The sequence below is a fragment of the Macaca nemestrina genome, chromosome 13 (genome assembly GCF_043159975.1).
Source record: "Macaca nemestrina isolate mMacNem1 chromosome 13, mMacNem.hap1, whole genome shotgun sequence".
NCBI classification, from domain to species: Eukaryota; Metazoa; Chordata; class Mammalia; order Primates; family Cercopithecidae; genus Macaca; species Macaca nemestrina.
The window spans coordinates 68,073,426-68,145,514 of NC_092137.1; the positions used below are offsets into that span (position 1 = coordinate 68,073,426).

General features: G+C 40.6%; 1 long non-coding RNA gene across 1 annotated transcript; it reads right to left on the minus strand.

Annotated features, from left to right (window-relative positions):
* Positions 1–26,477: 26,477 nt before the first annotated feature.
* LOC105465176 (uncharacterized) lies at positions 26,478–56,659 on the minus strand. The gene is made up of 3 exons (XR_977359.1): positions 56,586–56,659; positions 54,966–55,071; positions 26,478–27,021 (listed from the first exon to the last, which is right to left on the minus strand). It is a non-coding gene; the product is annotated as an uncharacterized lncRNA (long non-coding RNA).
* Positions 56,660–72,089: the final 15,430 nt, after the last annotated feature.

The following is a 72,089-nucleotide window of genomic DNA, read 5'->3' on the forward strand; positions in this document are numbered from 1 at the left end:
GAAACACTTTCCCTTTGACATGGGCACTTTGTCAGCAGGCTTTGTCAATAAAGAGTGCTGGAAAGACATCAAAGCTATAGCAAAGGAAAAGCCTTCCCTTCTTGATTCCAAGGTGCCTCATTCTATGACAGTGTTGAGGGGAGCACACAGAAGACCCACTGGCACTCACCCTTCAGCAAGTTTTCTCAGCATCACAGTGGATAGCATCCTAGGCACCAGTTACAACCCGTGGCACCCAGTAAACTTCTCTGCCACCACAGCCACGTTTCCCCTATGAGATCTCAATCTCAGCCTTAGAGAGGGGAGTACCCTTCCAAATTCATTCCTTCCTTGGGTGCTTGCCCTCAGCCCTAGAGTTAGCAGCTCCTCTCTCTACTCTTTAGCTCTGTTACCCCTTTTTCAGTTAGACATCTTTTATTTGGTAATATTTCTTCATAGTAAATTTTTCCTGTTTGAAATACTGATGTGGTTCCTGTCTCCTGGCTAGACCCAGGATGATGTATAGTCTCAACTAGTTAGCTCCCATGCGTCCTTTCTCCGGAAACTTACAGAGGATGTATTCATGGAAAACAGGTAGAAAACCACAAAAGAAAATGGTAGCAGATTCAGGAAGCAGAGGCCCAACACAAGACAAAACTTAAGGGGTCTCAGGGCAAGGCCAGGGGGCCACCAGCCCAGAAGGAGCAGGGGCACAGAGCCCTTCAGGATGTATGTCTCCAGGGAGGGAAAAATGGAACTGATACATCACCTAATATGTTTGAAATAAGTGGCCGGGCACGGTGGCTCATGCCTGTAATCTCAGCACTTTGGGAAGCCAAGGTGGGTGGATCACGAGGTCAGGAGTTCAAGATCAGCCCGTCCAAGATGGTGAAATCCCATCTCTACTAAAAATACAAAACTTAGCCAGGCATGGTGGTGGGTGCCTGTAGTCCCAGCTACCAGGGAGGCTGAGGCAGAGAATTGCTTAAACCCGGGAGGCGGAGGTTGCAGTGAGCCGAGATCGTGCCACTGCACTACAGCCTGGGCGACAGAGCGAGACTCTATCAAAAAACAAAAAAAAAAGTATTAATTCTAGGAAATGGTACCAGAAAGGAAAATATAACTGAAATATAACTCATCATTTGGGTTAGCAATATACAATATTTACATGGTCAAAATAATGTAAACATTATTTTATTCATAGTATTGATTTAAAATAAATTTTTATTTTAAATTAAATTTGAAACAAAATATTAGGATCAAATACATAAAATTGATTTAAATTATACATATATTTTTCTTTATAATATTTATTCTTGATTTAATTGAAAGCTTTGTTATAACTGTACTGAGATGCTTGTGGGAGAGGAAGTGTGTGCAGGTGTGAGTGTGTTCAAGTGTGTATGAGAGTACATTAGTAGGAAGTCAGCAGGTAATGTCTACATTTGGTAAATCAAAAATAGCCCCTAATGTATTATTCAGCAACATGGTAATAAATACCAGCAATGATAGTTAAAACAGTTGAAAGCAGTTTTCTCTGGGAAACTTGATGATAGGTCTGGAGTGGAAATTTGCTGCTTTTTATCATAAGTCTTGTATGACTATCTGACTTTTAAATTTATGTACATGATGACTTGCTTTTATTGAAAAAACAAGACAGACTGAAGGATGCCTCAAAATCTAAACAGTGGCTACTTTGAGGAATAGGAATTATTTTTTTCTATGGTTATTCGGTATTTTTCAAGTATATATTATTTTGTAATTAAAAATAATCAATATATATTAATATTTTAAAATAAATAAGGAGATAACATGACCATACATGTCTGCCGCACACACACCTACACATGTGTGCATATGTAGAAGCATATATACGTATACACACATATAGACATGTAAGTTTATCTCTTATATACAAGCATTTTAGATGTTTCTCCTATCATCTGGCTGGATGTTCATTAAAACAGATTTGAAACTTAGGAATATTTGTCCAAATAACTCCATTTTCTTTGTACACTTTCTCTTGGCATTCCAAGATGTATGCAAAAGGAAGGGTGTTAGAGGCAGGTGGCCCTCCTGGGGGAGATGTCCCATCCATCGCTCTGGCCCAACTCTCAGCTGGACTAATAGTGGCCAATTGTGAATTGTCTCTCCTCCCCATTTCACCTCACTAAGACATGCACTTCAAAGACTCTTTGATACATTCTACAGCCTAAAGCAGGTTGGCCAGGAGGAAAGAACTGGAAATCAAAACCTTCTAAGTGAGCCCCTTATGAGTCAAATTCAAATGTACTTTAAAGGCATGATAGATGATTGATTGATTGATTGATACAGAGATAGATAGATAGAGATAGGTAGGGATAAATAGAGATAAAAAGATAACAGTATGACTCCTTTTGCCTAAGAACTAATTCCGTATGTGTTTTCCACTGCTCTGGGAGAACACAGAAGGTCCATGGCTTCAATTCTCCTTCCAAGTATGTCTCTGGCTATTCATGGGAGATACTGATCATTTTCCTGAGATGCTGAGCAACCTGCCCAGAGATGAGCGGGGCAGGGTAGGGTGGTGGTGAGTGGTTTAGGGGTTGGTTTCAACAATCACTGTTGCCAAAATTAGTCATCCACACTCCCTGGTTCTGGGGCAGAGTAGGCACTGTGGGCAGAGTATTACACGCATCACCCGCCATGAAATGGGTTGTTTGGATTGGTATCCGTCATACACACATTTCTCCCAGCATGATCCAGACTAGCATGCATAGGAATCAGAGAGAGGTTTCACAAAACCACTGGAAGAAAGCTCAGTGATAAGGTCTTTCACATTCTAGTGTGCGGTTCAGAGCACATACTGTGGTTGTCTTAGTGTGTGGATCCAGTGCTTTCCTTTATTAGATAAACAATCTTTGTTGTATTAAGTTCAGTTTCTTCATTTATAGAACTTGCCTGATGGAATTGTTTGAGGATTGGATGAACAAATGTATCCAAAGTGCATAAACAGCACCTGACACACCAGAAATATTCAATGAGTGTTTGTTACTATTTTATATTATCCTTTGTATAAATCTATTTAGTTGTCAGAGTTGTCATAAATGCACAAGCTCAGCATGAAAGACCAGTGATGTAGGCAATGAAGGTATTATTACCATCTCCATTTGACAGATGAGGAGTCAGAGGCTCACACCAATAAATAGTTGCTTGGCTTAGCACTTGACCCCAGAGCTTCCAAGTCCACTGCCACACTTTTCCTGAAGCTGAAGAGGCACCTCTACTCCAACTTAACATATCATGATATTGCTATCAAAACTTCTACTGATCCACGTGAAATTAAAATCACTAAGTATCTTTCCATTGACCAAGGTCCAGTCTTCTGACAAGCCTGAGTGTTAGGATTATGGCCCAAAAGCAGGTAAGCTGAAGTGGGGTCTAGCTCTGCCACTGTGGCCTTGGGCAAACCACCTACCCTCTCTGGTCCTCGAGTTCCTAATCTGTAAGGTGGGGGAGTTAGACTCATTGTCCCTAGATAATGGTTAAGGGTCCCTAGATAATGGTTAATCAGCTCTGAAATTCATGATTCTTTAACTTCTTTTTCCTCCTTTACACAAGCTGGCCTTTGAAGGACAGAGATGCCCAGAATATGTATCATCAAACCTAGGCAGTTTTGTACCCTTTTACAGGCAGCAGAGTAGGGAGTAGGGAGCTAGTAACCAAATGAGATCAATGGCTATCCCTGGAAAGCACTGTAGATTTTCTGTTTAGAAAACCAAAACCCCAACAGCAAGATAACATCTATTCCTAAACCTGAAGAGTTTTCCCATTCAATATGAGAGAATCTGAAAGGAACTTAGGAATCAATCCAATCTCCTTTTTACACACCAGAGAACTGAGACAATGAGAATTTCATGCGTCACCCAAGATGACATAGTTAATTAACTACAGAGATGTGACTTGAACCCAAGGCTCCAGGCTCCTCTTCCATGTTGCTTCCACTATATTGTGCTTCATCCTCCAGGAGGTTTAGAAAATCTGCATCCATGGTTCAGATGTCTCCTCGCCAGGAGACAAGCCATATTGGGATCAAAGCACATCTGTGAAGCTAATGACAGTCTAATTCACTATTGGCAGAAACATGGGAGATTTAGGGAGAAAATTGCAACAGACTGTTACAGACCGTTCTGCAGCACATTGCTGAAAACAGAAAACACCTCTTAGATCACAAAGCATCGTTGAGAAGGGGAGCCAACAATCCCTGCTCATTTCACATTCGGCTCCTTCGGATGGTTGGTGGTCCCCCAAACCAGCATGCTCCAAACGCACATCTGCTTCCATGCTGGAGAAACAAGAACCAGGGCTCTACTGAACTCACAATAAATTTATTTTTTCAAAAGCAGAGTTAAGAGCTTAACTGGATAAACTAAAAAAAAAAAAAAAAAAATCAAGTGAGTATGACACAATCAGCCCCTTTGTGTTCCAAAAAAATTGCCAGGGTCCCTGACATCTAGATAGCTATCTTTCCAGACTTTTCCCAGCCTTGCCAGCTGTCATTTGAGTTTAAACTCACTTCCTACAAAGGAAAAACACACCACTATTTCTCTTTCATTGACTGAATAAGTCTTCACTGAGCACTTTCTAGATGTCAAGAGTGTGATAAATCATCTCAGGGGCTAATTCTATTGCAATTCTACTTCTAATTATCAAAGCCCCCAAAGACCTACTGACCAATAATAAACAGAAGTCAGGTGTGGTGGCCAACAGCCCCAAGGGCCAAATCCCAACCCTCCCTCCCTTTTCTGGTTAAAATACTTTATCCTCAGAGTATTAAACACCACATAGCATATATTTTCCTTTAAAACACTATCATCTAAATTGGATACACACAGACACACAGTGTGAGTGTGTGTGTATGTGTGTGTGTGTATATATATATATATACATTTTTTAAAATTTCAATTTCAGGTACTTCTTTTTATGTAACTATTATTATGAGAATTTCAAACACAACAGTAGATAGAATAGTATAATAAAACCCCACATACCTATCATCCAGATTTGACAATTATTAACATTATTCTCTTGTATCTCTTCTATTTCCCTCTTACTTTACAGAAAAAAAATTAAGCATTTCTTAATGATGCCATAATCTAGGGTAACCATACATTTCCATTTGCCTGGGATGATCACAGGTTATACTTCTTTGTATTAACTAATACCTATTAACTAATTTTATAGCCCCTTTTGTTTTTAAAAAAATGACCTGGTTTGTATAATAAATTCTGTGGTCACTTCACCTATAGCCGATATTACCAGTCTAAGGCACTGAAGAAAATAGTGATGTCTTAATACTGTTTGTCATTACTCAATACTATCCTGCTTTTCTAGGCTCTTCTCTGAACCTCAAGAACAGAAAGCCTGAGTACTACAATTCACAGATTCCCTGGCTAAATTCCACCACTGAAAGAAATTGACGTAAGATTTGGAAGACAGAAGAGAAGAAAAGCATCTTCTCCAGCTTCAGCAGACACATAGGTCTTGGAAGCTGCAGACAGCAGATGTGAACTTTTGCTTGTGGTTTACAGGACTGCAGACAGCCCAGACCATAGCTGGTGGTTTCCAGCAATCCCTGAAATTTACTATGTATGTTCTCCTTGGGTGCAGAAACCTTGTTCTCTATCCCCAGTGCCTAACACAGAGTAGAAACTCACAGAATACCTGGTAAATAAATTCTTCACCAGCTTCAGCAGCTTAAGGATAAAGAATTTTGCATCTAAAGAGGACAAGGTCATCTCAGCATTTGACACTATGTTCAGGTCTAGACCTGCATTGCCTAATACACAGTGGTCACTATCCCCGTGGGGCTATTTAAATTTAAATTTAAATTAATTAACTAAAATTAAATGAAATTTAAAATTTAATTTCTCAGTTACATGGGCCACATTTTAAGTGCTTAACAGCCAGAGATGGCTAATGGCTGCCATATTGGGCAGCCCATTTCCATCACTGCAAAATGTTCTACTGGACTGTGCTGGTTTCTAGAATTAGTAGAACAGAAGAACCACTTTCCAAGGCGGAGCTAGTAAAAGTCCTCTCATCTGCATACATGTGTAGATGATACATTTTTACAGCTAACTCAGAGACAAAATGACCAGCCAGAAGACTCAGAGACAAGCACTAAGGAAGTGGGTTCTAGCAAGGGAGTAAGAATCTCAATGCTAGCTAGCTTTTATTGGACAGTTAGTGTGTAAAAACCCCTGTAATAAGTACTTTACACATACCTTATTTTAAAAGAATATAAATAAATACAGATCCACTATCCCTTAGCTACAGTTCCAAAATCCAAAAAGCCCTGAAAACCATTTACTTTTTAAATAAGTTTTGCCACAAACTCACTTGGCAGTAAAATCTGACCCGAATTTGAATTGCTGTGAGCCTATTCCTAATCTTTATTTAGCATGAATTGTCATTTTGCTGAAGAAATATTAATAGGTTACAGGATACCACCCAGACCTCACCCTTGCTGGTAGTTTAATGTAAAATAGGGCATATGTGCTATTTTGTTTTTCTAAAATCTGAAAGAATCTCAATTCTAAAATACATTTTGCCCTAAGTGTTCAGAAAGCAATTTTGGACCTGTATTTTTATTTTCTTATTTTACAAATGAAAATACAAAACTCAGAGAAGTGAAGGTATTTCCCCCAAATCACAGAGACAGTAAGGGAGAAGCAGGGATTCTAACCCAGTCTATGCCCAAAGCCCAGCCCTTAACCACTAGTTAACACTGCCTCTCTCAGCTACAAATGCAACCAGTATGGCTCTGCTACAAATGTATAGCAAAGGCCAAGCCACCAAATCTGGAATTAGAGTAAAAACTATACATTCCAGAGAGTACCTCAGGACCCTAACCAAGCCCTATAACCACAACCGAAACTGACTGAATTAGAGTCACCATCTGCCCAGCACAAGTAGAGGCAATGTGGGTTTAGTATTTGTGATATTTCAAAGGAAACTGAATCCCAGTATCAAGTTCTCCAATACATTGCAGTAATTAACATTTTCAGAACCTAGCTATTTAATTTAAAACACCTCAGGGTACAGGATCCTCAATAAAAGCGAAACAAGGGCAAATCCGGCTTTCTTAATCACAGCTGAGAGCAAAGGCTCCCTCATGCTGAAAGAGGCCAACCCAGTTTCCTTTTTCACGATCCTGCTGAAAAAGAGGACGCTAGGGAAACCTTCGGGGAGCCCTAGAGGCCTGGCTGTCAGCTTCCAGAGGGCAAACTCTGGGGGCACATCAAACCACTGGCATGAATCAGTAGCCACACTAGTGGCATGGCTCATAGGCAGGTCAGTGATCAATGATCCAGGATCCAGGGATCCTTGGGTTTTGTTAAGAAATCACTATAGACCTGGGGAAGAACACCAGTGATTTCAGCAATATAATGCAGCATGGGTAACTCTCTATTTGGAATTGTTTAATTAGTTAATGAGTTTGGGGAGCAGCTCTTCTTAGGGATGATTAGTTAAGGTTTAACACATGGGACTGCAGAAAATTCTCATTCATAGGAGTCAGCAGATTTCCCTTCTCATTGATGGCCAATCAGAAGCCCTTACAGTGTGCTTACGAAGTGCCGTACTCAATGCTCACTTCAGCAGTATGTTTCCAAATTCTCAGACGATGAGACTCTGAGACAAAATGGGGAGTAAAAGCCCTTGCAACAGGGTTTAATGCATCAATCTAGGTAGGGGCTGGTTTTGGCTGAACTGTCTGGGACTTAAACTCTCTTTTCACTACTTACATCTTGGGCTTCCAGTGATGAGAGTACAGTAGCCTGGTACTCCTTGACACCTACTGCTGTAAAAATATTAAATTGTTGATCTGCACTTGTCATAGAACAAAGGAAATACGTCCCTGTGGCCTGGACGAGGAGAAGGGCTGCCTGATTCTCATTTAACCAGGTTGGTGCCATAATTCCAGGAAGAGATCCAAAAGCAATTGCTGCCGCCTCACACCATCTGGAATGTTCTTTACCCCAAAAAAGCATCGGGAAGACTCACAAATTACTCATATACATGCCCTTGGGTGCTCTGCGGAAGGAAATGACTTCAAAAGATTAGATCAGCTGATACTTCAGAAAGCCATTTGTTCCAGATAAATGCAAATTACCCCACACAAAAGATTCTGACAGGAAGATAATCACCATGGTTAACTCCAAGGAAAGAAGCTGTATCTCTCACCTGTAAGGACTATCCTCTTATGGCCAACAGAACTCAGTTCTCCATGATTCTGTACAAGGGTCTGTCTCAGAGAGCTGCCACCATCAGTGATTCTGCCTGGTGTCAGCCAAAGTGAGAGCCCCAGGAGAGAAACCCAAAGTCACTGCAATGAACTCATGCTTAACTGGCAATGTCTTATTCTAAGCAGGATGAAAGTTTTTAAACACCACAAAAACTAAAGGATATGTGCTTTTAGCCAATAACTAGCTTCTCGTTTGTGTACAAAGTTTTTGAGCTTCTGACACCATACTGCTAAGAAAGGAGAAGTTGGAAGACGCTGGGGCTTTGAGGTTCAGATCATGTGGTCTACAGTGAGATGTCTCCCATTTCTATCCTTCAGGACTTCCCAGTAACACCATAGAGCCAGGTTGTAAGCTCTTCTGAGCCAAAACCAAAAATTTAGAAACATTCAGGCACATAGTGCTTGCAACTATGGCTTTCAAATGGTGGTGTATAAAATGTCCTGGTGTAGGAGTCAGAATCCACTGGAGGATCATGGCAAGTCTCCCAAGCTCTCCTGTCTCAGGTTCTTTATCACACGGGGATTATGCATGATTAACAACACAAATTTTGCAGCCAAATTTCTTAGGCTCACATCTTGATTTTGTTACTTACTTTGTGACGGTGGACATAGAACAGTGCCTGGTTCCTAGGTAACTGCTATATACGTGTTACTACTGTTGTTATCAGTAAAATGAGAATGAAAACACTGGTCCTTCCTATACTACAGAGAAGTAATGAGGGCAAAACAAAATGAGATGTTTGAAAAACAAGTTCAAAAGAGTGAAGAAATCACTACATAAGCAAATTTCCTATTAAGTTTCTTTTTTATAACACATCCTACTACTATGGCATTTCATTGATTCTAAGACACAGATTTTTTGACATTTTAGCATCTCTGAAGTTGGATGTATCTGACAATGAGGGGACATAATTAATTGGCATTCTATAATGATACCTAAAATACGTTTTATAATTAATTGTATCTTAAGTTCAATAAAATATGATAGTATATTTTCAATAAATGTGAATCATTTGGTTGTTTCTGGGTTCAGACATCCAATCTTGCTCATAATCATAATTTTACTTCTTCTTCAGATGCCCTCTTTAAATTTCAAGCTAATTTGGTCCAGGACTACTGGACGCTGAAGCAGAAGGACTGGGATCCAATCCCGATCAAAAGAACCACAGGTGCAGGCTGGGGGGCATGATAAAATAACAATGACTATAATAACAAAAACTCATTTTGTGAAAAACACTTCTGAAAAAGAATAGTTCAAAATAAATTTAAGTATGCATTAGGTGATAAAAATGGCATTTTAAATCCTTGGTGAAAGAATGGACCTACCAAAAAATTGTTGTACAACAAAAGGCAGCAAATTAAAGGGGGTGGGGAGGGTGCTTAGAGTTGAAGAACTACCTTACTCCTTACAGCAAAATCCATTTCAGGTGCAGAGGGAAAAAAAGTAAAGGGAACTTGGTCTTGCACCTTAAGTACCAGCACAGCCACAGGCGGGTAGAGCACTAACCAGGTTCTTGGGGTCCCCGATTCCAGGACTTCACTCTTAGATGGTAGTTTTAGACCTCCCTGGGCCAGAGAAGAGCCCACTGCCATGAAGGATGAGTCTAGGCCAGGCAGCATTCAGCACAAGCTTACCGAAGGGCCCTTGGGCCTTCTGGGAACATCAGCAGTAGTCTGGCAGTGCTGTTTGTGGCGTAGGGGGCAGGGCCTATGGAGCGGGGCTCCTCTGACTTTGGAAAGGGGAGGAAAGAGTGGGAAAAACTGCATCCTGTGGTGTGAGTGCCAGCTCAGCCACAGTACAGTAGAACACCAGGTAGACTTCTAAGGTTTTTTACTTGAGTCCCTGATTCTCAGGCAGCACCTCTGGACCCACCTGGAGCCCGGAGAACCTCACCACCCTGAAGGGAAGTTCACAGGCCTGGATGGCTTTGCCACCAGTTGATTGTAGAGCCCCAATACAATAATAGCTGGAGACTTCAACACTCCATTTGCAGCATTGGACAGATCGGAAGATTGTCTGGAAAGACGAAATTCAACAAAGAAACATTGACTTAATCTGCACTGTAGGCCAAATGGATCTAACAGATATTTACAGAATATGTCTTCCAATGGCTATGGAACACACATTCTTTTCCTCAGCACATGGATCATTTTCAAGGATAGACTATTATGTTAGGTCACAAAACAAGTCTTAAAACATGTTAAAAACTGAAATAATGTCAAGCATCTTCTCTGACCACAATGGAATAAAACTAGAATAACCAGATAAATTTTGGAAACTACATAAATACATGAAAATTAAACAATATGCTCCTCCGTGACCAATGGGTGAATGAAGACATTAAGAAGGAAATTGAAAAAATTATTGAAACAAGTGATAATGGAAACACAACATACCAAAACCTATGGTATACAGCAAAAGCAGTACTAAGAGGGAAGCTTATAGCTAAAAGTGCCCACATCAAAAAAGAGGAAAAACTCCAAAGAAACAATCTAATGATGTATCTTAAAGAATTAGAAAAGCAAGAGCAAACCAAACTCAAAATTAGAAGAAAAGAAATAATAAACATCGGAACAGAAATACATGAAATGAAAATAATACAAAAGATCAGGCAGGGCACAGTGGCTCACCCCTGTAATCCCAGAACTTTGGGAGTCTGAGGCTGGGGGGTTGAGTGAGCTCAGGAGTTCGAGACCAGCCTGGCCAACATGGCAAAACCCTGTCTCTACTAAAAATACAAAAAATTATCTAGGCGTGGTGGCACATGCCTGTAATCCCAGCTACTTGGGAGGCTGAGGCAGGAGAATGGCTTGAACCTGGGAGGCAGAGGTTGCAGTGAGCCGAGATCATGCCACTGCACTCCAGCCTGGGTGATAATAAGACTGTCTCAAAAAAAAAAAAAAAGAAAAGATCATTGAAACAAGAAGTTGGTTTTGTGAAAAGTTAAACAAAGCTGACAAATTTTTAGCCAAACTAAGAAAAAAAAGAGAAGATCCAAATATACCTTTAGTATTGAAAATGATGCAAAGATAAAATACCTAGCATAGCAAGTTGGCATTGTATGTGAAGCAACAGAAGCCATACATGATTAAATTATTTGGCAGAGAAGATTTCTTGTATTTTGGGCCAGTGTTTTCACTTTTATGATCTTCAGAACACTCACTGAACTTGTATTTGGAGAGTAGTTGTGGTCTACGAATTTTGTAAGTACATACTATCCATTTGGAAAAACAAAACAAAACAAAACAATCACAAGCAAAGGAGATACAGAATGAAAAGAATTTGCTATTTTTGCAGGGCACAGTGACTCATGCCTGTAATCCCAGCACTTAGGGAGGCTGAGGCAGGTGGATCACTTGAGGTCGGGAGTTAGAGACCAACTTGGTCAACATGGTGGAAGCCGTCTCTACTAAAAATACAAAAATTAGCTGGGTGCAGTGGTGTGTGCCTGTAATCCCAGCTACTCAGGAGGCTGAGGCAGAAGAATTGCTTGAACCTGGGAGGCAGAAGTTGCAAAGAGCCGAGATTGTGCCACTGCACTCCAGCCTGGGTGACAGAGGGAGACTCTGTCTTTTAAAAAACTGCTATTTTTATAAGTCCTTTCTATGGGACATAAATACATTAAAGAAAACATTTTTCAAAAGAATCTTGGAATACAATAGACATTCCTAAGTATGACAAAAATGCACATATGCCATAAAGAAAAGAGCTACTAAATTTAACTTCATTTATATGTTTACATTTCTGAATGGAAAAAAATCAATAGATAAATAACAATGAAGGGTAGGGGTGGCAACATTTATGACAAATAGCTAATTTCTTTATAAGTACATGGTAGTTTTACAATTTTCAAAATCCAGCTCAGAAACAAGAAACAAGGCTAGGCATGGGAGCTTATGCCTGTAATCCCAGCACTTTGGGAAGCCTAGGCGGGAGTAACACTTGTGGCCAGGAGTTCAAGACCAGCCTCGGCAACAGAGAAAGACCCGCATCTCTACAAAAAAATTAAAATATTAGTCAGGATGGTGTTGCACACCTGTAGTCCCAGCTGCTCCAGAGGCTGAGACAGGAGGATCACTTGAGTCCAGGAGGTCGAGGCTACAGTGACCCATGATTACACATCTAGCCTAGGCAACAGAGTGAGATCTGTCTCAAAAATAAAAAAGAAAGAAAGAAAAAGAAAAGAGAAACAAGATTTCAACTCTGCCACTGACTAGCTTTGTGGTGATGGCAAGCAGCAACCTCTCTGAAGCTAGGGTTCCACTTCTGCTAGTGAGACCTGGGCGAGATTGTCCTCAGAGTCCTCCCAGTTCCCATACCGTGTGATTGTCTGCAAATCTCCATGTTTGAAAAAGAGGAAAATTATGCATGTAAATGGAATGGAATTTTATAAAGGATACAACATAAAACAGATTAAGAGACAGATTGTTTGGCTTGAATTCCTAAACAATTACACTGCGAAGTACAAAATGAGACTTCTTGTTTGTAACTTAAAATTTTAAAAGAACTTTTATGGATGAAAAGTACCATAGAATCTCATGATTAGTCTGTTCACAAGCTAACAAATTATAAAATGTCTGTCTCCTTTTCTAGAGAGAAATAAAGGGTCATTCAGGGACTACCAGCCCTCGAGTCAAAATTAATTTCCAGTAAATCTGAAAGGAGAGCAAGATGTCCACGGAGTGATCCCAACACCTACAAAAACCACAAAGGAAGTGAAAGCAGACAACAGTTTTCCTTCAGAGCAGTGGGGGTGTGAGGTCTTGGTAGGTTTGCTGTGCACAGAGCGCCCATCACCTTCCCACCAAGCCCGATTCACAACCTAAGTGACTCTGGAGGGCTGAGCAAGGAAATGGATTGATCCCAGCTGGCTCCAAATAGTTCACGAATCTCTGATGCTCTGCTTAACCCAGAGTCTGTCATTTCTTTTTCACTCCCAGGCTTTTCTGCAGATGCCAAACTCTAGGAGAATCTCTTCTCTCCCACTGCTCGACAGCCTTGCTAACCCACGACATCATTCCCACAGCCTTCTGTGGCTCCCTAAAGCCGCTCCTGTAATCTGCTAACCCCACCATTCCAGAACAGTGGCACATCAATAAAACCCAGCAGTTCTGTTATTTGGGTTTCATTAAGCTTTTCAGGAAGATCTTTTGTGGTGGACAGATAGTAAAGGAAACAGAGCAAAGAAATAAAGCACCAGCTCATTCGAGCGGAAGCAGAGCACAGAACCGAAGCAGAGCATAGAACCAAACTCTACTCGCTTGGAAAGGGTTGGCTAGGGGGTCTTAGAAGTCTGCAGGCTCTATAAAAGGAATGTTGCTCTTCAGACACTGAGCAGAAACTTGTCAGTGGCATTTAGTGGTTTAATCCAAGCCCTAGGATATGGACTTTAGGACAGAACAAAATTGTTCTAGGGATGTGAGCCCCTCCTTACCTGCTAACAGTCCAAACCCCAGGGACTGACTTCCTCACTTGAGACTGGCTGCTTTCCAGTCCCAGGACCTTATCCAGCTTGCCTTCCCCTTTCTCCAAGAAATTCTTCCTTGAAAGGAGATACACTTTAGCATAATAACTCTTTAGACAGATATTTATCAAGGGTCTATTCCTCACCAAATATCATGTGCAATGCTTTGGTGTCCATTGCCCTATTCCACAGGGATCTACTTAGAGGCAGGAGCAGAGAATTTGCTGAGCCCTTACAAGAGGTTGCATAGAAGCCTCTAAGTGGGAGGTCCCAATTTTCCAAGTTGGGGCTCAGAGCAAGAGGACTCACCCTGCTCAGGACTTCTTTAATGGAGGATCATATTAAAATGTCGACTCTCATTCTACACATCTGGAATTGGGCTTGAGATTCTTCATTTCTAACAAGTTCCTCGACCACTCTTTGAGCAGCAAGGCCCTGACTCCTGGAGGAGAAGATGCCACCTCCTATGCGTCACCCCTGCTTTGGTTCTGATGGGAAGGGTAGGGACTTGAGGGAAAGGGTGTGACTGCTGGAAATGGCTGGCGCTCTTAGAGGATCCTGAGTGAACACATCCAGCCCCCTACTTCTTCCCAATTCAATCTCCTAAAGATTTTTTCCTTTTTAATAAACCCAGCAGTTAAAAACTAGCTTGTTAGTTAAAGGCCTGAGGGACACAGAGGGAGGCTCATGCCCTACCACTCAGTTCATTAGCTGGAGTAACAACCAATTTCAAGGTGATTATTGCTATTATAAGCTCTGATCAATTTTTTAAACATGTTTCCAGGTTTTGAACCTAAAGCGGGAATATTAGAGCTCAGAGAGCAGCTGTGTTGAGAATTAGTCATATCCCCAGATTAATATCTGATCTCTCCATCAAAGAGAATACAGGACACATTTAGTTAGGGTTCTAATTGTACCTCCAATAAACCTCCACCACAGTGAAATACGAGTGCCCATAATTTTTAGTTTCAACTTCCTATACATAATCCATCTGACTGGATGGTCTCAAGCAGAGGCAGTTAAAGCAATTTGTTTCACTTACATAAAGAAATAAATCAGTGCTTAATTATGTGAGGTTTATTATTAACAGTGCTGGCAATCTGACCATATGCCATGACTTCATCTTTTTACATCAAGAAAAAATATGAGAATATACTGACTGCTTTTATGATGCCTGTGCCCACTCCAGAGTGATGCTTGGGGAGGAAAGTGGCACACAATGTGACCCAATGAGGAGAAGGAGGTTCTACGTGTTCACACTGTTCTCAGCACCCAGCTGTGTGATGCATGCATAATGGTCAATGAACAGTTGCCACTGAGAAAAGGCAGGAAAACTTCACATCATCCTTAGTACTGCTTCCCAGTGTGAGAACAAGTTCATCAAATCTTTTTTTCTCCAGAATCTCAACGTCTTTCCTAGACCAGCATTAAATCACCAGCATGCAACAGAAGAGAGGTCACAGATTTGGTGTCAGAAATGTGAGTCCAGATCCCCACTCTCACTAGCTGTGTGACTTGAATAAGTGATCCAACCCCTCTGACTTCCTATTTATTTCCCTAGCTGAAAACATGGGATATGGATGCCTCCCATGCCAGTTCATATGAGGATTAGACATTATGGATGAGTAACACCTGGCCCACAGTAAGTGCTATTATACTTTGGAAATTCCTATTCTAGGGATAAATTGGAGAACTAAAACTTAAGCATGTCTACATCCTATGGTCATTGATGAACTGATGACATCAGTGACAATATTTCAAATTGGGCTTTTAGTTTGCTCTTGCCTTTGATGTCTATTTCTAGCATTTAGGGCCAATTTCCAATTTCTCTTTAGATTGCTGTGTATCTCATAGCAAAACAGTGAGCATTCTGAGGTTCATCTGTTTTATAGATGATCCAGTTCTTAGGGAGTTAAAGCTTTCAGGATGGGAGCTGTGACAGGCAGGTTGGCACTCAGGAAATACATGACACTGGCCCCTGGAACTCCTCCTGCTGTGGCAGACAACATGCATTCTCCTGTATTCCTTGGCAAAAGAATCCAGTTGTAGATGCCCAGCTAAAATATGTCTTTGCAGGTCAGGATGGCCAACAATACACAAATGGAAATTGTTGAAGCAGATTTTCAGGAAACCTCTTTGAGGGAGGCACAGACAGCTGGCATCTCCTCCTCTCACCCTTTCCTCTTCCCCGTACTCCATTCCTGAGTATGGAAGTGATGATTAGAACCCCAGCAGTCAGATGGAACCATAGTCAGCCCTGGGGATGAAAGCCGTGGGCTGAGGATGAAGGGACAGGAAGATGGAAAGAACCTGGGACCCTGATGACACCAAATTAGCCTCAAGACTGCTTGTCTCTGATCTTCTATTGCAGCGGGGGCAAAAGAAAAATGTAAGTTATGTAAGTCGCTGTTATTACTGATCTATGTTACTCATAGCCAAATGCAACTACTTTTTGGATTTTTATACACATCCCAAGCAGACTTGCGCTATGCACAAAGGACCCTGGAAGAACAGTATTCCAGATCTGTGCTAAAAATGCAAAAGCTTTATCTACCCCAAATAAACTAGTATGTTACTCATACGTGACTGAAAATGTGGATATTCCTTCCAGAGGGAATAATTTATTTAATTTTACAATATTCTGGACTTGCAATAAATACCCCAAAGGCATACCTTCTACAAGGTCTCTAGCTTAATTGAGTCCACGTTCTGAAGCTTATGAAGTCATCAGTCCTAAAATAGCTCTGCTTTTCATCCCTCACCAGGACAGTCTTAAACTCTTTTTAAACTCTTTACTAGACACTGTAGCAAAATAAAACGTACTTGAAAACATTAAGGGCTGATGAACTGGTTTGGATTTTCTCCAATCCTCTAGACTTTCTCTCCTTCCCATAGCTCTAAAATGAAGTTAAGCCACTTTGATATGAAGGCACTTGATTTGGGGCCACCACACATTGATTTATCTAGCAGAAGGTGCTTGCATTTTTCAAGCCAGAGCAAAGGGCTTCCATACACTGTGTCATCCCTTTGGTGAGGTATGATGGTTCTTGGTTGCCAGATTAAATAGAAATAGAGTGTCCCATTTCTGGCTCCCATGAAGAGGCAACTGAGACGGGCTGACCTGAGAAAATAACCATTTTTCAATAGAGAAATGTATTAATCAAGATAAATTCAACTCCTAGTTTCCCTCACCATATCTCATTTTAGGTACCTAGAATGGAGAAATTTAAAAAAAAGAATGCATCTTTTTGTTGTTGTTGTTGGGGCGCTGTCTTGCTCTGTCATGCAGGCTGGAGTATAGTGGTTCAATCATAGCTCACTGCAGCATTGACCTCCTGGGCTCAAAGGATCCTCCCACCTGAGCCTCCCCAGTAGCTAGGACTATAGGTTTGCACCACCATGCCTGGCTTTGTTTATTTTTTTATAGAGATGGAATCTCACTGGTTTACCCAAACTGGTCTCAAACTCCTGGCCTCAAGTGATCCTCCTGTCTCAGCCTCCCAAAATGCTAAGACTACAAGTGTGAGCCACCATGCCCAGCCTCATCTGAACTTTAATGAGATATTTGATACCATTCTACACAACATTTCTATCTTAACTTTGCTTACCTTATATTGCCGACATAACATGGATCGACTAACACTTTACAAGTGGAAATTAATTGTTCAAAAACCCTCAAGATAGTAAGCAGACTAGACTTCTGAAGTCTGTTCTCATGTTATTTTAAATCTTTATAAAATAATAAATGAATAGCTGATATTTTACATGTACAGATGCAATAGATGGGTTGGAACTGTTCATATCAAAAAAGCATAAATAAAATGTAAATGCCTTCATTTAATTAGTAAATAGGGCTCATTTGAGCACAGGTTGGTATGTAACAGAGAACGTGCAAAGAAATACACAAAATAAAGACACTGACAGAAAAGAAACACTTGGTTGGAGGGAGAAGGAAAGGGGACTACAAGCTTCTCTGAATTCTCTGAAGATAATATAAGATTATGGTAAACGAACTCCACCAGCTAGCTAGCAATCCTTTCCCCCAGCAAAGGTGACAGGTTAATCATTCTATTTAATATCAAAAGCCCACCCTGAAAGCTCAAGGTTCCAAATCTGGGAGTGAGCAATGCAGAACTCCATTTCCTAGCTCTAGAACACCAAAAGGCAATTTGTGGGACTAAGTAGACCACTAGCAAAGAATCCCAATCCAGCCTTCCATAGTCTCCAGCCAGGACTTAACGAGGCATGAATTTTCACCACAAAGTAGATTTCTTCATTAAATAGCTAATTAAGCTCTTTTGAAAAAGTGATTTTCAACAGAGCTGATAAATTCAACCCAAACTGGAGCATTAACTAATCAAAGCAAGAGACTTCTGCTCAAAAGTACAAACCAAAAGGCTTACAATTCCCACCTCCTCACATACCTTCATTTATAGATAGATAAATAGATAGATAGACAGACAAACAGACAGACAGACAGACAATTAACCTGTTCCTAAATGTGATTAAATAAACACTTGGAACCTGAAATCATGAATTTAGGAGAAGCTATCTCAGTCCAATTCACACCGGAGAGTATGGAAGGAACCCAGCCAACCTGTGCTTCCTGGGGAGTCCGTTTCCAGGTCAGCTTAGCACCTTGTTAAGTTGTCTAGTTCTTGATACTGATGGGATCAGTAAATTAGTAACCCCCTGCCTTCACTTAGAAATCACAAAGTAGGACTTCCATTATATTCATCTTTGTGTTCCTTAGAAATACTGGATTTTTCAAAACTGTAATTACGTCCTCAATCATAAGCTCAGAAATGATAGCAAAAGCCAGGCGCGTGGCTTAGGCCTGTAATCCCAGCACTTTGGGAGGCTGAGGCGGGCAGATTACTTGAGGTCGGGAGTTCAAGACCACCCTAACCAACATGGAGTCTCTACTAAAAGTACAAAATTAGCCAGGCATGGTGGCGCATGCCTGTAATCCCAGCTACTCGGAAGGCTGAGGCAGGAGAACCACTTGAACTCGGGAGGCAGAGGTTGCAGTGAGCTGAGATCGCAGTGAGCAGAGATCGCGCCATTGCACTCCAGCCTGGGCAATAAGAGTGAAACTCTGTCTCAAAAAAAAAAAAAAAAAAAAAAAAACCCAGAAATGACAGCAACAATTTAAAATGATATATTTTCTAGCACTTGATTCTTAGCCCTGCCCCTACACAAAAGCATACTATGTCTTATCAAACTACATAGAAAATAGGCAGTCCACCTTTTAATATCATTTTGCTCTAGATTACATATTTTATGCATATAATTTCAAATTTTATGAAAATTATAGAAAAACATACAACAAAGGAAAAAAAACACACACACACAATTCCCTTGATCAGAGAGCTAGACCCTAGACCCCATTAACATTTTGGTGTTTCTTTTGTCAGTCACATTAGAAAAGGTATGGACACATATAAGTTTTAGAAAAAATGTATACTGCTTTGTAGCTCACTTTAAAAAACAAAAACAAAAACAAAACAGTTTCACTCTTGTCGCCCAGACTGGAGTGCAATGGCACTATCTCAGCTCACTGCAACTGCCGCTTCCCGGGTTCCAGTGATTCTCCTGCCTCAGCTTCCCAAGTAACTGGGATTACAGGCACCCACCACCACACCCAGCTAATTTTTGTATTTTTGTTAGAGACAGGGTTTCACCATGTTGGCCAGGCTGGACTCAAACTCCTGACCTCAAGTGATCCACCCACCTTGGCCTCTCAAAGTGTTGGGATTACAGGCATGAGCCACCACGCATGGCCTATAGCTCGCTTTTTCACTAAGGAATACATACTGAACACTTTTCATGGCACTAAATGTTCTTCTACAAACTTATTTTGAGTAACTGAATAATATTCCATCAAATATGTTTACTCTAGCCAATCTTCTATTATTGAGTATTCAGGTTGTTTCTAATTTTTTACCAGTAAAACATTGCTTCAGCAGGCCATGGTGGCTCACACCCATAATCCCAGAATTTTGGGAGGTTGAGGTGGGAGGATTGCTTGAGCCCAGGAGTTCGAGGCCAGCCTAGGTAACATGGCAAGACCCTGTCTCTAAAAAAAACTAAAAATATATTAGCCGGGCATGGTGGTACATGCCTGTGGTCCCAGCTGCTCAGGAGGTTGAGGTGGAAGGAACACTTGATCCCAGAAGGTTAAAGCTGCAGCGAGCCATGTTCATGCCACTGCACTCCAGCCTGGGTGACCAAAAAAAAAAAAAAACAAAAAAAAACAAAAACCTTGTTGCAATGCCTGCCCTCAGAGAGAAGTCATTGCTCACATTCATATTTTCTAGGACAAATTGCCAGACATAGAATCGTTGGGACAATGGATGTGAACAAATTTTAAATGCTCATACACGTTGGCAAATTTTCCTACAAATAAATTGCACCAATCACACTCTACCAGTAATATATCTAAATGTCCTAATGTATGGTCAGTTTCCTTACATCCTCACTAACTTTAGTATGATTTTTTTCTCTTTGCCAACTTAAAAGACCAAACAAAAGCATATCAATTTGATTTTAATTTCTCTTATTGCTGATGAGATTGAACCTGTTTTTATTTGTTTATCGTCCATTTGTGTTTCATCTTTTAAATTATTTATTCATGGTCTTTATCCATTTTTCTATTAGGATATTTGTCTATTTGATTAGTAAGAATATTGTATGCATTAGGGATATGTGCCTTTTAGGTGACATATAGATTATATATGTTTTTCCCACTGTTTGTCTTTTAACTTCCCTCATAGTGTTGACATATAGAAATTTTAGAAGGTTTTCATAGCCAAATCTATCCCTCTCTTCTCCCATATTTTTATTCCTCTTATAAAGCCCTTCCCTGCCTCAAGTTATCATTTATTCAACATTTTCTCCCATTACATCTATTGGTTTGTGTTTTGCTTTTGTCACTAACCTACACATTTAATCCATCTGAAATTTATTTTGCCACGGCAATAGGAAAGAACCCTCCAACTTTTTGTAAATGGTTAAGTTTGAGCCCTAACTTACGCCATTGATATGGTATACATTCACAACATTCTTAAGTACTATATTTGGTCTGTAATTTTAGCACTGTGGTTAAGAGCTTTGGTTTGGGAGACAGATTTGATTCGAACTCACCATTCCTACCTTCGTGACCTTGGACCAGTTATTCAATCTGGTTAAGCTTCAATTCTCTCACCTGCAAAGCACTTAGCAAAGGGTCTTGCATATAGTAAGTGCTCGATCAATATTAGACATTAGCAACCTTTTCAATTAGATCTCAGAATGACCACACAAACTCTACATCTGCACCTGATTTGTTGTCACTGCAATATTAAGAAATAGTCTGGAAAATTTCCTCAGTAGCCTGAACCTAGCTCATGAGGCAACCTTCCTCCCTTCAACCAGACTATGTAGAGCCCATTGACAATTCAAGGGGAATGAATCAGATCACTGCTTTTCTCCACAAAGCTTCTAGCCTCCCTTTCACCCCATGCCTATTAATATAAGCCACCAGAAGCCAGCAGCAGAGGGAGAGGAATCCACAACCACAGGTCAACATCATTGCCTTCCCCGCATGCAGAACACTCACTCTGCTCCAGCCTCCTCCCTAACTCACAGAAGATGACTCACTTTACTCCATGGCTTAAGGTATTTATTTTCCCTTAAGGAAGAACTTGTGTTGTTACACTTGGAGGTCCCGATAGTTTGGGATTCAGGAGAAAAGGACAGTGGAGGAAAGAATTCCAGGGTAAGATACTCAGAGAGTTTTCAATTGTTGTGCAATTAATTTAACAAACTGTCCCAATCTCAGATAACTTCTAAAGACTGAAAAAAAAAATACTACCTGATTAAAAAGCCAAGCAGTTAAATTGGAGGCATAAATTGGGTCTTTATTACCAAGTGCTCCACCTCTCTCTTAAATCATTACATTCACTCTAATATTTCTTTAGCATAGGGGTAGAAGGCAGTTTGATGTATAATGGAAAGGACTCAGTATTTGGAGTTAGTCATAACTTCTAAGATACATCATCAGATACCTGCAAAACCCTGTCTTCTAGCCTAGTTCAGTTCAGTCTGTATCTTAGCAGTTACTATTTGCCATAGGATAGGGGTAAAATAAAGCAGTCTCTTGACTGGGATAGCTCAAATTCCATTTCCTCTCTGGTATCCACTCTTCCCCACTGTAGCATAAGCTTCTCAATTAGGAAGACTATGTCTGCTACCACCTTTTAGAAACCCAGGAGCCAAAGTCCTATGATGCATTCAATAGCTGTCCCAATACATTTTGGAAGGAAGAACTGAGACATGCTGTTACTGTTTCATATCACTATGCTCCAGATGGAGAAAATCGTTTTCCCAAGTAAATCAGGGCCCACGCTATACCTTGCCTTATCCTCTAGGGCACCACTCTCTTCTTGGTTTCAGTTCAGCCCCACAAAAGTAATAGTGAAAGAATCAGACCTGGGGCTTCCAGGTCTCTTATCATGCCATCTCCTCTGTTTCTCTCCACTGATCTAGAAAAATGCAGTAGATACTATAGGGCAGCTGACTCTTTGAGTAGCAGGCCAGAGTCTCATGAATGCATGTCCCTGCTGGATCCCCGTGGCATGAGGGCACTATAATTAAGTGCTTTGACTTTATTACCTCTTCCACCTGAACCTTCCCTGCTCCATTATATGTATCCATCAGTCCTTAGATTTCATACCTAGGCACTTGCTTTCAGTATCTCCATGTCTGCTGCACTATCAATTAATGGCTGCAAAGAATTCCCTAGAATCCAAGCCTTCCTGGCCACATACCCTGGGGTCCAAGTGGCTCCTTCATTTTGGCAGATTGCTCCCATGACTTCTTGGGTCTTCTAGTCAGCATCAAGGATATTGCAAGCCACTTCCAAATTGTTTGCTCTCAGTATGCAATATTCCACTCTTCTTCCTCTGGCTACAGTTGAGAGAGCCAGGGAGTAAGGTCTCTGCCTGTGAAGAGGATCTACCTCTGCACATAGCCATAATTTGATTCCCCTCTCTGGGATTCATACAGGGAGTTACTGAGCCAAGAGTTTATTATCGAGCTTAGCATGAATATACAGTGAGGAGAGCTGAGTGCAAAACCAAATGTTCCAAGTGTTCCTAATTCCATGTGTTTTGAAGTGCCTGAAGCAGGAATTTTATGGAAGAGGGAGAGTCTTCCCTGGTGGTAAATTAAGGAGACTTCTTTTTAGCTCTGGATCACAATCAGGTCTTTAGCAGTCAACTAATCCCATTCTGTCTTTATTTTCTAATTGTATTCTTACCAACACAGCTCAGCTTTTTTCACAGTAGAGTAAGCCTTGCTAAAAAAGAAAAAAAAAAAAAAGCTTCTCTGTTCCGAGGCTCCCTCTAAAACACGTCTTTGCTTCCAAGGGTAATGAACTCTTTTATAATAAACGCCTCACTTTAATGCACGCTCTCTTTGGTTTCCAGGAACTGCCTTATAATTACGCCGCTCAGTATTGCATGTCAGAGGTTTGCTTCGCCTTTAATATTTTATGAAGAAATTCAGATTTTGACAGTAAAAATATTTAACCCAGAGGACCCGAAACCCAGACTATTATTTTGTAAAGTAGCCATCTAGCTGCACACTTGTGCACCGCTGCCTTCCCCAGTGCATACTCACACTCTTTGATACTCTCTGAGCAGACCCAACCACATGCTGTCCAGATGGAAACCTGGCTGTATCATTACATTATATTGAAATAACCCAATACCACCTGTTTCTGTTGGGGTTCCTGCCAACATTTTCCCATAAAACATTTATTTTGCTAATATTTTAGTTGGTCACCACAGAAGGACACTTGAAGTTAAAGATTTACCATGTGTTACCACCACTCAGAGCCAAAAGAGGCAAAAAATAAAATAAAAAGCCCTTTGAAACCAGGCAGCAGAGTTTGAGAAGAGCAAATGTCTATCTATTGTTTCCAAAGGTGGATGCCTCACCTGGCATGATGTCATCACGGGCACAGGGATTTCAAAACAAGCTTTTCTTGGCAATCTTCACAGAATGAATTACTCTCCTGTCTCTGGTGCTCATCTTTGGATCATAAAATATTTTCAGCTTTGTGAGAAGATCTTCCTGCTCCTTGGCAAATTGTATTTTGTAAATAAGTTCATGGAGATAAGGAATTAATTAGATGAATTTAATTTATAGATAAACATGCATATATTATTTGCATTCCATGAAGAACAGGATGGGTGAGGGGGAGTCAATGTCACATATTAGGAAATGACCCTGCACAGGATGTTCAAAGTCACTCGATGCCCTTGGGGGCAGAAGCAATGCATTTATCTTCAAGATTGAACAGTCAATGGAACCCTTTGGTCAAGAGACATAATGCAACATAATTGTCAAGTGTTTTGTTTCTTTTTTCTACCCTTTGCAACTACTTCCTATTTCTTGTTATGAAATACAAAGTTAAAGCCAAACTAGCCCAAAAATCAGAAGGCCATTGGAATAGTTTGCCAAAGGTATCATTTGGAGCTGGATTTGGGAAGGAAGAACTGTTGGTACCTGGTTGCCCGTTCACCACCTACCTCATGTGCCACTGTAGCTGGACCCAGCTTCCCTGCTGTATTTTTAGCTTACACCTACATTACAGTCTTAATTTTCTCCTGCACACTGAACCCCCTCTCAACAATAAACCCCAGAGGATGGGGGAAACACACAGACTAATGGCATTTGGCTGCTACACATCCCTAACATCTCCAGTCTTTTGGCTCTTATGACTCCTGGGATATCCATCGATTTCCCTGGGACTCTCATGCACTACAAGACAGTCTTTCTATTATTATACTTGGTGATTCACTTGCAAAGGTTAACTGCATGGCCTTTTTCCTGGCCCTGGTTAATTAGGAGGATGGGTCTTCCCCTAATCCCCACTTCTTGACTGGCTTATTGCTAAAAACCAGAGGAAGGGAAAGGAATGATGTTAGCCTGGAGCCCCACTCATGTAATGTGTCTATTTTTCTGCCAAAGGAGCTCTTTTGCACCAAAACACCTACTTCGCATTGTAAAAGTAATTTATATTTTAGATATTTGTTTTAAAAGTCAACTTGTAACCTGTAATGGCTATAGATATAGATTAAGGATCACAAGTAAAGCAATGTACCTCTCCTGGCGGCTTCCATTCACGTTCACATATCCTCCCTAAAGACAGATAATCATATAATTAAGCAATCCATTTCTCAGCATATATGCGCTGTACAGAAGACAGTGATACAGTGAATTCTGGTGTGTGCTTTGGTTCAAAGTATAAAATACTGAATAATCACATTTTTTATGAAAGCACTTGACCTTTAAATTGATATTTCCACCCAACAGATTATAATTATTGTTCAAAGAGATGTTGAATGCAGCACAGCTAATCCATAGGTGGCCCGTCTGTTACTCAACGGTTACAGCTTGTGTCCAACTGATGATATTAGCTGACAGCCATAAAAAGGGCAGAAAGGGTCACTTTTGGCTTCCTGTCAATACCAGCCTTGATTTTTTTTTCCTCCTCTAAGATCATGAATCTGAATTCTTAAGGTCAACCTAAATTCATAAATATCACCTGAAGATTTGCATCTTTCTACTTACAGAATGTCACCATTCTGGATGAAGCAAAGCAGGACAAGTGGTAACTGAGTCTTGAGTGTTGATCGAGGCTGCTTCCAAAACAAAAGTTCCCCCTTAAGTCGAGCTGCCAAATTTAGCAAATAAAAAATACAGGATGCCCAGTTCAATTTGAATTTCAAAAGGATAAGTATGTCCCATACAGCAAATTATTCATTATCTGAAAATCAAATTTAACGGGGCATCCTGTATTTTATCTGGCAGCTCTACCCTGGAGCAGTCAATCTCTGAGTCTGATGTGCCCTAATTATCTGTATTTTTCTCTTTTCTACAGAAGATACATCAAATACAGACAGCTATAGCAAACAACATACTCAGGTCACTGATGGCTGAAAACAAGGAGCACTAAGAAGTCAATATCCATCATCCTGTCTGTTGTTTATTTTTATTAGTTACTGATTGGACCATTTCCCTTTTCATGATTAAACAACTCTCTTAATCATCGCCTCAATTCCTGGAATCCTTTATCAAGAGCAAGGACAACTCTGTCTGGGCTGAACAAGGAAAAATGTGAAATATATGCTAATATTTAAAAGCTTCTTGTTTACCCTGCCAGCATCTATCAAGGTAAGCACATTGTGTGAATTTATCATGAGACGTGCACAAGGAGATGCAGTGGTTTCTGACACAGTCAAATCTGTTCTGGTTAAGCTCTGGGAATAGGCCCTATCCTTCCCCCAAAGTGTCTTCCCAGCACACCAAACTCAGGCCTAGACCAAGAGGAAGGGCCGGAGCCACCACGGTGAGCAGAAGGCAGAGAGGAGAGCTCTACAGACACCCACAGTATGGCTATCAGGCCAAAAGAGCATCCTGGCTCACATCTGCAGACTTCTCCCTCACCACTGGCTATCCTGCCCTTGACTGGCTAGAAGGGAGGATCACAGATATAAGGATATCACATCCTTATAAAATTGTACTGAATCCAAGGCTCAGGGAGATAAATCTCCCTGGCCTTCCCCTGCATCCCCCTTCCTTCATGCCATAAAGGGGCCACCACCATAAACTAAATCTGAAATCACAGCATATCAGAAGAAAACAAACTAAAAATCCATACCAAAGCAGAAAATCAAGAGTGGAGACTGAAAACATGATTCTTATCTTTATTGACCATTGCATTGATGAGAATCAATAACAACTGTAAATGTTTCCATTTCACATTTAGAATGTTTTATATTGGTCTAGAAGTTTAGAGTTCAAAGAGAATGTTCATTTACCTCATTTTATATTGCAGTGATTTATTGTACAAAAGGAACTTAAGAGCCTTTTGATCAATCTGTAACAGATATAGTTTTCCTAACCAAGTGTTTCTCCAAGTATGGTTCTCAAAACTGGTCCATGCCAGCAGCATCAGCACCACCGAGGACTTGCTAGAGATGCAGATACTGGAGCTCCATCCCCAGACCTGCTGAATCAGAAACCCTGGGAGTAGGCCTAGCAATCTTTTTTGTCACAAGTCCTCCAGGGAATTTCTGCACACCCTATCATTTGAGAACCACTGCCCTAGCCTCCTAGAGACTGCCAGGGCTTCCTGAGTTCCTCTTCACCATCTGAACCAAACAGTGGCATTTTTCAAGCACTATTTGTAGAGTGTTTATCTGTCTTTGCCAATAGTAAAGTCGGGTCTTCAGATTTCTGTACCAGATTTAAGAACAGACTGTAACGCAGTAGTTTTCAACATTAAGAAAATGGTTCCCATTTTTTCTTCATACCCTCTCCCCATCACACGCACGCGCACGCGCGCACACACACACACACACACACACACACATACATACACACATGCTGCCCCTGCCCATTTCACAGTGTCTCTCCCAGCTCCCCAGACCCCTATTCTGGGACATTCTGCACTCCCTCCCCACACTCTCCTCTATAAAATGCACTTTTAAAAATCTTAGCCTCCAGTCTGTATCACCTTCGCCTCCATATTCACCCATCCCCCATTAGCCCTCTTCAGCCTCTATCTTTTTGCAGCTTCCAAAACTTTTGCGTTTACAGCCTCACCCTAGGCACTATCTTTCACCCAACACTTTGTGTCCATTTCTGGAACCCTGTCTCCCAGCTCCCCTCCTTCCCACTCCTGCCCTACATACATTTTCTCTCCCACACGAGTGCCAGCTCCTTTCCCACACGTCAGCCAGACTCCCTCATTTGCTGCCCATCCCCAGTTCCCACTTTTTTCTTGATGATTTTTGCTCTCATCCCCTAGAATAGAGATGACCAGCGCCACACGCAATCCTCTCTGGGTCTCCCCTCCTCTGACATCCTCTCCTCTCCTCTGACATCACCAGTCTTTGGCTTTTATTTCTGCTTCAATAGAAATATTTTTTCTCTGAGGCCATAGTCTTCTCCAACTTTCATACTTATCTTTTGTTACCTATCCACTAGTTTCTTTTTTAAACATATTGAAGTGAATAGTTGATTTGAAGGAAAAAATATTAGATTAAAAAATTGTTCAGGTAATAAGAGGATGAACCAAAAAATGTGGATGTGGTCACAGAACAAATGATGGTATCAAATGCTGATGCAGCAGGGGGTGGTGGGCATGTCGGAAAGCAGAATATGTTAAATATTGTGAGAAGAGACCCTGGGGTAGAGACGAGCATGTAGCTACAGACAGCAGTGGGATGCCAGCATGAGAAGGGTGGAAGGAAGGTTCAGGTAAGACAAAGATGTTTATCCTTTTTAGGTCAAAGCCCATGTTGAAAATCTAACGAAATCTAACAAGTCCTCATAGAAAAATGCCCAAACAAGCAAAAGTTTGCATTTATTTCTGGCACGTGGAAGAACTCATGAAGCCTAAAGGGGATGACGTCCAGAGACCTCAGGTAGAGAAACATGCGGGGTTTGGGCGCCAGTCCAAAAGGCTTCAATGCAAGAAAATGCAACAAAACTTGGACTTCATCCAAGTGGCAAGGTGGTATGTGTTTTAGGATGCTCAGCTTTGCGTACTTTATATTTTGTGTACACATCTCATGCCCAACCTTCAGCAAGACTTTGTGAAATCCACGTTTTGATTCCAGAAACTTCAGGCCAGCAATATCGGCTTGATGCCAGAAAAACCAGCCACTAACATATTTTGAAAATGATGTCGTAGATAGAGTACAGGAAATGATTATCACTGGGCAGATAAAAGGAAAACATCTTAAAAGAGAATATAAACTTTTTAACCTACTCTAGAGGCTACATGTAAAAACGTCTGTGTACCAGAGAAAGAAAATTCAGTGATATGTGTGAGGAGTGGTTTGCATGTGTGTGAGGTTAGAGAAAAAGCCACATGTGGATTGCAAATGTATTGGTTTTATCTACTGAGTGCTATTCTGCCAATCCTGAAACAAGAAAATTACCATTTTTGTGTTTTCAGTGTAATAGTATCAGGTAACACAGATTCATCAGTTGCCATATGCCAAGCACCTCATGTGCATGGTTTCATTCAAATCCCTTCTTTACCCTATGAGGCAGACATTCATATAAATGAAGGGCTGAGACCCAGAGAGCTTATGCAAAGAATGGCTAAGTTGCTGTCCTAGAACCCGAAACTGGGATGAACTAGACCAAGATTAAACCAGATGGCCTGACTCTGTCAAAGGCTTGCTTCTTAACACCATTCTGGATCCAACAATAGTTCTCTCTCCCCAAAACTGACATGGCTCAAAATCTGAATTCCCCTGTTGACCCAGTTTCCAACCAGATCCACAAACTGTAATTGGATTATGCAGTTGGAATCTGAGAAACAGGAAAGTGCAAATGGCCAAAATAATGAGCACTCGTTAAACTTCTTGGAAAGAACAACACTGCTTCAAGGCAGTGCCTACAAGCAAGTTTTGCTTGAAGAAAATAACTAAAACATAATCATTACTTTTAGAGATCTTGGTTGATTTCACCCAATATCCATTCCTCTGCTTGTTTTCCCAGAGAAAATGTGTAGGTGCCCTCTTATTAAAAATAAACTTGCATCCCAGTCTACCCCAGAGCAAGATCAAATGGCTACCACAGGGAGTGATATGAAAATGGAGTCATTTCTTTGAAATTCCCAAGGGTGCTTTTTTGCTTTAAAGAGCAATGAAGTCACTTTCTGCTAGTAATTTATTATTTCCACCAGTTATTCAAATATTTGTCTACATGTTGAAAAATTAGTCCTTATTCAAACAAGTTTTTGCTTTTAGAGCAAAGACATTCTAAATGTTCAGTAAAACTGGATTCTAGCAAAGGGATACACATAAAGATAAAGTAATTAAAGGCACATGCTCGCTTTCTTCTTAGACAAGCAAACTAAAAATATAAAAAAAAATAAACAAAAGCCTACACCTTTCTTCAGTAGACATGGGGCTTCCCAGATTGGACTGGAAGCCTAAGCTCAAAAAATGAGGTTGGCTTCATCCAAACATCACCTGCTTTCCCATTTCCCTGGGCTTGCATGCTAATCAGGTTCAGTCATTTCTGAAAATCATGGTTCCGGCTGGTCTTTCTTTTGTCCTTGGCATTCTTAGCCTCAGCCAATAGCAGTATGAAGACATTAACCTTATTAAACATAGATTGTGGCTGGTGTTATTGGAAAGAAGTTCAGTTTGTTGTTCACCCATTATCACATTATAGACGACTTTTATCGCTATAGTGGTCATGTTTATGTGGGTAATTGCCCCCTTTCCATCCAAATAATATAAGTACCATTAGGCAGGAAGGAAAACGAAATGGGAAGGAGAGAGTAGAGTGCATAATGGGAGGAAAGGACTATTTCCTAAATGCTCCCTGACTTACTGTAGGGAACAAATGAATTGCTGCACCCTTCTAAAACTTCAGTGCCCTTGGTAAAAGCAGACAGAGACAGGAGAAAGGGTAAGCATTTTGTCTTTCTGGAAAAAAGGGCAAATTATTATATATATATATATACGTGTGTGTGTGTGTGTGTGTGTATATATATATGTGTGTGTGTGTGTGTGTGTATACATATTTTTTTTCCCAAATACCACTCAGTAAACTAAGTATTTCCATACTGTTCCCAGCAAGCAGGGGAAAGCATATGGAAGGAGGGAGAGAGAGATCATACATAACTTCTTCAGAATTGAGGGAGGGTCAGGAAAATACTCAAAGAAATAAACTGTGTAAATAAATACAATAACTAATCCTAACAGCCTCTGAAACCTCACTTAAGGCATAGATGGTGCCTAGAAGCCAAAGTTTCCACTCAGTCAGCAATAGCATTCAAACACATCATCATTTAGGGAGTTGCTTTTTCTCATCATCTGTTTATCCTCAACTGCCCTCATTGTTCAGCACAGTAAGTGCTCAGTAATTGCCTTATGAATGTATAGGAAATCACCTCATTGAGCATCTACCATATACATAGGATTCTTTTTAATAATTATCAAGTTTCAGATATGTTAAAGTTAGGGAAAGAAAATTTGGTTTGGGTCAGCAAGTTCAGTAAATCGGTCTCGTAAAAGAAGTGTGAGGAGAGCATTTTCCATTGACCTTTTCTCCACATTTAAAGTGTCTCTGAATTTGACAGTAGATATCAAGAGATTTGGAAAAGGTCATGCCTCTTGCCCAAGTAGCTCAACTTCCAGTTATCTGCCCCCAAGGAAGTCATAAGAGGTATGAACAAGGATTTATGGTAGAGATGTTCATCACAGCACTATTTAGAATATCAATATCCATGGATACACATGCCCAGGCACAGGGTCAAGTTTAAATTAAGCTGGGATCAAAGTCAAGTCATGCAATGGCCTCCCAGTGACCATTACATGTGATATTTTTTAAAGTTTCTTTAATGGCATGGAAGATATTTGATGATATAATGATAAATGAAAAAAAGCAGGATGCAGTGCACTTGACACAGGATGATCAAAATCTACATCAGAGAAAGAGCTACAGGAAGAGAGAGAGACACACACATAAAGAGAAAATCAAAAGTTAACATTCCAAGTCACGATGAGGGGTTACCCCTTAGTTATGAAGGTTATGAGGTTACAAATGATTTCTTTCATCTTTTTAAAATTTCCTGTTATTATATATTCCCACCTTGTTTTTATAGTCAGAAAAAAATAAATTTTTTGTCACAGAATTGTTAACTGTTTAAACCAGGTTAGGAAGTCTAATCACAGGGAAAACAGGAGATATTCTAAATTCTGGCAGCTTCAATTGCCAGAATTCAATTGCCATAAGTTTTCTGTGTGTTTGTTGTTGTTGTTGTTGTTTGTTTTTTCAGACAGGGTCTCACTCTGTCACCCAAACTGGAGTGCAGCGGTACAATCGTGGCTCACTGCGGCCTCCCCATTCTGGGCTCAGGCGGTCCTCCTGCTTCAGCCTTCTGCTACCAGATGATCTCTACAGTTTTCCTATGGTTTCTTGAAGACTTCTGTGCATTTTCCCTAATAGCCAACTACTTATGATCTGTGAGTCTGCAGGAGCTAATAATTACAAGAATTTTCTCAGAAAAGGAAGACGGAAAGGGGAGGTCAGGAGAGTACAACTCAAGCCATAGGTTGCCATTGGCTTGTTGGCAAGTCACTTAGCCTCTTGAGGTCTCCTTTGTGTCATACACTAGGTAATTTTTAAGCTCCCTTGTAGTTTTAAGTCCAAAAAATAATTATCTTTTCCATGCTGTCCTAGGAGGTCACCACCAAATAATTTGCATTTGGAGCATGTGGACTTCAATTGATCTTCAGTGAAAGAATGGCCTTCCAGTCACTCTGGAGGATGACAGAGGCCAGTCACTCACACTTGGGCCATTGAATAGCCTTCCTCTCACATCTCCTGGTTTCTAGGCCTCACCACCAGGATCCTCTTAGAGTTCTGCTCATCCCACAAGGTGTGATTTTTAACATGTCAAATGCACTTTTACTATCAACAAAGCATACTGTGCTGGGAAAACAGTGGCCTGCAGCCTTTTCGGAGACACAGCTGCCTTTGAGAAACTGTGGGAAACATTGACCTCTCCTCAGAAAAAATGGTCTTTGACATCAAAATTTGACTGACCACTTCATGGAGTCACAGACTTGCAGCCCAAAGTCCTTGGATGCCAGGTTAGAAATCCCTGGTGAAGAAAGTATTTACTCATTCAACAGGGCCCCAGATGGTTTTAAAGCATGCTTCTTTTTCACGAGTAAGATGATCATGATGACTACAAATCACATAATGAAGGGGCCTGCCCAGGCCCTGTGAGTCAGGAAGAAGGGAACCCAAAGCTGTAATCCTTCAGTGCAACCCAGGAACAGCAAGCCTCAGGACAGCGGTGAGGACCACAGGAAAGGGGGCACATCTCAGAAACCACTCCCTGCTCCAGAGCCCATCTACAAGTGACAGAGCTGCAACCGCCACCAGGGCAGTCTTCTCCTGGATGAGAATTAGGACTCAGGTTTACAATGCCCCAGGCATTATCTCACTGGTCCTCACTACAACTCTCTGTGCTACTATTGAGCTTGATCGTACATGGTACCCAACATCTCCATTTTGTAGATGAGGAAACTAAGTATCAGGGAGGATAAGAAGTTTTTCCAAAGTCACAGAGCCAGCAAATGTCAGGGGCATGATTCAGGCTCTGCCTGGCTCTGTTCCACCCAAGTCAGGCTAACTATTACCTGGCAAGCCCCCATGCTCAGCTCAGTCACAGTGTTGTGTTTCTCAGAAAACATTGCCATAAGTTGAACACAAGTGACACAAAGGAGACTCACGGAAAATTAGCAGCAAGTGGTAGCTGAATAGCAGTAGATTTTTTTTTTTGAGACAGGATTTCACTGTCCCCCAGGGTAGAGTGCAGCGGCATGATCATGACTCCCTGCAGCCTCCACTTCCTGGGCTCAGGCAATCCTCCTGCCTCAGCATCCCAAGTAGCTGAGACTATAGGCATGGGCCACCATGCCTGGTTAATTTTTTCAATTTTTTGTAGAGATGGAGTCTCATTATGTTGCCCAGACTAGTCTTGAACTCTTGGTGTCAAGCAATCCTGCATTGTCCTCCCAATGTGCTGGGATTACAGGTGTGAGCCACCATGCCTGGCTGGTAGTAATGTCTTAATGCCTGATGCTCTCAAAGTTCTGTTTGAGGGAGGAAGTAAGAAGGAAGATAGCCTAGGAACCTCTAAAAAACAAATAGCATCTTTGTTTTTATTCATTTGTAGAGTCATCATTTCTCTGTGCACCCAATGCTGTGAGTGACCAGCTACAGCCAAGGAAACTCTGTAGCTCCAGAACATGGCCAAGGCCTTTGCTGAAGTCCCAGAGCCAGGGAATCACACAGAAGTACATGGCAAGGCTGGCTCTATGTTCCAGGGGGCTGGCTACTTCTTTTAATAAAACAGACTCCCTCTGTCCCCTCAACTAAGAATCATAGAACTTTAAAAATGGAAAGAACCTTAAATGTTACTTGGTTTAATGGCTTCCTCTTTTTCATCACTCCCACCCTTCCTTCCGACCTTTACCATAGACCTAATTTTGTCAAGGAAGAAATTCAAAACCAGAGAAAAGAAGTTGCTTAAGACCCTACAGATCATTGTTAGAGGGTAGAAGTTGAACATAAGTCTATTATGGACCAGGAAGTATATCACGTAATTTACAAATAGCATCTCATTTAAACTTACAGTTATTCACTGAAGTAGATCTTATTACATTCATTTTATAGATAGAGAAACTAATGTTCAAGAAGATAAATAATTCACCATGGTCAAAAAAAAAAAATCATTTGAACATAAATAGCCCTAACCCATAAAGCCAATGCCTTTTTCGAAAAACTCTATAGACCATTAGAGATGAGCCAGATGTTACCCTGATGATGCTCCTGTGAAGTGCTGGTCAGCGTGTTTCGGTTCCCCTGCACTCCTTTCACCTCTCCCTCTCAGTCTGGAGAATGAACAGCAGACATGGTGATGGATACAAAAAGGAGACCCCTCTGATGGGTGCCGTGGTGACAGACAGCAAAGACCAGATCCAAGAAAGTGCCATCTTGGATGGGATATGTGCCAGAGTGGATGGATGACATGCCCAAGGGTCAAAAGGGATACGTGACATTTCAAAGGTAACAGAATAGTAACAAAATGGATGAGTTAAAAATATATAAATAAATAAATAAAAACATTTTTTTTCTAACAATCTCAGAGTGTCAGCTGCCCACATACAACTTACCATCAATGCTGAGGAAAGAAGGCAATAAAGAATGACAATCCAAGTTCGGTGATGAAGGAAAAAGGCAACAAGATTAAGCTTTCTGCATCAGGCATGATATATAGAAGCCCAAAGTCAGGGTAAAGTGAGTTATAGAAAAATAAAGATTACTTTTTTCACAGCAATAATCAGTTTCACAGTTACCATTTGCATGAAACTGGTTATTCTATCATGCTACCAATTCAGAAATGCCCCATAAAAATTATGCAAATTATTTCATTTGAAATAAGCTTTAAGTCCATTTTAGGGAAAGGAAAAAAGAAGGACCCAAACCATGTACCCATTTCCCATGTGAAACTCATCAACCCTCCTGCCACTACTTGTTATTACAGATTTGAGGAAAAGTAGAAGAGAGAGAAGAGAAGAAAAAGAACCATTCTAGAGTAATCCAATTTGGGGGGAATTGGGGTAGTGGGGCAGGTAGTGAGAATAAAACTGTCAAAAGAAAAGATAGATTATAGACCGGGTGTGGTGGCTCACAACTGTAATCCCAGCACTTTTGGGAGGCCAAGGCGGATGGATCATGAGGTCAGGAGATCGAGACCATTCTGGCTAACATGGTGAAACTCCATCTCTACTAAAAATACAAAAAATTAGCTGGGCTTGGTGGCAGGTGCCTGTAGTCCCAGCTACTCAGGAGGCTGAGGCAGGAGAATCGCTTGAATCCTGGAGGCAGAGGTTGCAGTGAGCCGAGATGGCGCCACTGCTCTCCAGCCTAGGCGACAGAGCAAGACTCCGTCTCAAAAAAAAAAAAAAAAAAAAGAAAAGACAGTTTATACTTCCCTGTGCCCTTCAAAAACTGATTCAGTTCAGAAATAAGGATTCTCAGAATTCTTGATCAAGAAATCATCTAGCTTTTCTCTGTCATCTTCAGGAAAACCAATGGCTACAGAGACATGAGGCCAGTGAAATGAGAAGTTTCCCAGAAGAGATTCTAAACTGCCCTCAGTGGCAAGCCTGCATTAGGACTAAATAAAGCTGATCAGCATGTATCAATCTGTATCTGTGTGATAGATTCATTCATGTCAGTCTCCCCGCTGAAAAACAGTTTCCACAAGGGCAGACTGTGACAGTGTTACAACGTACCAACGTACTCTTCAAAACTAGCACAGTGCCTGACATAGAATCTATCCTACATTAATTTTGTTGAACAAATGAAATAAAAAAGTCTACATCCCAGGAATTGGAAATACTCTGTTATGATTAGATATCTGCACTACACATGAAGTGAGGTAGTGTTATTTGAAAATGGAATTAAATTAGTAAATAAGTTTATATTGCAAATATAGGGCAAGTGTAAAAACACACTTTTAAAAGTATCCTTGGTATGCAAAAAGAGGAAAAAAATTATATAAAATTTTCAACTAAAATGAAAGAAAGCAAAAAATGGGGGAAAAGAAAAAGTGATGAAAAGAAAAGTTATAAATAAAGTAGATATTGGCCGGGCGCGGTGGCTCAAGCCTGTAATCCCAGCACTTTGGGAGGCCGAGACGGGCGGATCACAAGGTCAGGAGATCGAGACCATCCTGGCTAACACGGTGAAACCCCGTCTCTACTAAAAAATACAAAAACCTAGCCGGGCGAGGTGGCGGGCGCCTGTAGTCCCAGCTACTCAGGAGGCTGAGGCAGGAGAATGGCGTGAACCCGGGAGGCGGAGCTTGCAGTGAGCTGAGATCCGGCCACTGCACTCCAGGCTGGGCGACAAAGCAAGACTCTGTCTCAACAAAAAAAAAAAAATTAAAAAAAAAATAAAGTAGATATTAATCCAATTGTGTCACTAATCACTTTAAATATAAATGATCTAGGCCAGGCGCGGTGGCTCACGCCTATAATCCCAGCACTTTGGGAGGCCGAGGCGGGCGGATCACAAGGTCAGGAGATCGAGACCACGGTGAAACCCCGTCTCTACTAAAAATACAAAAAATTAGCCGGGCGCGGTTGTGGGCACCTGTAGTCCCAGCTACTCGGGAGGCTGAGGCAGGAGAATGGCGTGAACCCGGGAGGCGGAGCTTGCAGTGAGCTGAGATCCAGCCACTGCACTCCAGCCTGGGCGACAGAGCGAGACTCCGTCTCAAAAAAAAAAAAAAAAAAAAAAAAATATAAATGATCTAAACATAATGAAAAGTCAGAGATTGTCAGATGGATACACAATAAGACACAACTATATGTTGTCTACAAAAACCCATTTTAAATATAAAAATACATTAAATACTACATCGCAGTCTTCCTTTTCTCCTATCTCTACCCTCATGCGCACGTGCATGTGCGCGCACACATGCACACACACACTTTTAGTTAAAAAAAAATTTTGGCCGAGTGCAGTGGCTCACACCTGTAATCCCAGCACTTTGGGAGGGCAAGGCAGGTGGATCACAAGGTCAGGTTTTCGAGACCAGCCTGGCCAATATGGTAAAACCCCATCTCTACTAAAAATATAAAAATTAGCTGGGTGCAGTGGCATGCACCTGTAATCCCAGCTACTCGGGAGGCTGAGGCAGGAGAATTACTTGAACCCAGGAGGCAGAGGTTGCAGTGGGCCAAGATCATGCCACTGCACTCCAGCCTGAGCAACAGAGCAAGACTCCATCTAAAAAATATATATATATATATTATAGAGCTAAGAATGAGTTACTTCCTATTCTCAGTATACTAGATCCTGTACAATGTATTAATCAAAACATTTACACAAAAGGATTGAGAGAGTTCTCATGGTTTCATACCTTCTGCAAACAGTTCCCACTATTCTGGAACAAAACTGAAGGAGGCACTTAACAAACTTGCTGAAGTCTTGCTCTTACATACACAGACAGGCTTTAACATATAGCTGAAAATCACTTACAGTTTCTCAGGACAGTGATGAAAGAAAACATGCAAATGTAACCCATGTGTTAACTTTGATATTTGTCCCCTAGCCCTGTCAGGTTAATATTTCACACTTGGAAAATGACAACCTCTCTTGTTATGTTGCTTAAAGAAAACCAAAGTTTTGCTTACCTAAATGAAAATAAGGTTGTTTCCACCTTATGATGTCCAAATGGGACTTAGTCTCTTCCCTAAACCTATTACTTCTAATAATTTTCACTTTTTCCTGAAGAAGAAACTGAAATTCAACTTTCTGAACCAAATCAGTCACTAATTGAAATAAATGCTGGGAGGAGAGCATATAAGCATTTTTAATTCAAACAACAAATATCATATGATTAATAATGTGTCATTCAACTTTCTGCTAAACTAAGCCTTGATCTTTTCAGTTGTATGTTGATTATATGATTCCATTTCAAAAGGTCTGCATGAGAATAACTCTGCTTGCAGGAAAACTAGCAAACACAAAGTTCTTATTTGGTCCACCTATGTTCTCCTGCCTCAACTGTTCTTTCAAAAAAAAAAAAATATGTTAGTTGATAGCATATTCAAAATGAGAGATTTCACATATATACCCTGATTTCCAGACATCTCCTGAAAACTAGATCTGTCTATTAAACAGGCTTATCCATTCACCTGGCAACAATCAGCTTGCCTAATAACAATTGCTCCCTTTAGACAAGGCATGTGCTTTCCAGTTTGCCAGTTGCCACCATTCCATATTGATTCCCTGACACTGAGACCCAATGCCAGCTGCCATTTACCATCATGCTTCTGCTGCTGTTTTTCTTGTAATAGAGAACTATTCCTCTGTTATTTGTGTCACTATGAAAAGTGGGGATATACACCAAGAGAATATCAAGTCTGTTATACTCACTGCATGCTTCCATCATGTACATTCACTGACCCATCATTTAAACATTTTGGTTTGAAACCTATGCCCTATATAACAGTGATGAAATAGTCATTCACTCTGAAAGTCAAGAGGTGCCAGCCAGCTACAAACTAGGGTTTGTCGAGGTTTGTTCATGTAATAAGTGTAATCAAGATGACACTATATATAGGAAGAATAAAAAGGAACTCCAAGTCATCAAAAATTTTCTGAAAAATCAAGACTTTCCACGTGATGGTGAATATTGAGTGTCAATTTGATTGGCTTGAAGGATGCAAAGCATTGTTCCTGGGTGTGTGTGTGAGGGTGTTGCCAAAGGAGATTAACATTTGAGTCAGGACCAGGAAAGACAGACCCACCCTCAGTCTGGGTGGGCACCATCTAATCAGCTGCCAGCATGGTCAGAATAAAAGCAGACAGAAGAACACGGAAAGACTAGACTGGCTTGGTCTTCTGACCTACATCTTTCTTCCATGTTGGATGCTTCCTGCCCTCGAACATCAGACTTCAAGTTATTCGGCTTTGGGTTTGTTTTTTTTTCCTCCTCCTCCTCCTCCTCCTCCTCCTCTTCCCTTTCTTCTTCCTCCTCCTTCTTCCTTTTCCTTCTTCTCCTCCTCGTCTTCCTTCTTCTTCCTTTTTCTCCTTTTTCCTCCTCCTCTTCCTCCTCCTTCTTCTTCTTCTTCCTTCTTCTTCCTCTTCTCTTATTCTTCCCCTTCCCCATTTTTTTCACTTCTCCTCTTCCTGCTCTTCCTCCTCCTCCTTCTTCCTTCTCTTCTTCTTCCTCCTCCTCCTTCTTCTTCCTCCTCTTCCAATTTTTCTTTTTCCTCTTTCTCCTCCTCCTTCTTCTTTTTCCTCCTCCTCTCCCCCATTCTAGAATTCCAGATATACATATGTTTAAATGTTTGATATTGTCACAGAATTCTTGAATAGTCTGTTCTGATGCTTTTGTTTCGTTTTCATTTTTCTCTTTTCGTATTTTAGTCTGAATAATTTCTGTAGATCTAGTTTTAAATTCACTGTTTTTTTTCCTCAGATGTGTCAAGTCTATTGATGAGCCTGACAAAGGCATTCTTCATCTCTTTTATTGTGTTTTTTACTTCTAGTATTTCCATGTGATGATTTTTGTCGTTTTCATTTCCCTACTGAGATTATCTGTCTGCTCTTGCATGTTGTTTGCTTTTTCCATTAGATCCTTTAAAGTATTAGTTATACTTATTTTAAATCCCTGTCAGGTAATTCCAACATTTGTGCCATATTTTATTCTGATCTGATGATTGCTTTGTCTTTGAAGCTGTATTTTTTTTCTTGCTTTTTCATATGCTTCCTAACTTTTTCTACATCCTGAGCATGAGTCTAACTTAACTTTGATATCAAAATATAAAAGGACCATTCAAGGAAAGAGTACTGCATGCATTACTAAGCATAGTTTTGGAAAACAAAATAAAACAGTGTATAAAAAGAATAATACATCATGATTAAGTTTGGTTTAACACTAAAAATATTAGTTAACATAATCCAACACATTAAGAGAGCAAAAGAGAAAAATCATGTGATTATCACAGTAACTGCATTAAAAAGCATTTGATAGCGTTTTAATCCTTTAATAATTTAAAGTAAAAACTATTAGGAAAAATAGGAAAAGGGAACATTCTTAACTAATTTTTAAAGTAATAATTTCAAAAATACATAACAGAGAGAGAGATCATCATGGCAGATGGGAGGCAGGACTACATTGCAGCTCCAGACAGAACAGTTTACGGAAGCTCGCAGTGTGAATTTTAACTCCAGATGGACTGCAAGAACAAACCAGCAATCCCGAGAGGACCCACAGACCCTCTGAAGGAAGCAGACTGCCCCTGCAGGACCCAGGAAACACCCCAAATACTGTGAGTGCCCCAACTGCAGAGGTGGGAAAGGGAGACCTTCATCTCCCAAACACACACTGGAGAAGTTGAAGGTCTGTTTGTGGGAGAAGTTTCCAACCTTACCTGAAGCTGAGCCAATTTAGAGTCGAGTGAAATACAGGGATAGAGGAAGCAGCAGAAAGGCTGTGGGCGCTCGCTGGGTCGCCTAGCTGGCTATTCCTGCCTAACACCGCAGGGTTCCATTGAAAGAGGAGCAGGGGTTACAACTCCACAGGGAGAAGGAAATCTCTAACTGAACTCTCTAACAATTTGAATAGGGCAAGAAGCCTCCTGGCCAGAACTCAGGGGAGGGCGCAAATCTGGCATGCGGACTCCACAGGCAGGGGAAGAACCAAGCCCTTTTCTCTGGTAGCTGGGAGGTGGAAAGCCTAGGGCAGGTTTTCAACCCCGTCACGCCCTCCATCATGCCCTCTGCCTGGAAACAGATGGGGACTGTTGGGGGGAGCACAGTGGGAGTGAGACCACCCCTTCATTTTGCATGTGAGCTGGGTGAGGCCTGTGACTGCCAGCTTTCCCCCATTTTCCTGACAAACTGCATGACTCAGCAGACAGCCATAACCCTCCTATGTACACAACTCCAGTGACCTGGGAACATCACTCCCATCCCCCACAGCAGCCACAGCAAGATCCACCCAAAGTCCAAGGAGAATCTGAGTTCAATGCCTAGCCCTGCCCCAACCTGATGGTCCTTCCCTATCTACCCTGGTAGCGGAAGACAAAGGGCATATAATCTTCAGAGTTCTAGGACCCCAACCACCATCGGTCCCTCTCTATACTACTAAAGCTGATGCTTTCTGGAAAGCTCCACCTACTGGCAGGAGGCCAACCAGCATAAAAATAGAGCATTAAACCACCAAAGCTAAGAACACTCATTGAGTCCATTGCACACCCCCTGCCATCTCCACCAGAACAGGCACTAGTATCCACAGCTAAGAGACCCATAGACGGTTCACATCACAGGACTCTGTGCAAACAACCCCCAGTACCAGGCCAGAGCTGGGTAGACTCGCTAGGTGGTTAGACCCAGAAGACAGACAACAATCACCACAGTTCAGCTCACAGGAAGCCACATCCACAGGAAAAGGGGGAGAGTAATACATCAAGGGAATACCCTGTGGGACAAAAGAATCTGAACAGCAGCCTTCACCCTAGACCTTCCCTCTGACGGAGCCTACCCAAATGAGAAGGAAGCCAAGCCTAGTAATATGACAAAAAAAAGGCTCTTCAAGTACATGGAAATTAAATAATCTGCTCTTGAATTAGCAATGGGTCAAAAACAAAATCAAGATAGAAATTTAAAAATTCTTCGAACTGAATGATGATAATGACACAACCTATCAAAACCTCTTTGATACAGCAAAGGTGATGCTAAGAGGAAAGTTCACAGCCCTAAGTACCTACATCAAAAAGACATCACAAATTGACATTCTAAGGTCATACCTCAAGGAACCGGAGAAACAAGAACAAACCAAACCCAAGTCCAGCAGAAGGAAGGAAATTACTAAGATCAGGGCAGAACTAAATGAAATAAAAAAAAAAAAAAATACTTAAACAAAGATAAATGAAACAAAAAGCTGGTTCTTTGAAAAGATAAATAAAATTGATAGACCACTAGCAAGAATAACCAAGAAAAGAAGAGAGAAAATCCAAATAACCTCACTAAGAAACGAAACAGGAGTTATTACAACTGACAACACTGAAATACAAAAGATCATTCATAGCTACTATGAACACCTTTACACACATAAACTAGAAAACCTAGAAGAGGTGGAAAAATACAACCCTCCTAGCTTAAATCAGGAAGAATTAGACACCCCCTGCAGACCAATAACAAGCAGAGAGATTGAAATGGTAATTTAAAAATTACCAACAAAAAAAAGTCCAGGACCAGACAGATTCACAGCAGAATTCTACCAGACATGCAAAGAAGAATTGGTACTAATCCTTTTGACACTGTTCCATAAGATAAAGAAAGAAGGAACCCTCCCTAATTCATTTTATGAAGCCAGCATCACCCTAATAACAAAACCAGGAAAGAACATAACCAAAAAAGAAAACTATAGCTCAATATCCTTGATGAACATTGATGCTAAAATCCTTAACAAAATACTTGCTAGCTAACTGAATCTAACAACATATCAAAAAGATAATCCACCATGATCAAGTAGGTTTCATATCAGGGATACAGGGATGGTTTAACATACACAAGTCAGTAAATGTGATACACCACATAAACACAACTAAAAACAAAAATCACATGATCATCTCAATAGATGCAGAAGAAACATTCAACAAAATACAGCATCCTTTTATGATTAAAACTCTCAGCAAAATCAGCATACAAGGGACATATCTTAATGTAATAAAAGTCATCTAAGACAAACCCACAGCCAACATAATACTGAATGAGGAAAAGTTGAAAGCATTCTCTCTGAGAATTGGAACAAGACAAGGATGCCCCCTCTCACCACTCCTCTTCAATATAGTACTAGAAGTCCTAGCTAGAGCAATCAGACAAGAAAAAGAAATAAAGGGCGTCCAAATCAGCAAAGAGGAAGTCAAACTGTCACTGTTTGCTGATGATATGATCATTTACCTTGAAAACCCTAAGAAATCCTCCAGAAACCTCCTAAAACTGATAAAACAATTCAGCAAATTTCCCATCTTCTATACACCAGCAGCAACCAAGCAGAGAATCAAATCAAGAACTCAACCCCTTTTACAATAGCTGCAAAAAACAAACAAACAAAAATACTTAGAAATATACCTAACCAAGGAGTCAAAAGACCTCTACAAGGAAAACTATAAAACACAGCTGAAAGAAATCATAGACAACACAAGCAAATGGAAACACATCCCATGCTCATGGATGGGTAGAATCAATACTGTGAAAATGACCATACTGCCAAAAGCTACCTACAAATTCAAGGCAATACCCATCAAAATACCATCATCATTCTTCACAGAATTAGAAAAAAACAATTCTAAAATTCATATGCAACCATAAAAGAGCCTGTATAGCCAAAGCAAGACTAAGCAAAAAGAACAAATCTGGTGGCTTCACACTACCTGATTTCAAACTATACTATAAGGCCATAGCCACCAAAACAGCATGGTACTGGTATAGAAACAGGCATATAGACTAAGGAAACAGAATAGAGAACCCAGAAATAAACCAAATAAACCAAAGCCAACTGATCTTCAATAAATCAAACAAAAACATAAAGTGGGGAAAGGACACCCTTTTCAACAGATGGTGCTGGGATAATTGGCTAGCCACATGTAGGAGAATGAAACTGGATCCTCGTCTCTTATACAAAAATCAGCTCCAGATGGATTAAGCACTTAAACTTAAGACCTGAAACTATAAAAATTCTGGAAGATAACATTGGAAAAACCTTTCTAAATATTGTTTTAGGCAAGGATTTCATGACCAATAACACAAAAGCAAATGAAACAAAAACCAAGAAAAATAGTTGGGACCTAATTAAACTAAAGAGCTTTTAAACAGCAAAAGGAACAGTCAACAGAGTAAACAGACAACCCACAGAGTGGGAGAAAATCTTCACAATCTACACATCTGACCAAGGACTAATACCCAGAATCTACAACAAACTCAAACAAATCAGCAAAAAAAAAAAAAAAAAACAAACAAACCCATTAAAAAGTGGGCTAAGGACATGAATAGACAATTCTCAAAGGAGGATATACAAATGCCCAACAAACATGAAAAAATGCCCAACATCACTAATTATCTGGGAAATGCAAATCAAAACCACCTTACTCCTGCAAGAATGGCCACAATCAAAAAATAAAAAAAAAAACAGTAGATGTTGGCATGAATGTGGTGAAGAGGGAACACTTCTACACTGCTGGTGGGAATATAAACTAGTACAGCCACTATAGAAAACAGTGTGGAGATTCCTTAAAGAATTAAAAGTAGAACTACCATTTGATCCAGCAATCCCACTACCTGGTATCTACCCAAAGGAAAAGAAGTCATTATTCGAAAAAGATACTTGGATACTTATGTTTATAGTGGCACAATTCACAATAGCAAAATCGTGGAACCAACCCAAATGCCCAACAAGTGGATAAACTGTGATTTACATATTTATATATATATACACACATAGATACATAATGGAATACTATGCGGCCATAAAAAGGAATGTATTAACAGCATTTTCAGTGACCTGGATGAAACTGCAGACCATTATTCTAAGTGAAGTAACTCACGAATGAAAAACCAAACATCATATGTTCTCACTGATATGTGGGAGCTAAGCTATGAGGACGCAAAGGCATAAGAATGATACAATGGACTTTGGGGACTTGGGGGGAAGCGTGAGAGGGGGATGAGGGATAAAAGACTACAAATGTGGTGCAGTGCATACTGCTCAGGTGATGGGTGCACCAAAATCTCACAAATTACCACAAAGCATTTATTCATGTAACCAAATACCACCTGTACCCCAATAACTTATGGGGAAAATAAATAATTTTTTTAAAAATACATAATCATATATATAATATATATTAAGTCCCATTTTTAAGAGTAAAATATTTAAAGTATTCCCTTTGTGATTACAAATAAGACAAAATTATCCACTATCACTAATTTTATTCAACAATATACTGGAGATCCTAGACAATACTGCAAAGAAATAAAAAGGATAAAGATTTGGAAAAAATAAAACTTGTTCAGATACATAACAGGAATCAAGTTTACCAAGAATATTTGATATAAAATTACATATAAAAACCATTACATTTTTATATACTAGCAACAGTTACCTAGAAGGTGACATTTTTAAAACACCATTTATAAAATATGGATTATCTAGGAAAAAATTTACTAAAATAATAAAAAAACTCTACAGAAAAAATAACACTGCTTTTAAAGATTTTTAATGTAAATAAATACAAAGTAGACTATATGGGATTAAAAGACTCCAGTAATAAAGATGTTCATTCTCCCTAAATTGATCTATATATTCAATAGAATAAATACCAAAATCTCAACAGTTTGTTGTGTGTGAATGGCACAGGGAGAGTGAAGAGAGAAGTGAGGAAAGAAATGTGCATGTACGTGTATGTTTGAGTGCTTTGAAATTGAAAGCTGATTCTAAAATTCGTGTGAAACTATTAAAGTGTTGGCTATTCTTGACCAAGATAAGCATGAAGAAGAAAACTGGGGAGAGGGGACCTTGTTCTACTAATTATTAAAAATTATTATAAAGCTACTATTATTAAAACAGCCTGGTATAGGCTAAAAGGTAGAAACAGAGAAAATCAAACAAAACAGAGAACCCAGAACCTCAACAATACATACCAGGACAACTGATATATAATTGAGTTGCATTGTAGTTCAGTGAAAAAAATAACAAAATTTCAAAAGAAAATTGTGCTATCAGAATCAGGTATTCTTTAGAGAAAAATTAAAATTTACCTTTATCTACATATACATATACAGGTAATCAATCCAGTTATTTAATCCTAAACACCTATATATGAAAAGTAAAGATAAAATATTTTAGTTAATATCTTCTTGGTATATAAGAGTTTTTAAATAAGACACAAAAAGTAAACTTTGTAATAAATAAAATGAAAAATTAGACTATACTAAAATTAGGAAGTTTTGTTCATCAAAAGACACCACAAAGATAGTGGGAAGATAACCTCCAACTGATAGAAAATATTTGCAACTCAAGTAATTAAAGAAGAATGACAATCCAGATTATAGTATAATTTCTGCAAATTGCTTAAAAAAAAAAAAGATGAAGAAAAAAAAGAGGAAGAAAGAAGGAGAAGCAAGAAAAAGAAATGAACAAAAGACTCAACTTTAAAAAACAATATTTGAGGCCCAGCACAGTGGCTCACACCTGTTATCCCAGAATTTTGGAAGGCCAAAGAGCGGGCGGATCACAAGGTCAGGAGTTCAAGACAAGCCTGGCCACCAAAGTGAAATCCCATTTCTACTAAAAATACAAAAGTTAGCCGGGCATGGTGGCGTGTACCTGTAGTCCCAGCTACTTGAGAGGCTGAGGTAGGATAATCGCTTGAACCTGGGAGGCAGAGGTTGCAGTGAGCCAAGATAACGCCACTGCACTCCAGCACTCCAGCCTGGGCAACAGAGCGAGACTCCGTCTCAAAAAAATAAAAATTAATTACTTAATTAATTATAAAAAGGAAATTTGAATAGTCAATAAACATAAGAAGGTTCTTGACCTTACTAATAATCAAAGAAATGCAAATTAAAAGAACACTTAGTAATTACTACACTGGTATGAGATTTGAAAAAATTATGTTGGCTGGGCGCGGCGGCTCACGCCTGTAGTCTCAGCACTTTGAGAGCCCAAGGCGGGTGGATCACGAGGTCAGGAGATCTAGACCATCCTGGCCAACATGGGAAAACCCCGTCTCTACTAAAAAAAAACAAAAAATTAGCCGGGCATGGTGGCAGACGCCTGTAATCCCAGCTACTCGGGAGGCTGAGGCAGGAGAATGGGGTGAATCCGGGAGGTGGAACTTGCAATGAGCTGAGATCGCACCACTGCACTCCAGCCTGGATGACAAAGCGAGACTCCGTTTCAAAAAAAAAAAAAAAGAAAAAAAGAAAATTTTACGTTTTACAATACCAAGTGCTGGTGAGGATGTGGATGCAATGTCAAAGTTCAAACACTGTTTGTGGAGGTATATATTTGCAAAACTCCTTTGGAAAAAATTTGACCATGCCTAAAAATGTAGCACCCATGCATGCATTAGGACCAAGCAATTCTAGATACATACACCAGAGAAACTCATGCCTTGGAAGGTTTGTACCAGTCGTTCATAGGAACATTGCCTAAAATTGGACACATCCCAAATGTACATCAACAGTAGAATGGAAAAAATAAAGTGTAGCATATTTAAAGTAGAATAATATACCACAATAAAATTAAGTACATATCAATAATACATGTCAATGAATTTCACAAACAGAAATGAGAAAAAGAAGCAAGTGACAAAACAATATTTACAGTGTCATTCCATTTGTATTAAGTTCAAAAAGAGAAGGAAATGCAATGCAATTTACTGATGTGCATTAGTGGTAACAGTATAAAGTAAACAAGAGAAATGATTACCACAGAAGAGTAGTATGTAGTTATGTTTGAAGGGTAGAGGGAATTATGTCAGAAAGAAACAAAGAAAATTTCTAAAAAGCTAGCAATGTTCCATTTTATAACCTGGGGGCAGGGATTATTTGCTTTAATCTTATGTTATTTCAATTGACATATTAACCACCATTCTGAATGATTAACATTGGTTACAATTTGTTTTTTTTAATCAAATATTCAGTAGTCCATAACTACTTATTGGTCAGAAAGTTAAGAAGTCTAAAGACAGGAAGTTGTTAAATGAATTAAAACATATTCATATGGATAAACTAGATACTATATAGTATATCATATGTCCATATTCATATTAATATACTATGCAGCAGTTTAAAAGAATATTTATTTAAACTCATATGGCAATATATCACAGACGTACACTAAGTGAAAATGACAAGTTGTACAAATTTCACTTATACAAAAATGGTCAAATCTCAAAAAATATAAAACCATAGCATATTCCCATTTAAACAAATATAAATTTGTAAATGTATGGAATGAGATCAGAAAAAATAGAAAAAATAAACACCAAACTGGTAATGGTAGTTACCTCTACAGAAAGGACTGATGTAGGGTAGAGGTGACATTGGATGGGGACAGGTGAAGAAGTCTAGAGGGAATTGCATTTAACCAGTATTATTTGCCCTTTTTTAAAAAATATAAGGAACGTATTTGTGCATCAATTGCTTCCTTTGTTAAAAGTCTAGGACTATCACTTCTGCCAATGAAGAATTAACTGCTATGGGAAATGTCTCTGTAAACAACTGAAAATCAGACAAAAAATATGAAATAGTATTCAGACATGTGCAGCAGATAGCACGGGACTATGATCTGTGAGAGAAAAGAAACAAATGAGATGAGCAGTAAAATTAACCCAAATCACCGCCTAGAGAGAGTTTCCAGGCCTCAGTACAGGAGGGAGAACTCAAACAGGAAGAGAATTCAGTCGACTTTTTCTCACTAAGTTTAGGAAACAAAGACAGGGAGGCCAATGTGTCTAGAATTTGCAGACAAGAGTAAGTAGGGCTGCATAGAGGGTTCCGGAGAACTACAGAGGGATGCCCTCAAGTCTTTGAAAAATAATCTGTACATAATATGGGGTGAAACTTTGGAAAGTAATAGATCAAATAATTTTCATAGTTCACATATGGCTAGGAAGAGTTTATGTTCAAATTCCAAACCACCACAGAAGAGGGATCTCATGATACACAGGAAACTGAATAGAGTCCTCAGAATGGGGGTGGTTTCATAGTGAAGCTAAAGGATCAGTAGAATAAAGGCTGCTCTGGACATGCCCTAACAAAACTTAAAAGCATGCCTGGAAATGATAAGACTGATATGAAAGTAACATAACTATATGCAGAACAAATTCGACATGCTTTAAAGAATACAGCAAAACCCAGCATGAATGAACATAAAATTCATAATGACTAGAGTCCAATAAAAAGTTATAAGCATGTTTTAAAAAGCAGAAAAATATGACCTATAACTAGGGGAAAATTCAACCAGTCGAAACTGACCCAGACACAACAGAAATAATTAAATTATTAGAGAAGACTTAAAAACACTATCAAAAATATATTCCATATATTCAAGGATATTTCTCAAAACATAAATGGGATGAGAAAAAACGTGGAAGATATAAAAAAGAACTATATGAACTTCTAGGGATATGTATTGATAAATACACTGGACAAGATTAACAGCATATTAAACATTGCAAAAACAAAAAGTGAATTTGAAAGCGTAGCAATAAAAAAATATTCTATGTAAAGCACAAAGAGAAAAAAAGAATTTAAAAAATGAACAGAGCAAAACAAAACTTCAGTGCATTTGGGGAAATATCAGCCAGTCTAACATACATTTAATTAAAGTTTTGAAAGGAAAAAAGGACTAGGGATTGAGACAGAAAGAAAAAAAAAAATTGAAGAAATGATGGCCAAAAAACTAAATTTGATGAAAACTGTAAATCCACAAATCCAAGAAACTCAACAAACTTCAGGCAAAATAGACATAGAAAATCACACCAAGGCAAATTATCATAAAAGTGCCAAAAAAAGAACATCTTAAAAGCAGCCAAATAAAAAATGACACACTTAATACAAATAAACAAAAATAAGAATGTCAGCAGACTTCTCCAAAAATATGCATGACAGAAGACAATGGAGAGACATGTTTAAAATACTAAAAGAAAACACTTTCAATGTAGAGTTTTACACTCAGCATACTTACCTTTCAAAACTGAAGACAAGATAAAGATGTTTTGCGAAAAACAAATGCCTAAATAATTCTTTGTCAGCAAACATGCATTACAAAAAAAGGTTAAAATTCCTTGGGCAGAAGGAAAATATCAGATGGAAATTTAGATCTTCACAAAGGGATGAAGAGCAATGGAAATGGCGAGTATAAAAGACTTTAATCTGATTTTTTAATGTCTTTAAAAAGATAGTTGACTATCTAAAACAATAAGAAAATGGTATTCTGGAATTTTAACATATGTGGAGATAAGACTGAATGCTTTCTCCCTAAAATCAGGAACAAGGTCAGGATCTCTGCTCACACCACTTCTATTTAACATTGTACTGATATTCCACCAGTGCAATAAGGGAAGAAAAAACAATTAAAATCATAGAGAGTTAAAATAATGAAGTAAAACTGTCTCTATTTGCAGATGGCCCAATTGTCCACATGAAAAATCCCAAGGAATATACAAATAGCTACCAGAACTAAAAAGTGAGGTTAGCAAGATCACAGAATACAAGATGAATATATAAAAATCAATTGCATTTATATATACTAGCAACAAATAATTGGACGTTTACTTTTAAAATATAAATATACCATTTACAATTGTGTCAAAAATATGAAGAGTTAGAGATTTGTCTAAATATGTGTAATACTGACATACTAAAAACTACAAAATAAAGTATTGCTAAAAGAAATTAAAGATCTGAATAAATAGACATACTATGTTCATGAATGAAAGACTCAAAATTATTAATGTACCAACTTTTCCATATTGATCTAAGGGTTTAATACAATCGCAATCAAAATCACAGCAGTCTTTTTGCAGAAACTGGTAAGCTGATTCTGAATTTTATAGGGAAATGAAATGACCTGAAATTGCTAAAATAAATTTGAAAAAGAAAAAGTTAGAAAGTGTTCACCACCTGATTCAAGACTTACTGTAAAGCTATAATAATTAAGTCAGTATAGTATTTATATGAGGATAGACATACAGATCAGTGGAACAAAAAGGAGTCCAATAATAGATCTACTCAAAGAAGTCAAGGTTATTCAATAGGGAAAGATAGTTTTCTCCAACAAATAGTGCTGGAACAATTGGATATACATTTGGAGAAATAACAAGCCTAGACACTAACCTTTCACAATACATAAAAATTAACTCAAGAAGCATCACACGTCTAAATATAAGAGCTAAAACTATAAAACTTCAAAAAAAATCCATAAGAAAAAATATTTGTGATCTTGGGTTAGGAAAATATTTCAAAAATAGGACACAGAAAATACAAAGAGAAACATGACAAATTAGACTTTGTCAAATTTAAAACTTTTGATCTTTAAAATTGACTATTAATAAGAATACAAGCCACAAAATGGGTGGGAGAAAATGTTTGCAAAATTTGTATCTAATGAAAGACTTGAATCCAGAACATACTAAAAAACACAATTCAATAATAAGACAACTTGATTTTTTAGATGAGTAAAAGATTTGAACAAAGAAAATATGAATGGCAAATAAGCACATAAAAAGATGTTCAACGTCATTAGTCATTAGAGAAATGCAAATTAAAACCACAATGAAATACCACTATACTCTCTCTGAAATAGCTAGAATTAAAAAGACTGACAATACCTAGGATTGATGAGAATATGGATCAACTGAAACTCATACATTGCTGGTGGGAATATACAATTATACAGCCATTTTGGAAACCATTTTGGCATATGCTTATCATATCACTCAGCAATTCTACTCATAGTATTTACCCGAGAAATGGAAGCATATTTCTATACAATGTTTTGTGTGCAAATGTTCATAGTCACTTTATTAATAATAGTCAACAACTGCAAATAACCCAAATGTCTATCAACTATGAATAAACAAGCATATTCTGGTATATCTACACATTGGGATACTACTCAACAATATAAAGGAAATAGTTCATGCTACATAAAACAACATCGATGAATCTTAAAAGCAGTTTGCTAAATGAAAGAAACCCAAGACATACAACTACCTAACTGTATGATTCAATTTATAAGAAATACAGGGAAAGGCAAAACTAAAATGATAGAAAGCCCAACGGTGATTGCCAGGGACTGGAAGGAGGCAGAGGTGATTAAAGGGAAAGAAGCATGAAGTAGATTCTGGGGTGATGGGAATATTCTTTATTGTGAGTGTAATGAGGCAGTGATGATAAATATTTGCCAAAACTTAATGAACTGAACACTTAAAAGGGTGAATATAACTGTATGTAAATCACACCTGGAGGGAAAAGCTGATTAAAAACAAAGTTTAAGGAGATAAACAGGAAAACGAGGCCAATGATTATAATGTAAATGTCTAACGCAGCAGGAGTAGGCAGCTTCTAGAATCTTTCAACCCTTCTACCTGCTGCAGCTGCTGGATTGGATCATTGGCTCTGTTACCAATTAAAGAAGCTTACAAATGCTGAGAAGATATTCTGTAGCTGAAAGCACCACCTTTCCCTATGTAAGGCTACTGGGGAACCTTTAGAAATCTTCTACTCTTGCTAATTGGCCAGGTATGGATTTGCTGACGTAGGGAGGGGGTAAACTTGCAGGTGATACTGTGCTTTTATGTCTTTCATCTTATTAAACTCTCCCAACAATCTGAAGGTAAGTAGTTATTTCCACTTTGCAGATAAAAAATGGAAAAGGCCTAGAGAGAAGAATTTGGGTTTTTAACTTTGAAAGGGATCACATCCATATCCAGACACATTCTCATGAATTTTTGGAACAGCAAATCACAGAAAAAAATCTCAAAAGCATCTAGAAGAAAGAAAAAAAAAAATTAGCTACCTCTAAGGAACAACATTCTGCCAATAAATGCTCAAGGAGTTTGTAAAAAGAGTCTTTTGTGCGTTTCCGAAAGCTACATCAGGTAGGATTGAGAGAAAATGGATAGCATCCCCTTTAGGACTGGTAAAGGAAACCAGAGACTTCGTAAACAATAGCATGACAAAGAAGCCAAGGAACGTCAAGGGAAGGCCCAGAAGCCAGGGTGACTACAGCAGGACTGAGAAATAGGCCTGGAAGGCCAACTTGGTGTCACACTGCAGAAAACTTTATGGCTGAGAAGAAAGAGTAATGATTCTCCCTGCAGCTCTCTGTCCCATGCCTCATCTTTCTATGACCTTTGAATTTCCTACTCTCTCCCCAGAGACCTACTGATCCTCCTAACTAGAGAGTCTAGCACTGGGAAAAGGAAGAGTCCCAAGTATATCCACAACCACTAGCCTGGTAGAAAAGAACAAAGAATCCTCATGAAGATAATGTTGCAAAGGAGAAAAGACAAGGTGTATACAGAGAAAGCACAGGAATTTGTGAAGAATAACGAACAGAGCTAATATCTGCTGGCCTCTGTTTGACTGTCCTGTGCTAATGTCTACGATGCTTCAGGATTTACAGATGATGGTACACTTCTTCCACTCTCCCCTAAACCCTCCTACCCTAGTTGGATTGGAAACTCTTATTTTGATCTTCAAGTACACCCTGAGAATAACACCAGCACTACAAGTATAAACAAGTAAAGGCTAGTTGAACTACCCAAATTTTCTGACGTTCTTTCTCCTAGTTTCTTTGCTCCAGAAGTCCCAAACTTTTCCATTCCTGAAATTAATTCTCTTCCTTTAGCTTTGGTGCATCCCTGACCTTGCAAGGTTCAAAGCCTGCCATGTGTTGTGGTCTAAGCTATTCTCTCCCTCTTTTGCTTCTAGATGAAAGACAAGGGGAGCTTTGGACCCCAGGAGTTGAGGGAGCGGAGGTGGCCCACTCTCTGGCTCAGCTTCCTCTTTTATTTCTTTTGTTCTCCTCAAGTATCTGAAAACAATTTCAGATGCATCTCCCATTGGCATGGGAGATCAATCTGACAATAACTGCCCATTAGGTCTAGATAAGCGATTCATGCCCAACTGCACCCTTGGCTAGTGTCTGATATAATTTTACTTTATAATCCTAAAAGAAAATTTGCCCCTTCCCAACCTTAAGTCACATTACAAACTCTCTCTCTACCTTGACATGACAATTAGCCCCATTATCCTCTCCCAATTCCTGGAGTTCCCTGTGTAAACAAAGAGATAGGAAAAGGAAATTCTGCCACACATCTAACACTTCACCAACTTCTGGTTTATTTTAATGCATTCCCAGAAAGCCTCTAGAGGGCAAGCACCAAGCCTTGTTTGTTGTTGTACTCCGCATGTCTGACAAGTACTTGCTACATGGTAGATGCTGAATAAATGAAAAACGAATACCTCATAGTTTGCTTAAACTGGAAGAATTATACAAGATTCCTTCATGCACAGACCTGCAGGCAAGTCCATGAAAAGATGGCTCTCTGTCGGCTTTCAGCATTCCATCCACTTCAAACATGGCTCCAGGTACCAAAAATGCCCTCATATTTTGGTGCAATGCACAGTCCATACTGGAGGGATGGGCTATGGTTTTCATGGTAGGATTTAATGTGTGGGTTAGACTGTCAAAAAAGGAAAGGAAGGCCAGGCGCGGTGTCTCATGCCTGTAATGCCAGCACTTTGGGAGGCCAACGTGGGCAGATCACCCGAGGTCGGGAGTTCGAGACCAGCCTCACCAACATGGAGAAACCCCGTATCTACTAAAAATACAAAATTAGCCGGGCGTGGTGGTGCATGCCTGTGACCCCAGCTACTCGGGAGGCTGAGGCAGGAGAATCGCTTGAACCCGGGAAGCGGAGGTTGCAGTGAGCCGAGATTGCACCATTGTACTCCAGCCTGGGCAACAAAAGCGAAATTCCGTAAAAAAAAAAAAAAAAAAGGAAGAGAAGAGAAGAGAGAGCAGAGCAGAGCAGAGCAGAGCAGAGCAGAGCAGAGCAGAGCAGAGCAGAGAAGAGAAGAGAAGAGAAGAGAAGAGAAGAGAAGAGAAGAGAAGAGAAGAGAAGAGAAGAGAAGAGAAGAGAAGAGAAGAGGCAGCAATGAGAAATGTTACCTACAAGATGGCGGAAGACCAGAGGGGATGGTAAAGAGCCACAGGAATGAGAAAAAGAACGAATAACCTGCACTCTCCATGTCCCCCACTCTCACAGCTATCTAGACTTTGAATCCACTGGAGAAGCAGCTTGGTTTCTGCCCTTCCTGAGTTCACGGGCTCAGTCTCCTTGCGCTCCTACCTTTTCAAGTGTTCAGTTCCCTGGCAGACAAACCAGCAAAGTTCTACCATAGTTCTATTTCTGTCGCTCCTACGCCATATGAATTAAAAGCACATCAGTGAGAAAATTAACTGGAAGGAATAGAATTTCATGGCCATTTGGCAGCCTCATGGTTCAGTGCTACCAGCGGCCCCTCACCTTTGGCTTCGGGCGCCGTGCACAAGCCAGCTCCCGTGGGCCACCAGCCATCACCCACAGTGCTCTTCACAGTCATGGCCTTGGTAGAATGATCAGACCACTACATCTGCAAGGAGGGAAATCCAGGTCACCGAATGCCTTCCCTCTCCTCTCCAATCCTCTAGCCTATTTCCTTCTACTCAAAATCTCCAGCTATCAGTGCAATCTCATCCCGCAGATCTTTTCTCGAGGAAGATGAGAGGAAGGCACCCTCCCCACCCATCTCCACTTTTGAAATGACTCCAGGAGTGCCAGCTGTACAGACTTTTCCAGAAGGGTGTCGGAGGAGAGCGTGGCGCATTCAGAGCACCAAGGCTCCCTGATTATGCAAGGCACACAAGAGCGCCTCTATTCATCACCTCGAGGTAGACTATTAAATCTCTGGAAGCCTTCCACACGGTTTAGTAACGGAGATCCATTATGCCCTCCCTCAGGTTCCATTGAGCACCAGCAGACAAACATATGGTGAGTAAGTTCTAATGGAATTCCACACCACATGCAGGCTCTGCACAGAGCTCTGTGCTGGAGGGAAGCTGGCCCCAGGCAGCCTTTGATGGCAGCTCCTCCAAGTGGTTTCTGCAACAGGATTTTCCTGCTTTCACCAAGTAAGGATATGAGGCATGGAGAATTTATTTCCGTTTTCTAGTAAAGCGTTTGGTGAGAAGTGTGGACATCTTCTTCTGTCCCCAGCTTGTAGAGGAGCTTATTAGCTGACTTTGGGTAGGTCACTTGGCCCCCCCCAAACCTTTGGTACCTGTCTGTGTAAAACTGCCACGAACAATACCTGTTGTCTATTTCACAGGTGTTGTAATAATGAAACAGCTCAATGGACATATGATGTTTTGGAAAGCATTTCAGATTTGTATCATTATCACAACCCGCCCCTGGATTTCCCGCCTCCAGCCCACGTCTATAGGCTTCCTTCCATACAAGAGCCAACTGCATTATCCTTAGGAGAGTTAAAAATAAAACAACAAATCTAGAGTATTGATGATATTGATAACAAGAAAATGAATTTTCTACAACTCAGTAGTTTTACAGTTCCTTTTTGGAAGCCATACCTTTTAAAATAAAAACCTATCTTCTCTCTTTGTCCTCCCTGTCTCCCATCTCCCCTCTCCTCCCCCTCCCCCGCCAAAAAGTGATTACGGAGTGAGAGCCATACTGATTATTTTGACTGATCAACTGGAGAAATTTAGATAAATTTGGCTTTTCATTAACTGCAGCTGTTGTTTCTTTCAGTGCTTAAATGCAATTTATCACTTGAATGTGCCGGCTGAGGAACGTTGCTTGAGTTTTCCTTTGCTTTCAATCATTAGTCCTAACAGTATAAATCCAATTTCTTTAGTTAGCCTTTAAAAAGTGTCCCATTTTCTGTCTTTTACGATTGTTCTTATTGAAATATTAAGTTTTAGGATCAGTTCTCTATCACACACACCACTATCAACATACTACTATTCAAACCCAAATCCAGCTTCCATGCCCTGAAATCACAAGTGCAAAAGCCCAAAATCTCTCAAGGCAGCTCTCCGTCTCCGCACCTCAGTCCCAGCCCATCACCATCCCCACCCACCCGCTTACTTAGAACAATGTTTAATTTGGTCACCAGATTCAAATATGCAGAAGTAAGGCCTCACAAACTCAACAAGATTTCCAGCTCCAGTGCACAAAAAGAAAGTTGTGTAGTTCCACATGACTTGACTGTGAATGAGAGCCGTGAAGTGATAAACGACCTCCAAACAATACTGGCTTCTTTAAATTAAACTATTATTCATTTATACAGGATGATGACTCATGATTATCTGGACAGGAAGAGAAAAAAAATGAAGTAGGAGGAGATAGCCTTAGAACTTGTTTCCTGTTAATGTTCTAAGAGTAACATCATGCTAGTCTTTATGTGGTTTCTCATTATTCCTAGCACTTTAGTTACCAATTTAATTATTCTATTGTTTCTCTTGGAAGAGTAGGAGGAGTAGACAGGCTACATTTTCTTTTTTTTCCACACCATGATGGATTAAACGTCAAGAATAATTAAATGCCACAGGTTGCTAGCCAACAATTGAACGCTGACATCTTTTAGGAGAACCTACCAAGGAAAGGAGAAAATAGAAATATCCTAACATCTCAGTGTCTTTGCTGACTTCATTTACATAGGCAGGGATCCCAACATCTTAAACTAAAATGAAAAACAAAAATAATAACAGAGCCTCTCCAAGCTAATAATTATTCTGTGCTTGGAATGAGAGTGTTCAGAAGAACCAGACATTTATGTCGAAACGTTTTACAAAGTAGGAGAAGTCCTGTGCACTCTGGCATATGAAAACAACAAAGATCGTGGATCATCCCAGAGACTTTAGAAACAACATGGGGCCATTTTCAAAGGTTCTGATTCTGAGATTTTGCGGGCAAGGAAACAAAGGAAATGTTATTGGTTAATTTATCAATAATTGATAGACTAGGCTGTACTTCCAGTTCCATTTAAGAACCAACTACAAATAAAATTGTTAGCGCATGGCTGAGTAAGAACTATCTGGGGTGGATGAAATTGAGAAATATTCACTGAAACGCTAATATTTCATGAAGACCAGAAGACCAAAGTCAGTTTTGTTATGAAGGACCCTGAGGTTCCAGTTCACTTTGAAATGCTGAAGCCAGGCACTTTCAGGGTGTTCTATTCATTCTGGCAAGTAAAGACATCTTCCAAACACACAGCAGTGACTTTATTCGAGCACAAAAGTTGGCCACTCTGGGATTAGCAAAATCTAGACAAATGATAACTAGATAATGTGATCTTCTCTACAAGCACCCAAGTTTTTGTGAGGAACAGCTTAACTTTTGTGTGTTTACCACAAGAAGACTCTCAACTGTCCACATGGCTTGAGTGATACCTGATATCTCTAGAATATTACGGCCACACATGTCCCCTCTCTTGTTTGATTTTTTTGGATCTCCTCTTTCCCCAAAGCCCAGTCTTCCTTAATATAAAGAGGTTGGTCTTGAATCTGCATTCTCTGGTTCCTATCCCTTTAGCATCACTCATTTTGGGTGGCCAGTCACTCACTTACAGGGCACGGACAAAGTAACAGACAAACCAAAAGCCCTTCCAAACCAAACAATGAAGGCCAGGCCAGAAACTATCAGCTCTTTCTGGGAAGCTGAGACGCAGTGCCCTGAGCAATGATGGAACCTGACGGGAACAGAGAGCACAGCCCACTCATCCTAGTTACAAAATATCAAATTCTTAAACACCAACAGATCTTCCTTTTCTTTCTCTATCAAGAGTCACTGGTTAAACACTTGACCACATGATGTGCCCTGACTACACTAAAATCTCAAAATTTAACACTATATAATTCATCCATGTAACTAAAAACCACTCTTGCCCTTAAAGCTATTGAAATTTTAAAAATAACAAATAAATTTAAATGTAAAAAAAAATTAAAATTAAAAAAGATAGATGTGCCCTGAAAGCCTAGAGCTCTACAACGCCCCTGAAATATAACCCTTCTCCAGGATCCCAGGAATGTCAAAAAAGGAGAGCTAGAACATAGCTGTATTAGTCCATTTTCACACTGCTGATAAAGACATACCCAAGACTAGGCAATTTACAGAATAAAGAGATTTAATGGACTTACAGTTCCACATGCCTGGGGAGGCCTCACAATCATGGCAGAAGGCAAGGAAGAGCAAGTCACGTCTTACATGGAGGGCAGCAGGCAAAGAGAAAAGCAGAGCTTCTGCATGGAAACTCCCATTTTTAAAACTATCAGATCTCATGAGACTTATCCACTATCATAAGAACAGCACAGGAAAGACCCGCCCCTATGATTCAATTACCTCCCACCAGGTTCCTCCCATGACACATGGGAATTGTGGGAGTTACAATTCAAGATGAGATTTGGGTGGGGACACAGCCAAACCATATTAAATGGCCATCTCTCACTTATCTCTTAGACCCAGATCCTTGACTTTGACATGAAAATACCTTGGGAAGCTTTCAGAAGCACCATGCCCAGACTCTACCCAGAGATTCTGATTCATTTACTCTGTTGAGGCCCAGCATTCATGCTTTTTTTTTCTTTTTTTTTTCTTTGAGATGGAGTTTTGCTCTTGTTACCCAGGCTGGAGCAATGGTGCGATCTGGACTCACTCCAACCTCCGCCTCCCAGGTTCAAGCAGTTCTCCTGCCTCAGCCTCCCAAGTAGCTGGGATTACAAGCATGCACCACCACACCCAGTTAATGTTGTATTTTAATAGAGATGGGGTTTCGCCATATTGGTCAGGCTGGTCTCAAACTCCTGACCTCAAGTAATCCACCTGCCTTGGCTTCCCAAAGTGCTGGAATTACAGGCATGAGCCACCATGCCCAGCCATTCATGCTTTTTAAAAGCTCCCCTGGTGATTCAAAGTTGAGAACCACTGCTCTACCTAGATCATATTCCAACACACAATGACAGTTTCTCTTTTTCTCTTCCAAAGGCTAAGACGTTTACATTTCAAGTGAACTGACTCTCTGTGAATCTCAGAGTTGAGAGAAGCTCTGAAGCTTCTCAACACAGTAGGTGTCTCAGGATTGTGAGATCATTTACAACCAGCTAACACAAGGCACACTACGTCCAGCCCTCCTTCTCTTTGCTTTATTCTTGCTAGTCCAGGTCTCTTGGCAAGAACTCCTGAGAAAGTTTATCTGTGGGAGAAGCTCTGACTTAGGCTTGAATTCAGAGATGAAAATTTCCCTTCTTAGGAGTCTTCAGCAGAAATGAAATAAAAGTGAATGATTCTGGGGTCCCAGGATACTTGGAAAAGATCTATGGTCCAAACAGGGGTTAGGACAGCTGAAAACCAAGCTAACCTACATCACCCTCTCAACCAGCACCTAAGCCTTCAAAAAGAAAATGAAGAACTTGGGCAAAGAGCCAGTAGATCCCAAACATAACACCCATCAGGAATGGTGTCCTTGTCTCTGGACAGGGACTCTGAGACACCCTTCTCTATTTTATTTTTTTTTTATTTTATTTTATTTTATCAGAGACAGGGTCTCTACCTGTGGCCCAGGCTAGAGTATAGTGGGTGATCATAGCTCACTACGCCTCAAACTGCTGGGCTCAAGCACTCCTCCCACCCTTAGCCTCCCAAGTAGCTGGGATTACAGGAGTGTGCCACCATGCCAGGCTAATTTTGGTTTTGTTTTGTTTGTTGTTGTTGTTTTTGGTAGAGATGGGGTCTCACTGTTGCCTGGGCTGGTCTCAAACCTCAGGACTCAAGCGATCCTCCCACCTCAGCCTCTCAAGCATCTGGGAGTATAGATGCATACCATCACACTCAGCTAATTTTTTAACTTTTTTGTAGAGATGGGGTCTTACTATGCTGCCAAGGCAGGTGTCAAACTTCTTGGCTCAAGCCATCCTCCTACCTGTCTCCCAAAATGCTGGGATTATAGGGGTGAGCCACCGTACCTGGCCTCTTCTCTGTTTCAAATAAAAACACCTACATGAGCACTTTGGAAGCCAAGGTGGGCGGATCACTTGAGGTCAGTAGTTCGAGACCAGCGTGGCCAACGTGGTAAAACCCTGTCTCTACTAAAAATACAAAAATTAGCCAGGCATGATGGCATGCGCCTGTAGTCCTAGCTACTCAGGAGTCTGTGGCATGAAAATCACTTGAACCCAGGAGGCAGAGGTCACAGTGAGCTGAGATTGCGCCACTGCACTCCAGCCTAGGTGACAGAGCAAGACTCCGTCTCAAAACACACACACACACACACACACACACACACACACACACACCCCTAAATGACATATTTATTGCATTTGGGATATTGGATTTAGGACATTTCTCAAGAAGAGGTAGTATTAATTACACATTTCACATTTGTACAACATAGAAAGAAATATTATGGGGGGTAATCAAACTGTGGGGGAATGGGCCTGTTCTGTGTTACCATAATTTTAGGACTTAATATAATATCACATACTAAATATGGGTACAACATGAAAACAAGTAGCCAGAGGTCACAGAGTAGCCATTAGCATAGAGTCTAGCCAACAGAGGAAATCAGGAAATCTTTCTGAGATGGATAGAGGATAGATGGATAGAGGATGGATGGATGGATGGATGGATGGATGGATGGATGGATGCATGGATGAATGGATGGAGTATCTTGTGAACATCCTTCAAGCTAGTGATCATGAGACTATTGATAAACAAGAAGGAGTGGCACTCTCCATGGCATATTATTGATCTGGGCCCACTGCTACCTTCCATCTATCATTGCAGTTGAACCAGAAAGGTCTGCCTCAGCTCCAGGAGACCTTCTCTAAAGCATGTTTTCATTAGGGCTTTCTCAGTTGCAAATGGCAGATCCCTACTTGTAATGGCTTAAGCCACAAACAACAACTGTTGAAAGGATATTGGAATATCTTAGGGAATACAAGGATAGATGCACTTTAGTCTCAGAAACCATTTAGAACAAGAACTAGAATCGTGCAGGGAACCAGTTTTTTCTTCTTTCTGTGCATCTGTTTGATTTTTTCCAGTGTATCTGCTCCATTTTCCTCTGCCATATTGTAGAGTCATTCTTCCTATTTGCCAGAAACATTTTTTATAGCAGAAAACGTTTTTTCAATGGTTCCTGAGTTCTGCATGATACAAATCCTGATACCAAGAAAGAGTCAAAATTGACTCTTAGGACCAATTCCAAATTCCTGGGAAAAGAGGACATTGGCCCAGTTTGGGTCAGCTCTCCACTGCTGGACCAATCAACTATGTCAAGGAGTTAGAATTAGGCCGTGTACTCTGTTGGCAACCATGAGAAAGCGAGGGGAAAGGAAAACATTCTAGAAAGATAGGTGAGCTAGTCATCCAAATCCCTACAAATAGATTGGCACTACTGGCAAAATTCTTGAGCAGCCCTGAAAAAATTGTCACATATGACTCTTCCTCATCTTCCATTATTTCTGCACCCACTCTCAGCCCACACACAAACCTCTGCCATCAAGCATCCAAGGCTTTCAAGCAATCCAAAGCCCCTTTACTTTGAGACCCAACCCACGTGTACATCCCCACCCAAACTCCAGCTTTTCCTTCACAACATAGAGTTTTCAGGATTCAATTAAAGCCCCAGTTACCTGGTTGGCCCCCCAGGAACTTTTAAAATAATCTCAGCACACAGCCCTGATGGATAAAGAGGGAGTAGGGTCGGGCATGCATGGGGGAGACAGGAGCCAAAGGTCACTCTGTGTTCAAGATCTAGACATAACTCACACCGGCAGAAGACAGTCTTCACAGGGTCCTTCTCTAATGTTCTGTCATTAAAATGAGGCAGCTTCTCTATGTATGTGTCTCTGTGTTTCTTTAGATTTTTTAACTTCTACTCCTAAACCACTGCCCACCTCTCCTGTTTAAACTCCTGATCGACCCAATATTCCTTTGTGATCAGAGGTCAGCTTACACACTGACTGGATTGGAGTCATGGGCTCGGCCCCTGCAGTCCAGTTAGCTATATTCAAAAGAGAGAGTCATGTGCTATAAACTCTTGCTACTCCAGATGTGTTTGTAGACCAGCAGCGTCCACATCACCTGAAACCTTATTAGAAATGCAGATTTTCAGGTCCCATGCAGAACCTACTGATTCAGAAACTACATTTTAGGAGTTCCCCTAGGTCATTTGTAGATTCATCAAAGCTTGCAAAGTGCTGGTTTAGAATATGTCCCTTCAAGTTGGGAACTGCCTGAGCTGCTTCACAAGCATAGAACCAGGAACAGTGCTAGAATCTCTGCCTCTTGTCAAGTCCACTAATCCCATTGATAATAGTATTGTCTACTCCTCCTTTTAGAGCCATTTATATCTTTTTTTATAAACTCTAGAAAATCACAAAATCTGCAAAAAGGGAAGGATCTATTGGTGATATTTCAGGCACTGTTAATGGGGTAGTTAAAAAAGTGAGAACTGTTCATTTGTTTTGGAAAAGATTATGGGGGTGTTATGTTTTGTTTTAAAATACAGTCCTTTGCCAGCCTGGACAACATGGCTAAACCCCATCTCTACCCAAACTACAAATAATTAGCCAGGCATGATGGTGCATGCCTGTGGTCGCAGCTACTCAGAAGGCTGAGGTGGGAGGATCACTTGAGCCTGGGAGGCGGAGATTGCAGTGAGCCAAGATGGCAAGCCAACACTCCAGACTGGGTGAGAGAGTGAGACCTTATCTAAAAATAATAATAATAATTTGTCATCCATTAAAGCCTCAAGAGAGGCTACTTATTCTGCTTACTAATCTGTCTCTATGTAAAAACAGACTTGCCCAAGGAAATAGTTCGGATTTCTGCTATAATCAGTTTCTTTTTTTGTTTGGTTTTTTGTTGTTGTTGTTTTGAGACGGAGTCTTACTCTGTCACCTGGGCTGGAGTGCAGTGGTGCGATCTCAGCTCACTGCAACGTCTGCCTCCCAGGTTCAAGCGATTCTCCTGCCTCAGCCTCCTGAGTAGCTGGGATTACAGGCACATGCCATCATGCCCAGCTAATTTTTATATTTTTAGTAGAGACGGGGTTTCACCATGTTGGTCAGGCTGAGTCTCAAACTCCTGACCTCTTGATCTGCCTACCTCGGCCTCCCAAAGTGCTGGGATTACAGGGATGAGCCGCCGTGCCCATCCCCTACAATCAGTTTCTTACTTTAAAACATCATTGCCAATTCCCTACAGAAAGAGTCTTCTAAGATCTTCTGTCCAACATCCTCATTTTACAGATGTGGGAAACTAAGGCCAGAAGAGAGAGATACTGACAAAAGGTCAAAGAGGTGATTTAAGCTTTGACTGATGCCAGATCCCAGGGTTCCTTGCTTCTACTTGAGGGTTCCCTTCACTAAACAGAGCTTCCAGAGGAGAGTCACTCCTGCATGTGGGCCTATTGGGCTGACACGGGAGGGCACAGGGCAAGTACTTCTGAGACAACATGTTGCTGGTGAGAAGTGGAGACAAATATTTGCCAAATTTTGGATGAGGGCCTGGAATCCAAGAGTCTGCCCCACACACCGTCTCTTATAATATGGATACCACAGGACCTTCCAGAACATTCTGGAAAATCTTTTAAGGAAACAGCAACTACAAAATATGAAAATAACTGCCCCCAGCTGCTCCTGGGGTCACTGTATTCTGATTGCAGCTGTGGAGAATTGTTGAATTCCATTCTCCATGTTGCTCTAAAAGCATTTCAAAGAAGTTCAGAGAAAGCCAGGTGCACTTTGGTAAACTGAAAACTATTTGTGACAAACCATCCATCACCATCTCTCTGCATTTACCATCAGAAAGAGGCAGGGGCCACAGGGGCAGAAGGCCAGACCCAAGTCAGAGGGGGACACTCACATTTCCAGTTGCCCCTGTCTTTCTGGACCACCCTAGAATAAGGCATGTCCCTTTGTGCCCTTACCAAGGATATTTTGGAAAAGAAAGATGAAGAAGCTGCAAATATTTCTGTTTGCCATATACCTGCTTCTCAAGAATTGTAAGAATCTGTGAAGTTAAATAGAAAGTTCTTCCTGTGAACATTATTTCATAAATGCTAATTATGATGACACCATATTTATTTTAATACCTGCCCACTATAATTACCTCCAAGCTGGAGACATTTGTTAAGAATCATTGTTATTTGACTAGTTTTTCTCATTATTCAGTCTTATAATGTAGAAATATTAATATTACTGTGATCCTTCCTCATATTTGTAGAATGCATTTCTTGGGAAAGGAGAGTAATGAGGAAGAAAGAAAGATGATAATGTTTAACAACAAAAAAAGCCAGAATTTATTACTTCATTAATATCAAGTTCAAAACTAGGCAAGACTAAAGTGTAATGTTTAGGGCTGACTGCTAAGGTGACAAACCAGGAAGTGACTGCCACAAAGCTTAGGAGAGGGGTTAATTTTCCAGGGAGCTGGAGAGGATAGTGACAGGTAGAAGCATGAGAAGGTAAAGGGAACTTTGAAGTACAGGTCATGTTCTATTTCTTGACCTGGGTAGGAGTTATGTGAGCACTTATTTTGTGGTCCATTTTTGAATAATGAGATTTTGTTTTGTGCACCTTTTCATTTGTTAGTTTATTTCACAATAAAAACCATTTTAAAAAAATGGAAAGATGTATCTCAGCCACTAGCACCTTCTCTTGTATGAAACCATATTTGATCATTTCCCCCGTCAAGTTCCCAGTGACAGGAACAACTCAAAGAAAGGCATTCTGATGCCCATTTGCACAAGTTAGTCCCATGAAGTGCCTCCCAAGTATTTTTTAAAGCAACAAGACCCTTCAAAGGGACACTTATAAGGAGGTAGCAGTATATAAAACACACAAGTGGTGCTATGCTGGTATAATCAATTGCAGGCCTGGGCCCACTCATCCTGGTTCCTCTTCCAACTCTACTGTATCCCCAAAGGCATTTTTGTGGGCTCTCTTGGGTTCTTTAGAATACAGTTTAAAGCCCCAGATCTAATGAATACCCAGTTGTTACCTACAAATAACCTAGAGGCCAGGAAAGCAGTCAGGGGAACTGGGACACGGAACAGATAAGTCTTAATGTGAGAATTAAGGTCAGGAACATTTCTGTGTCAGGTGGTGAGGGACTTGGCGTGGGACTCAGGGCAGCTGGAGAGCACTGGGTGCCAGCCACTGGGTGAGGGCTGGCGTGCTGAACAGAGACCAATGCCTGAGTCTAAGCCGTGCAAATGAGCGTGAAAATGTGTCCAGTCAGTTAAAGTGAACACAGCTCCCAGAGGTCCCTGAGGAGTCCTGCTAATGGTGGGCGTGGCAGGCACCGCAGAAGGCCTGTAGGGAAAAACTTGGGGTCACGCAGACCTTTTTGTAGCTTTCAAATAACAAGTAAACAATGTCTGTCCCATGTCCCAGTGAAACTGAAAAAAACAAAATAGGTGTGATTTTTCAGCAGGGCATGTCCTAGAGAAGAAGGTCTGCTGTTACAGGTCGACACCCTCCTTCCCTCCCCTCTCCTTTACTGAAATGAAACTAAGAGAGATTTTTTTTTAAATGTATTAAGTGGTCCTCTACCATTCTCCAAGCAGAAGAGAAAGAGGGATGTTTCACGTCGGCCTTTGTTTCAGTCTGTTCAGGTTGCTACAGCAAAATGCCGTAGACTGAGTAGCTTCTGAACAGCAGAAATTTATCACAGCTTTGGAGGCTGGAAGTCCAAGATCAAGGCGCCAGCAGTTCTGGTGTCTATGAGGCCCATTTCCTGGTTCTCTCTGTGCCCTCACACGGCAGAAGGAGTGAGCTAGCACTCTGGGGTCTCTTTTGTGAGGGGACTAATCCCATTCATGTGGGCTCTACCTTCAGGACCTAATTATCTCCCAACAGCCTCACCTCCTAATACCATTACATTGGGGGTTAAGATTTCAACATACGAATTTGAGAGAGACACAGACATTCACACCACAGCAACCTTTAAGCTAGAAGGCTTTTCAGACCAGATATCTCCACACTGAAAATTCCTGTTGCTTCGGGCTGGGCTCAGTTTTGTTTTGTTTGGCTTTTCTCAAATCAAGAAAGGGCAAGTAGGAAAAGGTGAGCACATGTGCTCAGTTCTCCAGATCACAGGCAAGCATTTTTCCAGTCCATCTATCCCCAACCCCATACCACCCAACCAGCATACCTCTAATCAGCTCTGAGGGCAGGTGCTCTTCTCCACCTGCTAATAGCGTCTGGTGCCTAATATAGGGTGGGCCCATGTACAGTATTTGGAAAACATAAGCGCTCAATAAATATTATGTAGCAGTAGTAACAGTAGCAGGAGTGATATTTGTAAGGAGCCATTGAACTGCTAAGCTTCCCTGGAGCCCTCCAGCCTGCTCCTATTAACAATGAGAATATGGGTAGGAAATGCTGCAATCCCTGGGAAACACAGTATCGACAGCAGAGGACTTACTAAATCTGTAACTAAATCACTTGGCATCTGAGGCTCCAAGAAGTGTCAAAGCTGATAAGTACCGTGCTGGCCTGTGTCTGATGTGAAGCCAGTTAAGAATCAGAACTCCCCAGCCGGGGGTGGTGGCTCACACCTGTAATCCCAGCAGTTTGGGAAGCCAAGGTAGGCAGATCACTTGAGGTTAGGAGCCCAAGATCAACCTGGACAACATGGCAAAACCCCGTCTCTACTAAAAATACAAAAATTAGCCAGGCATGGGGGTGGGTGCCTGTAATCCCAGCTACTGGGGAGGCTGAGGCAGGAGAATCTCTTGAACCTGCGAGGCCAAGGTTGCAGTGAGCCGAGATTGCACCACTGCACTCCAGCCTGGGTGACAGGGTGAGACTCTGTCTCAAAAAATAAAAAATAACCAATGTCCCCACATAACTTTTATTTATATAGGTTATATCCATCATCTTTCCCATATTAGAAATGAATAGGAAGAAATATTTTAAGTATTTATTTGAAAATAATAATAGACCCATTCATATTAGCATATATAGCATTTTAATAAAAATAACTACCTTTACCAAAATAAAATAAATTAGCAAGACTAGTAGGCCCATTCCTACCAGGAACCAGTGGCATGGACTCTTTAACCAGAAACCTAAAGCTAGCCCTGGTTTTGCTATTTGCCTTTTAGCCTGAAGGTCATAAAGGTGTCTATCTTCTTACTTGATCATTTGTCTAGTTTATTTGTTTTTTCTTCTCTCTGTTACAATTCCCCAGATCACCCCCTCACCCCCAAGCAATACTATTAGCAATCCCTCAGTGAACCTTGCCTAAAATAGTACATGATTAAATAGATGGATGGATAGACGCTAGATAGATACATAGATAATAGATACATAGATGAGAGATGGAGAGAGATGCTACACACATACATGCATACATATATGCATACATAGATGATAGGATGATAAATTTATTTTTACCTAGATGGCCTACTGGCCTGTCCCATTGCTTTTTACCCCTGATAATGTGTCTTGGAGATTATGTGATAAGAGCACATGTGTAAATCTACCTCTCCTTTTCTACCCCTAATTGACTTTGTGACTCATTCCCCTCCTTAGTAGAACTTCGCTAGATAAATTTCACTCACATCTTTCTCTTTTACACTTCCCCTGCATCCTGATCCTCTTCCTTTTAAAGCTCATCCCACTCTGTGATGAAAAGCAGTCGTGTGATGCTGACACTTGCTACATGCCAGGCAACATTTTCAGATTTTGTATTCACTCATTTAACCCTTCTAGTGATCTCAGAAGGTAGATGCCGGTAGGGTCTGTGGCCTTCCAAGGGCCACACAGCTAGAAGTAACAGACTGAATTCAAACCCAGGCACTGTGGCACCAGAGTCCATACTCCTTGTCACTGTGCTATGCTTTCCTCAGAACTGCCCCGATGCAGCAAGTACTCGATGTCTTTCTCACCAGACCAGAGGGTAAGGGTCTTGTTGACATTGTTCACTATCAAATCCCCTAACAGGTGTTTCATAAATATTTGGGAATTGAATGCCAGTAATGATACCACATTCTAGAGGCCCCCTACTATGGGCCACTGTGCTAAGCATTCCGCATATATTATCTCACTTAACCCAGCAACTCCAGGAAATCCTTTTCCTACAATTATCCAAACTTTACAGATGAGGAAAATGAGGAGGTATTATACCTAGTAAATGAGAGGCAGATTTGAACCCAGGTCCATTTGAATTTAAAGCATGCACTTAACCTCTACACCAGACCAGCCACTCTCTCTGAGAGCCACCAACCTCCTCCCCTCCTGGAATCCCACCTTCACAGGATGCTCAACACCCAGAACCGGCTCCAGAGCAAAACCTCCTGCAGCAAACTTGCTACAGTTCCTACTATTCTAGAAAAAAGGTGCCAAAGTTGTTGTTATTATTATGAAAGAAGTGTCTCTCCCTACCCAGAGCTGCATTAGCACCCAAGGCAGTTAATTTTTAATGCATCATAAGGCACTAAATATCATCTCAATTGTCACAACACATTCATGTCCTTGAAAAGTGAAATGGGTACAAGCTTGCCACTCAGCCAGTCTTAGTACTTAATGTCTTGAAATTGGCGAAGAGAGGAAAATCCTAGAAAGACTTTCTTTGGGGGTAAAGCAAACTGGCACACATTTACTGCAAATCCAATAGACTAGTTTCCCCATCTAACATAATTTATCTTGAAACACCACAGGTGGCCTATATTAAGAACAGCACTGGCCCTGCCACAGGGCTGGCAACGCCATGGTCTCACACTGCCCTCTGCAGCCTGTCTGCCGTCTTCACACCGCTCCCTCATCTTGCCCAACTGTCACAGCTTGGGATGTCCTGCACATACCTCCAGTCCTTCAGCTAGAACCACTACCTACCTACCTTTATTCTGGAGACCAAAAATAAAATCCCACTTAACTTGGTGCTTACACAGGTGCATTTACAGCCATGATTCGTCCCTCTAGGGCTGGTGTGTGTGAAAAGCACACCTTTGGGGGCTCATTCATAACACTCTTTTCCAATAAGAGGATTAAATTAGGAAGACATTTACCCAGATTGGTCTCATGTACTCACCCTACTCTCTCCCCCCGAAGCCCTTCCTTTCTTTCTACAACACAGTATGCAACCCCTAAGGAGAAGGCAGGTGCCATCAAAGTCAAAAATACATTGGGTGAAGAGCAAAATAATCCAAAGGAAAGAAAGACAGTGCTCTGCAGACTAAACCTATTATCCAAGAAGAAAAATTTTTAACAGATGTATATGCTGAAAGAAGACCAAATATCTGTCCTAAAACCCAAAATACATACATTCATGAAGATTGTTTTAAAACTTTTTATCTAGGATATATTTCAATATATTTGTATATATAAATGCATATGTGTATATATGTATAGTTGTGTTTGTGTATATGTGTACATGTATATGTATGTGTATATGTGTAGGTTTACATGTGTATACGTATATATTCTCCTAGAAAACTTCCTAGGTTGGTTGGAAAAGAACTATCATTGTATTTCCACATGCAAGAAAGGTAGTATAGGCCGGGTGTGGTGGCTCACACAGGTAATCCCAGCACTTTGGGAGGCCGAGGCAGAGCAGATCACTTGAAGTCAGGAGTTTGAGACTAGCCCGGCCAACAGGGTGAAACCCCATCTCTACTAAAAATACAAAAATTAGCTCGGTGTGGTAGCAGACACCTGAAATTCCAGCTACTTGGGAGACTGAAGCAGGAGAATCGCTTGAACCCTGGAGCCAGAGGTTGCAGAGTGACAAGATCATGCCACTGAGCTCCAGCCTGGGCAACAGAATGAGACTCCATCTCAAAACACACACACACACACACACACACACAAAGATAGTATAAACCTTCTTGGCAAACTTACCACCAACCTGCCAGATATTCTTAGAAATGTCCTTTCCTCCATACCACCCCCACCCTCCGCAGACACAGACACACGCACACCCCTTGCACATGCATGCATTGCATTCTGCAAGGCCCTCTGTAAGACAGCTTTTCTGGGAAACCACCTTTAAACCCCAGGCAAACAACCAGTTCCACACCATTCTATGTCGGCTTGTCAGGCACTTTCTTAACTGAGCTTTTAATCCAAAGTTCCTTTTTTTTTTTTTTTTTTTTTTTTTAACTACAAAGTTAGAAGAAAAACAAACGAGAGTCTGCTGGGGGTTGGGAGGAGATCTTCACCTGGAAGAAGAAAGAAGACAATGCCCAAGTTTGCAACCTTCATTGATGGAGTCAAAAGGGGCCTATGAAAGGGTGGGAAATATTCCAGAGTTGCACCCTGTTGCCTTTAGGATCAAGGGAGAGCTCCTGTCAGTATTCAAGGCTCTTCAATCTCTGTCCAAAACCAACGTCTCATCCTCTCAAACTTTCAAGCTCCAACCCAGGTCTCCCCAGCACAGTTACACTGTTTCCCAGACTCCTTTCCCTTCTCTAGCATCCACTTATGCATTCCCCAGCCCTTCCTGTCCTTCAAGATGTAGCCAAAATCCCTCTTTAGTGAAGATTTGGGTGACCACTCCAGCAAGATCTGTTCTGCCTGCGGGCAGTCCTTGTTTGCCTTTTGCTGCCTCCGTGGAGATGGCACTGTTCAGGGAGCTCCTCATAGGCATGCCCTTCATCTCACTAAGCAGACTGCATGTTGCCTGAGGCTGGGCATTGGGTACTTCACGTGCGGACCGCTTGGTTCCCTGGCTCACACTGGCTGGGTCAGCCTGGGCTCCATGGAGCAGCCGCAGTTCTGCTCTAAGTAGCGATCATCATGTCCAGCACGATTCCAGGCATTTTCTGGGCACTCGGTACACTTTAATTAAATGAACACAACACTGGCAGGAAAAAAAATGGAGAGTGACTGCCTGAGGTCACATATGCTAGGAAATATGTCAGTCCACTGATAAACTCCAGCTAGTCAGCAAAGGGAAAAGATACTGAGAGGCCAATTTAAAATGATTTGATAGCTTTGCCCATTGCTCCTTATTGTACAATCACAGTCATAAAGGCTAGTTCAATCGTGTGTAATTTAAACACACACACACAATCACTCCATTGGCAGAAACAGTCTGGAGTTTCCAAAATGTCAGTACCTCCCCACATTACCAGACTCTTCAAAGCTCCCAAGCGAAAGGCATTGGAGAAAGTATGTTTTTTCAGAGTCAGGTCTTTTAGTAGGACAATACCACCCAGTAGGTTGAGGGGGGCACGATTTACAATTTATTCCAAAGAGTGAAGTCTGTGTCCTTGTTTCCCAATACAAAAGCCTTCCTCTGATTTTAAGGAGGACATTCCACTCTCATCTTCCAATGTTCCCCTTTCTATTCCCTGATTTAAAAGCAAATAAACAAATAGAAGCAAAGAAAAGAAAGGAAAAATAAAAGATCACTAATAGCCCATGGTGTCCAGCCAGGTTTTCCAAACATCCTCTGGAGAGCATCCGTTGTAGGAGGAGATTCTAGTTTGCCTCAGCTCTTCAGCATTCACGCTACCTTAAGAGGGAAAGTCCTAGGACACAGGTGAGAAGGTATGGGGCCTTTTAAGATTTTCTTGGATTTCTGTTTTAATTTTGTCAAAGAAGACCAAAGAGCCCTGAAATTTTTAGGCTCTGC